This window comes from Papaver somniferum, chromosome 2, assembly GCF_003573695.1.
Source record: "Papaver somniferum cultivar HN1 chromosome 2, ASM357369v1, whole genome shotgun sequence".
NCBI classification, from domain to species: domain Eukaryota; kingdom Viridiplantae; phylum Streptophyta; class Magnoliopsida; order Ranunculales; family Papaveraceae; genus Papaver; species Papaver somniferum.
Window position 1 is genome coordinate 124,878,580 of NC_039359.1, and position 72,089 is coordinate 124,950,668.

A 72,089-nucleotide genomic window follows, 5' to 3' on the forward strand; every position below is an offset into this window, starting at 1 on the left:
AATTGACAAACCACATTAACTGCATAGGAAATCTCAGGTTTGGTCCAACTGAGATAGTGTAATGCACCCACTAAAGATCTGTAGGTTGTTGGATTAGAAAGCAAATCACCATCATTTTTGCGCAGTTTGACATTGGCTGCAATTGGAGTAGAACATGGCTTTGCACCCACCATGTCAGTTTTCTTTAGTAAGCCAAGAACATACTTGGATTGAGATAGAAATATAGTATTTGTAGTTCTTTTGACCTCTAAGCCTAGAAAATAGTGCAGGGGACCAAGGTCTTTAATGGAAATTGAGACTGTAGAGCAGCAATGATGGACTGTAGTTTAGAAGCATTGTTACCAGTCAAGAGAATATCATCCACATAGATTAAGGAAATGATGATGAGCTTTCCTTCTCTAAGCGCAAAAAGTGAAGTATCTGCATTGGAGGCAAAAAATTTGAGCTGAATAAGAGCTTTAGAAAGCTTGTCATACCAGGCCCTTGGACCTTGCTTCAGACCATAAATTGACTTGTGTAGCAGACAAACACCATTTGGATTCTTTGCATCTTTGAAACCTGGAGGTTGAGCCATGTATACCTCCTCCTGCAAATTTCCATGTAGAAAAGCATCGCTGACATCCAATTGATTTATAGTCCATCCAAACTGCACTGCAATTGCTAACACAATTCTGATAGTGGCTGGTTTAGCAACTGGTGAGAAAGTTTCTTCAAAATCAATTCATGGATGTTGATTGAAGCCCTTAGCTACTAGCCTAGCTTTGTGTTTATCAATAGTGCCAGCAGGGTTATATTTGATTCTGAAAACCCATTTACAACCCACAATGTTAATACCAGGTTTAGGATCAACAATGCTCCAAGTACCAGCATCTTGAAGAGCTTGATGTTCATTTACAAGAGCAACTTTCCACTGAGGTATAAGATTAGCTTTGCTAAAACAAGTAGGAACTGGAGCAACAATATTAGTTAACAGTGCAGTTGGTAATAAATGCTTAGTGGCGGTCATAGCTTTAGGCTTGTAAATCCCATGCTTACCCCTGGTAGTCATGACATGATCATTAATAATGGGAGATATTGGTTGCACAGCAGAAGGAGTAGAATGTGAATCTGTATCAACTTCAGTTGAGCTAGCAACAGGAGGTATAGATGACACAGACTCAAAAGATAAGGACTTTGCTGATGAAACATGAGTTGAGGAATTGAGTAAAGATGTGTAAGGAAAGGATGATTCATCAAAAATTACATGTCTGGAGATGTATACTCTACCAGAAATAGGGTCTAAACATCTGTAGCCCTTATGATATAAGTTGTAACCAAGAAACACACAGTGTTTACTTTTGGGCTGAAGTTTGTTAGATGTGTATGGTTTTAGCCAAGGGAAGCATGCACATCCAAAGACTTTTAGAAAATTATAATCTGGTTTTTTTTTTAAATAAGACTTCAAAAGGAGTTAAAAAGTTTAAGGACCTAGTAGGCAACCTATTTATCAAATAATTTGCAGTTTGAAAGGCCTCTATCCGAAACTTATCAGGAAGACTAGCCTGAATGAGCAAAGTTCTACCAACATCAAGAATGTGCTTGTGTTTAATCTCAGCAACACCATTTTGCTCAGGTGTGTGTGGGCAAGAAAATTCATGTGAAATTCCTTTAGTGAGAAGAAAGGTTTTAAGAGCAGCGACAATAAATTCACCTCCTCCATCAGTTCTAATTGTGATAACATTGAAAGAAAGAAGTTTCTCTATTTGAGTAACCCATTGAATGAAAGTAGGAGCAAAATCAGATTTATTTGCTAATGGAAATATCCAACAATACTTAGTGCATTCATCAACAATATTAGCATAATAAGTGGAACTTGAAAATGACTCAATATGACAGGGACCCCAAAGATCCATATGCAACAGTTAAAGAGGTGTAGTTGCAAAGGATTCAGAAACAGAAAATGAAAGTTTAATACTTCTTCCTAACTCGCAGTTATTACAAAATATAGGTTTATTAGAGACTCTAGAAAGATTAAGCTGCTTGTAGATTCTTTGCTGAGTTTGAAAAGATGGATGGCCAAATCTTTGATGGAGAAGTTGACTGGTGGCTGATAGAGCTTTAAGAGGAGTGTTCTTGAAAGTGATGGGATATAAACCATTTTTATGCGGCCCTTGGAAAAGAATCTTCCCCAAGGTTAGATCCTTGACATAGAAACCAGAAGAATCAAAAGTTAAGGAACAGTGATTATCACTAGCGAATCTATGAACTGAAAGTAGGTTGTGAGAGGATTTAGGTACTAGCAGAATATCCTTAAGAAGAAAAGAATGATCATGCACATTTTTTTAAGAACTACCAGAGTGGGATATAGCCATACCTTCACCGTTAGCTATGGAAATCAGTTCAGAACCCTCATATGGAGAGCAATTGGTAATAGCAGAGGCTTCAGAAGATATGTGGTTGTTTGCTCCACTGTCAGCATACCATTGTTCTTGAGAATCATCAAAAATGTCAGCATCTGCCAACATAGCTTGCAAGTTTGCAGGTGGTGATCTCCCTTGATAGGAAAACTGAAGTCTATAATTGCAATCCACTGAAGTGTGACCATACTTATTACAGATTTGACATGGAGATGGTTGTGTTGCTGCTCTGTCATAAGTAGGTCTGGGAAAGTAATGTGGATTGGGAGCTCGTCCACCACGGCCACGACCAGGAAATCTACCAGCAGTACCACCATGATAAGAAGGATTACCACCATAATTGATATTGTCAGGAAAAGGTGGTCTATAACCTTGAAAAGGTCTCATAGTAGTTGCAAAAGATTTGGCCTCAGACTCTTGCTTAGTTGATGCAGTAATAACGGCCTCCTCACTCTGCAACAGATTGTGTAGCTCTGCACTAGTTACTGGTGGAGTTCTCATGTGGATTGAAGTACAGAAGGCGGAATATGCAGACAGAGATAATAGCAACAACAAGTTCATTATCATTCATGGGAGAGCCAGCAGCAACAAGCTGATTCTGAATGTCTCTTACTTCCATTAGATAGTTGGTTATATTGGAGCCAACAACTTTCAAATTCTGCAATTTGGTTCTTAATTGAATAACATGTGTAGTAGAGGTATGTGCAAATCTTTGTTCAATACCGTCCCATAACCCTTTGGATGTGTCAGATCCAGCTACATCGCCTACGATAGTATCAGAAATTCTGGATTGAATCCACAAAATCAGAGTTGAATCTTCTGATTGCCACTCAGTATATAAAGGATTCACAACATTGTTGTTTGCCTTTGCTCTAGAAGTAAATTTCTCAAGACAAACACTACTACCATCAATATATTTCATCACATTAAATCGACGAAATAATGGAAGAATTAAAGCTTTCCAGATAACATAGTTATCATCCTTGAGTTTAAGAGGTATAATATGAGCTATTTTGTTTAAAGGCAGAAGAGAAATACGAGATTGGTCCATTGAGGTAGACATGATAAAGATAAAAATTGATGAATTGAATTGAACAGAGCGAACAATTGATGAGAAAAACAGAAGTTAAAAGAGCAATAGATGCAAGTATTGCAGGATTGAAACTGGATAAACAGAATTTGAGCTGGATCGAAAAATAAATTCTAGAGAGTTTTAGATCTAAAATTGCTAACACACTGATAGAAGAAAAGAAAAATTACCTTGATGATGAACTAAGGTGAGAATCACAGGTTCAGGAAACGTAGATCGAAACTTGAAAGCAAGTTTTGATCATCTGATACCATGATAACATGGCAGAGCAGAGAAAACCAGAGAAGAAAATAATCTCATAACAAATGAAAGAAGAGATAAACATTGACAATAATTGGTACAGGATGTAAAGTATAAATACACCTGTCCACACAAGTAACTCACACACTCATATAAAAAACAAGAGATAAAATAATAAAATGACACTCATATTACACTCTCTGCCAATAGTTTCCACCACTGCCACCAGTAACTGCACCACGACCTCATATACAATGCATGGTGCCCCACCAATCCCTTAGTTGTGAGAGAGTGATAGGTAAAGTCTGTTTTGGCTGGAGAGTGGAAAAGGGAGAGAGGGTATGTGAAAATGCTACTCAAATAGGTCTCACTCACCATCAATGTCAAATTGAAATCTTATCTCTTCTTCATACCTCATGCTGCAACAATTTAGTGTGTTGTCTCCATATGACTTCCCACTCACCATCAAATTCAAATTGAAATCTTATATCTTCCTCATACATCATGCTGCACCAATCTGATGCCTTGTCTCCACATATGACATCCCGCAGCAGAAGGTGCGTCTTTGCAGCAGACTGTGCAACAAGATCAATTGACGAGATTACATTTCTTCATCTTTATACCAACTTATAAATTCTATAAGCTAGGTTACATCTGGTGAAAGAATTGGATTACCAAGGGAGCACGCTAGGGAGCACATGTTCTGTACTAAAATGGATCAAGCTAACTTCACAACATTCTTCTTGGTTTTCACCATTTTTTATACAAGAACTTGCATAACTAGATATCAAAAAAATTGTAACTTGCTTTCAAATGTAAACCTGGCCCGCAAAAAATATTAAAGAAATTACCAATCACAATAACTAAGATTACAGAGTTATAAGAACATTGATTACCTTATTAGTGCTCATCCCAGCAGGTTGGGGAGACTGATTAAGACGGTCCTCCAACTTTGGGGGTAGAACATGCTACCCAGATGAGGTGAGTATTTGCAAATAATTTAACTTTCCCTCAGAGATTAACACTAGGTTGTATGCTTAAGAAAGTTAAAGCAATATGCAGTCCGTGCTTCCCCACCAATCCCTTAAGCTTTTCTATCTACCTGTAAGTGGCTTGTGTAAATTCTACGGTGGTTGATGGTTCTGCTACCTGTAAAAGGATTTGTAAGAGATTTGTTAGCTTTTGGATATTTTGATGATGTTTGATGATCATGGAGACATATGAGCATAGTGATCAGTTGCTCATATAGAGCTCCTAGTATTTGGAACAGGATTAACTCTCAAACTCTCTGAATTTTTATTGATGTTCTTGTTCAAGTTCTACAAGTACACATCCACTGCCTATTTATAGGCTTAATTTACCGACAGAGTACATTTCCTAGAATATTCTAGAGAATACTTAAACTAATACAGTTGCCGCCCATCTAGGACTTTCTTACATAAACTATTTTACCACCCTTCACTTAGTTCACATTGCAGAACTCTTTAGCCTACTATAGAGTTTTCCAACTTTGAACCTCGTTCATACTTCTCAAGCTCATACTAGAAAACTTGACACACTTAGACATTACAAATTAACTAATTCCAACAAGATTATGTGTTAAAATTAAAGGATATTTAAACAAAATAAATAATCTTTATAAAACACTTATGAGCTATTCAATTAAAGTATCAAGGCCTCAATTGCTTTTAGATGTTCTCTACAATGAGAGAAAACAAAGGCAAATACATAGTCTTGGAGGTCCTTTTCTTCTTCCAATAATACTAATCAATAATTTTTTGTAATTCCCTTTTCCCCACTTCAAAATCACTTAGTGACACTTTCTGCACACATACCCTACCCATATCCGTTATTTCTACCCTACCCGCCAATGATTTAACCGTATCCTACCCTACCCGCCATTGAACGGGGAGGGTGACGGTTAGAGATTTTATTACCCACTATTAAATGGGTAGGGTGACGGGTGAAACCCGAAATTATCCTACCCTACCCGCCTACCCGCTAATATACTCAAATTACTGAGTAACCCTCGCATTGTTTTCATCTCCTGCCTATTTTTTTTCGTAATTTTGAAACATATCAGGGGTAAAATGTGAGGTTGGTTTTTTCGCTTCCGTATCTCTTTTCTTTTCCAAATCACAAATCGAAGAAAAGTCGAAACCCTTTCTCCCTGTTCTCAAATCAAACTCTGCTCCAAATCTAGCAGGAGAATCACTCAATTGAAATTTTCAACGAAACCCTTTCTTCTATCAATACCATCTTCATCTGAACTCGTCTTAAAACTCAGCTCCATCTCCACCTAACGAGTAAAATGAGGTTTGATTTTGTTGTGAACTTGTGAGAATTTTGATTGATTTATCTACTAATTTCATAATCTGCATGTTTGATTTTCGAAAGGGAAAACATACTATTCTGAATCATTAACTCATTCTCATGATTTTACTCGTCGTTCTGCTTCATACTTCTCCTCTCTGCACTAGAACCCTAGATTGAAAAATCCAGTTCTTCATTATTACAAATAAAAGTTAGGAATCGAAGACGAACATGACTCTCACATCAAATATGGAAAATCACTGTCACAAATCATTCATCTAAATAACCTCGAAATCAAAACTCATGTATCAGTAGAAATCTAAAGTAACCATATCCAACGAAGTATCTTCTTTACCTCCAAACACAAGAATTTCAGGATTTCAGCTAAATTTAATCTTGAGGTTTGTCAATTTTGGGTGCAGTATGTAGGGCTGTTCATGGTCGGTTTTGGTTCGGTTTCTAGCCAAACCAAAACCGAAACCAATACTATTGGTTTCTAAAAATCTAAACCAAACCAATCCATTAACCATTGGTTCGGTTTTCAAATGGTTCCAGTTGGTTTCGGTTTTTCCCAGTGGTTTTTGGTTAACCAATAATTATGTCAAACCAAAAAAAAAATACACAAATTTACAGATAAAAAAATCGTAGTTGCCGATAGTATTGGTTTACACAAATATACAGACAAAAAAAAAATCAAGAATAGTTAAAGCTTACTCTAATTCTAGAGATCAAAAGAAGATATATAATATATCTTAATTTAGTTATTGACAAATAAAAAATAAGGAAGACGGGAAGAAAAAAGTCGAGTAGCAGCAACTGTAGTTGGGGGTGGAGAAGGGAGGTGGCTGAGAGAAGGAGAAAGAGGCAGAGTATCATAATGAAATATTAGATTTAGGGTTTCTATTTATCCTCTAAATCAATGGGTAGAATCTAATACTTTTAAATCGACGGTAGAAACTAAGTTTAAAAATTAATCGGTTCCCCAATGGTTTTTGGTTCGGTTTTCAGGTCAAACCAAAACCAAACCAGTAATGTCGGTTTTTCAACTTTTTTTACCAAACCAATCCAAATCTAAATGGTTTGGCTCGGTTTCTTGCTTATTGGTCTGGTTCGGTCGGTTTCCAACGGTTAACCGACACCATGTTCAGCCCTAGCAGTATGAGAGGTAAGGATTGATTTTAAAAATTCCTTCAGCCCTAATTCAATTGGTATTTGATCAATGATTTCATTTTTTTCAATTCATACCTTGGGTAAGTCGTAATTACTGATTGCATGTTTGAATAAGGTGTAAATGAATTATGGGTTTCTTATTTGTAAATGAATTATGGGTTTACATTGTTGAGCTTTATATATTGTTGGATCTTAAGTGCATCTAACTAGTCAGGTCTTCATAATTGTCCTTAGTTTTGCTGATGTTGATTGACATGTATCTGGAAGTGTAAATTGAGTTGGGAAATGTTGTTACTGATGTTGTTTTTTGTGTGAATATGAAGGTTGAAACAGTTGTTGTGACACGAGCTGACGGAAGATTGGAATTAGGTAGAATTGGAGCACTTTTAACCAAGCTTTGCAATATGGTTGAGATTGCAGAAGAGATGCCAACAAGACCTCCAGTGAATCTAAGGGCTAGTATGTTGCATCTCCGCCACCTCCACCTCCACCTCCACAATCTTCTCAACCAGAGGTGAGCGGAAGTAAGAAACGGAAGAGGACATCTTGGATATGGAGGCATTTTGTGACAAGTTTTAACGCAGATGGGATTGAATGGGCGAAGTGTAACTATTGTGAAGGTGGTTAGTATAAGGTTGGTGGTAAGGACTATGTCCCTTGCTCCTGAAAAGTATGACTGGCTAATGCGCGATTCCTAGTTCAGTTTCTACAGGTATTTTACGTTTCTTTTTCAGTCATTTTAGAACTGACTCCCTTCAGTTGAGTTTGGTGCTTATATTTGTGGTGAAAGTAAACTTGTTGTGAAAATAACTTTCCAGTTGTAGACTTGTTGTTGCTCATCGTTCTCATTTCGTTGAGTGAAAATAGGAATACTTGTTTAAGGGTCTGAGTAATAACAATAAGTTCAAACCTTATAAAATCTCGTGGTTAAAACTGATTCTCCCTTGCTGAATCTAAACACCAGAAATCCACGGTTAGTGGTTTCTACTTTCTGTGGCCTCGAGGTACTGTCAGGTTCATGAAGTAGTCAGTACCTTTTCTCCACCCAAAGAGGAGTTACTGGTAATATGAGAAATGGTAACACGATCATAGTAGAAGGATCTTGCACCAATCATTATAGAATTGGTCAGCCAGCCCCAATAGAGGTCATTGAGGTTGTTTAAACAATCTTACGTTTGTGTTCAACTGTTTGTAGTAATATACAGTATGTACTAATGTCTTTTGAACCTCGTTCTCTTTTTATGTACTAATATCAACTGCATTGTTGATATGTTACGACTCTTAATTAATCTTTGTTAATCAGCTTTGACATGCAGCGTATAAGGAGACTTTGATGTTGATTGGATTTATTTGTTGTTATGCAGCTTTATTTGGTGATCTTAGTACGTACTCCAACTCCATCATTGTAGATGATGATTGCAGAAGAAGGTCATATGAAGAGCTTTTGATGATGATACTCTTATATGAAGAACAAGGTTACATGATTTTGAAAAAAAAATAGAACTTTTGATCTTGAGACTACAAATGGCTTTTTGCCTAACAAGATGCTTTTGTTTGTTCATTTTTCCCTTGTTAGATTGGCAGTACCATTAGATAGGCTGGCTCTTATTTGTTGTGTTGTTACAAGATTTTTTTTTGTTTTTTAGGAAGTATTTTTTGTATACACAATATTAACCAGAATATAGGAAACTAAAAAAAAATAAAAAAAATAAAAAGAAAAACAGATATACCCGCCATCCTATCCTACCCGACCCGCTAATTAATGGGTCGGATAGGATCTTACCCGTTTAATGGCGGATAGGATGGCGGGTAAAAAATTTCTTACCCGCCAGTAAGCGGGTAGGGTGGCGAAATAGGCAATATCCTATCCACCCTACCCGTTGTGCAGCCCTATGCACATCTATGGTTCGAGCTAATCCTCATCAACAAACTTAATAGATAGCTGATGATATTTCTAAACCACTAAGGCACTAACAATGAAAAGTAATAATGAAGTGAAATCAAGCATGGTTCTTCCTTGACCTCTTGCCTATAGAGTTCATGTTGATCCCTTGGATAACAGAACAACCTCTAAAAATACTGAGTGCCAAAATCACCCTGTAAATAAACTAAAAGCGAAACAAAGATTAATACTATAAAGGTATTCATCTAAAACACTGAAACAGGTGTCTATTTATGTGGTTTACGCGCTCATAGAATGGGTATTATACTTGAGTGTAAAGTGATCCTTATATTTTCTGCAGAATGGCACCACATGCTTTCTTTATCTGGAATTAGCAAGACCATCATCAATACTACTAAATCAACAAAAACCCAAGCTTTGCGATATGGTATTTGAATCATTAATGCTGGAATGCATTTGTTTGATATCTGTAAAATGACACCATAAACAGTTCAGTGAAGAAATCTGTATGATGAAATCACTTGTAAATAAACTAGAATTGAATGCACATCAGTACAACTTACTAAGTATGAAGATAGTGACTCTCAGTAGATAGGGTCTGAGCTTTTCCATCACACTTACACAATTTCATGGAATTTTATAGCCAAAATCCAAAGAGAAATCAAAAAACTTCATGATGAAAGCACACAAAAGTCAAGAGTATCCTTGCAATATGATGAATTATAAGCCTTGAATATGACTTTGGATTATTAATTCTGCTGGTGTAAAATACCGAGTATGATAATGTTGATATAATTTCTGTAATAACAATAAAAAAAGACATCCATTAATTGGACAAGAAGTCTAAACAGATCCAGGAGTGCAAATGTATACACATCAAGGTTTCAGTATTGTACTTGTAGCTTTACCATCATAAGAGTCAACACCCCACAGGCCATGGTCAACCTAAAACAAGCATATTCATCTTATCAGACATTGAACTCACCCGGATACGAAGAAGAAACAAATTTCAGTCAGTTCAAATGTCAAATATTCATCCTAATTATAACAAAAAGGATGCCCACCTTCTAGATTTTGTACAATCAACCTTTCCTAGCAATTTCCCTTGCAACACCCTGCATACATGTTGTAAAGATCAAGTCAGTAAGATTTGAATCTATTACTGACTCTTTTTGACTCAAACTAGATAGAAAATATCATCAATGAGAACCTATCTCGCATAACCAGGACACTAGATTTTGTTGTGTTGACAAGTAACTAATATACTCTGGTAAACACCCAAGGAACTTTCCAAGCCTACACCATGTGACTGTTGATGGTATTTTTCAATGTTGTTGTAGTAAGATGATTCCTTCCCTCAGACTTGTTGAGAATTTGTTTTAAAACTAAATAACGAAAATAAGGAAAATATATACAAATATGGTGACAGGATGAAGAGAGTCTGGGACTCAGGATTCCACTGTTTTTCATGTTCATGGGGTTCAGAAATTAATTGTAGACACTTATAGCTCAAAACAAAGGAAACATCAACTCTATTATTTCCAAAGTAGATTTCATAAAATATTACACGTAGGTCATAAGCATGGTGCATCAAAATTACCTAGAACTAAGTATGCTCCATCAAACAAAGTCACGAGTAATTAATAAAAATCATAATTCATTAAAATCAATGTAAATAGTAAATAAACAATTAATTAAGTTACCCAATGGCGAAATCCAGCTTCGTTCGTCGTCCCAGAGATGGGTTCTAGCTCCTCATGGTGAAAACACGCTCAAAGAAATTTTTTATTGCTCAAAAAGGTGTTCGCAAGGAGAAAAGGTACAAAGCAGTGTGTTTGTAACAGTTATAATTGTTACATAACCCACTGTTAAAGAGAAAGACTTAATAGACTGTTGCGAATTCGAAATAGTTGTTACAAAAACTGTTACAAAGGTAATGAGTTTGAAACTATAGGTAACCGTTTCTGCAACTGCTTTTAACTGTTGTTCTGTGTTCTTCTTCTTCTTCAATGGCAGCAGCAGAGACAAGCTCTGCAACTCCCGATTCTCTGCTCTATTCTAACCCTAACACTCCATCCTTCTCTATGACTCCAGAAACACATATATATATCCAAACGGCCTCCCAAATATCAACGATATCTTCTCTCTTTAATGCTGCCAAGTACGAGAATTATTTTTTACCTCCTTTGCGTATTTGTTGATGTCGACATACTGAAAACACCTTCAGTGCTTATCCTTGTTGACGTTAATCATGCAGCAGCCACGAGCACCTATAGAATCTCAATATATTTTCTTCCCTGTATTCTTCCAAGTCAACAAAATTCCCGGTACATTTTCTTCTTTGTTCAACACTTCCACGCGTCTATGAGTTTGGATAATTGAGAGAATAAAATATCATCCCATGCAATACGTATCTTCCAATTAAAAGAACGAATATTCGGTTCCCTGTTTGGCGAGATAACGAAGGAAACTTCCTTTTTCTTCACTATATACGGCTTCTGGTGGTTCACAAACGCCAAACATGTTGAATACGTACTTCAGAGGGACTTGAACTCTCTAGCCACACGAAAATAATCCATATATATAACCGAGAATCCCAAGAATCACACGACTGCCATGTTATGCTCGAATGGATTATCCAGCCAATTTTAGCTAATTCTAAATCCCATACCATCCTTGTCTTGCTGAATTGAGCCGACCCAACAAAAATTAGTTGTTGAATCTTTTGAAATCACGTCTGAAACGTGAACCCTAATTCTTCCAGTAGCCTGTGAGATTTCCCGCCAAAATATAATTCAAATGGAGAAGATGACCTCCCCCTAACCAAACTGGGGGTGCAAATATCAGTTGGCGTCTCTGGGGTGTAAATAGTAATTGAGGTGCCCCTTAGTAATTGAGGTGTCCCTTAACCAAAGTGAAAGTCCGCATAAAAAATGTCCTCCGGGGATGTTCCGCATAATTTTTCGAGCCGAACTTTCCAACAAAGTTTATTTCCCAGAAATACCTACAAACACATAAAACACCATAATAAGTACAAAATCGAGTGTCAATAATATATAGTATTGAGATCAAATTAGATACAATAATGTGTTTATCAAATACCCCCAAACTTATTATTTGCTAGTCCTCGAACAAATTTATTCTAGAAAATAAAATTCAAACTCACTAGGTGGCCCCAGTGACCGAGTTATAGTCTCGGGAGGGTTTACCAGAGGTGTACCCACAAAACCTTTATTCCAGACCCAAGCTATCTACGCAGAACCTTGGAAAGCACTAAAGAATCTCCTTGGTTGGCATATACTCTCATTGACTGTAGGAGGAAGTACCCTGATGCGAAATTCCAATTGTTGTACACGAGTTTGCACTCAAGCATACTAAAATTCATATAAGTGACATAGCTCTACTCAGATAATTGCACTATGGACATCAATATCCGGAATCAAACAAATCACATGAATAGATTAAGAATATGGAAATAGAGATAGATGGTTGCGAATGGACGTCAATGCGAAGATGAATCATATGACCTATTGGATTGAGATACTGGTCTTGACTAATATCAACACAGCTGGCATATACAAGGGAACCTGCGGGTCGATAATCCTAACTCTAGGTCAACACAACTGGCATATACAAGGGTACCAGTGGTCGACTTTCCGGTTGGTCTGATGGTCTGGTCTCAATTATTTTATTTTATTTTTATTATTTTTTTTTCAACTTTTTTCATATTTTTTTTCAAATAGTAACTCAACCACTCTATTTCAACCTGGCAGACATCAACATAAAAATTGTGCAAAAAATAAAAACAGAAGTAATAAGATGATTCCGAGATACGGTGAAACTATCATGTTATTTCTAACACCTGAGCTCTGTGCTTTTATGAATAAACTTTTTAGATGTTTCCATCTAATCAGATTGGTTCCTCAACTCCTACAACCAAGATGCTTCCATCCACTTAGATTGGTTAGTGCTATCCTTAACAGGCATAAATTTCTAGGCTCTGGAGTTCATTTAATTATACTGCAACTAAAAAGTTTCTCCCATACCCCCAAACTTAAATCTAACATTGTCCTCAATGTTCTAAAGATAAAATTAAAAGCATGAACAAGGAGAAATTGTTACCATTTGAAGAAAAGGAGTTAAGGAAAGATATTACCGTGTTGCATGAGCATGGGTTACCTCCCAAGAAGTGCTTAGTTTAAAGTCTTCAGCCAGACTAAGAAAGGATTAGTCACCTCGAAGAATCATATAACAGCAACCAGAATAATTGCTGGTCATCTGGAGAAAAAAGTGACAACCACAAGAAGAGGAAATTGGAACATACCAATAAAATACCGAACATACCCTTATCTAATCTTTTGTTCAAGACAACTACATCTAGTTGTGGTTCAGGTTCAGGTTCTATAAACGGATCTAGATAAAAAGTTTTCATCGGCTGGATTTCCTCAAAAGAAGGATCCTGAAAATCAGGTTGTAAAGTCTGGAAGTACTCAACTAAGAACTTAGAAGCACATAGCAATAACCTGAATAATTGGGGATCCTAGAAGTCAATCAGATTTGACTCACACAGTTGACCACAGTGGTGGTCATTCTTAAGCAAATGTGTCGACCCTAATCTCCTAAAATAATTAGGTTTAGTCTCAAAACTTAATAATTGACACATCTGAAACTTATACGTTCCCACAATTGAAGAAGTTTTTGGTGGGAAAACAAAGTCAATCGAGGTATCTTAGCCTGGGTTAACCATATCGGCCAGAGGATGGGTTTCTAACAACTGAGCTTCTTTATGGACATTATTAGGTTCTGGCGAGCTAGTATGAAGGTAATCTGGAATAATGGTTGAGGCACATATATCAATTCCCAAGTGAGGGACCTTTCTAAGAGTTAAAGCACATGGAGAATGATAATCACCCCCAAACTTAGAGTTTTCAGTGTCTCTAGAAAGACTAGTCACAACTTCCCTAATTTCTAGGTCACCAGATTCCTGGAAATGGTCAATTGATTCTTCTAAGTCAGGTTCATCCTCACTTATCTCTAAGAGTTCCCTTTCTTTGTCTAAGAATACTGTTTCTAAATCCTTAGACTCTAAAATAGTATTATCAGAATAAAATCGTTCCTCTAAACCATTATCGGCCTTATAATCTAAAGTAAATACTACATCGTCTAAAACGATGGTATCTCTAGTCAAATCCTCATCCTTTTGAATGGGTGAATAATTATTAAAATTATTTGGATCTGAACCAGAAATAACATTATTTTCATAAAGCTCAATCGGAGCAAATTCCTGATCACTATGCCTACATATTTGAAATTCTTCATCAACAATATCCTCATCATAATCATCATTGTAATAACATGAAAATGATTGAACCTCATCTAAAGTATTGCTTCCAATTCTAACCTCGTCATCTTGATTATGTAAATAGAAATTTTCCTCATTTTCAAGGGTGATTTTTGAAGCTATGTATTGGCAATTCAGTGTAATTCGAGCAATTTTTTCTTCCGTCTCTAACTCAAGCCTACGTGTTGACTCAGTTAACTTACATGTTGAATCAACTAACTTCATGAGGTTATCTTCTAAAGAAGGTTCACTCATTGTTACAGTTCTTTCATCCATAGCTAAGTCATTTGTGTCCGCTAACTTATGTTCTGACTCAAGTAATTTACGTGTTGACTCAAGTATCTTACGTGCCTCTTCCAGAGGAAAAGTACAAGAATTTTGCTCGTATGGCCGGTATGCATGTGAATAGTAATTGGGCTCATCATGGTATGACCCATACCCTTGAAAAGGTGGATGTTCTGAACCACTATTCACACTATGGTCATAAAAAGAATAATGTCCATTTTGATCAGTCGGATAATCATTGTATTGGCTATTGTAATACCAGTTCGACATACTTTTGTGTACGTGCAAATGCAAGGTCGACTAAAACTAGGTAAGCTCAAGTTACCTTTAGCAAAATATACCTACAGTCAAGGAATGGTCAAAGGTACAAGGCTAAGGCTTGTGGTGTTTCGGATGATAAAGCCCAGAGGGTTCACCGTACTAAACCACGTGTTTTCCTAAAAATAAATGTCTGAGATGCAATTGGTGTGTGCACGTGCTTTTAACACAAAAGAAACCCACTGACAGGGGATTCGTGGGTAGAAAGAGTCTTACCTCTCGTACCATACGGGCGATGAACCGTTGAAGTAGACTCAGGCCACCGACTCCTGTGTCAGTGTACGAACCCGAGGGGTCGAGACAGTATCATAACTTTCATCCTTCCTTGTGCAGTTTATATTTAAACTAACCTTTCCTTAGGGTTTTAAAAACAAAGTCCAAGTCCAATATCCCAAAAATAAAGTTCAGAAAGTCCAAAAATAAAAGATTACAAAAAATAAAACCCTATTTACAATTTCTAAAAAAAATAAAATAAAATAACTATATACAAAATATTCTTCACTCCTTTTGGACTCCTATTTTCTTTCCTTCTTTGGCGATGCTTTCCTTTTATAGCACTTTTTCTTTCCTTGTAGCTTCGCTCCAAATCTGAAAAAAAAAATCGAAAAATACCAAAACGCGTAAAAAAGAACCAAAAAAAAATAAATAATAAAAATAAACCTAAAACAAATCTAAATACAAGTCCCCGGCAGCGGCGCCAAAAATTGATGGTATTTTTCAATGTTGTTGTAGTAAGATGATTCGTTCACTCAGACTTGTTGAGAATTTGTTTTAAAACTAAATAACGAAAATAAGAAAAATATATACAAATATGGTGACATGATGAAAAGAGTCAGGGACTCAGGATTCTTCTGTTTTTCATGTTCATGGGGTTCAGAAATTAATTGTAGACACTTATAGCTCAAAACAAAGGAAACATCAACTCTATTATTGGCCAAAGTAGATTTCATAAAATATTACACGTAGGTCATAAGCATGGCGCATCAAAATTACCTAGAACTAAGCATGCTACATCAAACAAAGTCACAAGTAGTTAATAGAAATCATAATTCATTAAAAATCAATGCAAATAGTAAATAAACAATTAATTAAGTTACCCAATGGCGAAATCCAGCTTCGTCCGTCGTCCCAGAGATGGGTTCTAGCTCCTCATGGTGAAAACACACTCAAAGGAATTTTTCATTGCTCAAAAAGGTGTTCGCAAGGAGAAAAGGTACAAAGCAGTGTGTTTGTAACAGTTATAATTTTTACAGAACCCACTGTTACAGAGAAACACTTAACAGACTGTTGCGAATTTGAAATAGTTGTTACAAAAACTGTTACAAAGGTAATGAATTTCAAACTATAGGTAACCGTTTCTGCAACTTCTTTTAACTGATGTTCTGTGTTCTTCTTCTTCTTCAATGGTAGCAACAGAGACAAGCTCTGCAACTCCCGATTCTCTGCTCTATTCTAACCCCTAACAATCCATCCTTCTCTATAACTCCAGAAACACATATATATATCCAAATGGCCTCCCAAATATCAACGATATATTCTCTCTTTAATGCTTCCAAGTACGAGAATTATTTTTTACCTCCTTTGCGTATCTGTTGATGTCGACCTATTGAAAACACCTTCAGTCCTTATCCTTGTTGACGTTAATCATGCATCAGCCACGAGCACCTATAGAATCACAATATATTTTCTTCCCTGTATTCTTCCAAGTCAACAAAATTCCTGGTACATTTTATTCTTTGTTCGACACTTCCACACGTCTATGAGTTTCGATAATTCAGAGAATAAAATATCATCCCATGCAATACGTATCTTCCAATTAAAAGAACGAATATCCGGTGCCCTGTTTGGCGAGATAATGAAGGAAACTTCCTTTTTCTTCACTGTATACGGCTCTTGGTGGTTCACACACGCCAAACATGTTGAATATGTACTTCAGAGGGACTTGAACTCTCCAGCCACACGAAAATACTCCATATATATAACCGAGAATCCCAAGAATCCCACGACTGCCCTGTTTTGCTCGAATGGGTTATCCAGCCAATTTTAGCTGATTCCAAAGCCCATACTCTCCCTGTCTTGCTGAATTGAGCCGACCCAACAAAAATTAGTTTTTGAATCTTCTGAAATCACGTCCGAAACGTGAACCCTAATTCTGCCAATAGCCTGTGAGATATCCTGTCAAAATATAATTCAAATGGAGAAGATGACCTCCCTCTAACCAAACCGGGGGTGCGAATATCAGTTGGTGCCTCTGGGGTGTAAATAGTAATTGAGGTGCCCCTTAGTAATTGAGGTACCCCTTAACCAAAGTTAGAGTCTGCATAACAAATGTCCTATATGGATGTTCCGCATAATTTTTCGAGCCGAACTTTCCAACAAAGTTTATTTCCCAAAAATACCTACAAACACATAAAACACCATAATAAGTACAAAATCGAGTGCCAACAATATATAGTATTGAGATTAAATTAGACACAATAATGTGTCTATCAACTGTCTTCTCCCCAAGTTGGCAAAATAGAATGAACGACCAACATGAGCATACCTATTATAACGAATAGAAATAGATGTAAATCTCAGAACTATGATAGAAAAATTGAAAGCAGAATGCAATAGTAAAACACATATACCTAGAAGCTGGAAGCTCACGCATAAAAATGTCGAGAACCTGAAGGGCTTCCTGCGGTGCACCGGTTGTTTTCCCTGCAAAAACATTCCCGGGAGATGGAGATCGGCTCTAACAGCATATTTGACAGCAACTTTGAACACCCTTTCTTTCCTGCATTAGAAAACAAGAAAATCTAGTGGTATTTCATCCTACCACATTTATTCACCTCCTTTTTGCTAAGAATAGAGCTCTCCTTTACCTCAGGAGAAGAAAATGTCACCAGATTCACCACCAGCCATCTCAACAGTACCTGAAATCTTAAACCGCTTCAAATGAAAAATCCACTTCCATAATAGAAGTAAACCCACTTTCAATCAACTGTCCAACATTAAAAGTATAAAACTGAATTAACATATAAACAAAAACACCCAAATCGAACGAAACCGATAATTAACCCCAAAGTCAAACGAATAACATACTTAAAACCCAAGATTTGACAGGAATAGATTATTGACACGAAGAAGAAATTAAGTTCTATATAAAACCTAACAACGATTGTAATTTCTAAGGAGAACCAAATTCATTCAATTTCGAAGGTATGTTGGTCTTTGAGTGGAAGAAAACTCCTCCGCGCTGATTCAAGGAGATTCAAAACTCAAGATTTCCCCAATTTAAAATTCTTACGGAGAACACCCATCTAACCAAAACAACGGTGAAAAGAGACAAAAGGCGAGGGATGAGAAGGTGAGAGATTTGGATTTCCTTTTCTGTGTGAGAGAAGCAAGAGGTGAGAGATTCTTTCGGACCAAATGAGACGGAAAAATTAGGGCAACACGTAAATATACATGGCGACCGAAATTAGGGCGCGAATTTTGGATTTCAGCACAATTTTTTGCGCACACTAGAGAGTTTACGCGACAACTTTTATTTCAACCCAAATTATGGTGGAAAATTTTCATCTGTTGGATTGAGTGGTAATCTGTATGCTTTGTAATATTGTACTTAAACTCGTTGGATTAGATTTTCTTAGTTTTTTATTGGCTGACTGAACAACATAAGGATCATAGTCCTTCTGTGTCTTGTTGGTTGTATGAAAATTTACTTATCAACGAAAATTTTGGATTATTATCCTGTCAAAGTTTGATGTCCTTCTATTTCATTTTAATTTTTAGCGATTCAATCTAGCTCTTCGAAATTTTTTATGTATATTCGGTCAGATTCATACATCGAGGTTTATCAAAAATTGTTTGATGCAATCAATGAAGAAGTTATCTACCTCAAATTCTTATGTCGAGGAACAAACGATGTAAGCTATCAAATATTTATAGTCTCTTGGTTGATTCAGCCATCTAGTATGGAAATCAGCTAACATGATTACTAGATATAGACTCCAGGTTCTCATTTAGATGAGTTTGAGATGTAAAATATCATATATTTATGGTCTCCTGGTGAATTCAGTCATCTGGTAAGGAAATCAACTTACAAGATTACTAGATATGGACTCCGGGTTCTCATTCGGAAGAGCTTGAGATGTAAAATATCATATATTTGTGGTCCCTAAGTGGATCAGCTATCTTGTATGGAAATCAGCTTACAATATTACTAGATGTAGACTTCAGGTTCTCATTCATATAAGCTTGAGATGTAAAATATCATATATTTTATGGTCCCTCAGTGGATTCATCCATTTGGTAAATCAGCTTACCAGATTACTAGATATTGACTCCGGGTTCTCATTCATATGAGTTTGAGATGTAAAATTTCATATGTTTATAGTCCCTCATTGGATTTAGCCATCTGATAAGGAAATCAACTTATAAGATTACTAGATATAGACTCCAGATTCTCATTTATATGAGCTTGAGATGTAAAATATCATATATTTATGGTCTTTTGCTGGATTCAACCATCTAGTAAGGAAATCAACTTTAAATATTACTATATATAAACTCTGGGATGTCATTCGGATAAGCTTGAGATGTAAAATATCATATTTTTATGATCTTTTGGTGGATTCAGCTATTTGGTAAAGAAATCAGCTTAGATTACTAGATATTAGACTTCACTTTCTCATTCAGATGAGCTTGATATGTAAAAATATAGATATTTATGGTCTCTTGGTGGATTCAGCCACCTGGCAAGAAAATCAACTTACAAGATTACTAGATATTATATTCCAGTTTCTCATTCAGGTGAGCTTCAGATGTAAAATATTAGATATTTATGGTCTCATGGTGGATTTAGCCACCCGACAAGGAATTCAACTTACAAGATTACTAGATATAGACTCTAGGTTCTCATTCGGATGAGCTTGAGATATAAAATATCAGATAGTTATGGTCCCTAAGTGGATTCCGCCATCTGGTATGGAAATCATCTTACAATATTACTAGATATCTCTAGGTTCTCATTCAAATGAATTTGAGATGAAAATATCAAATATTCATGGTCCCTTAGTGGATTCAGTCATCTGGTATGGAAATCAGCTTACAAGATTCCTAGATATAAACTTCAGGTTCTCATTGCAGATGAGCTTGAGGTGTAAATATCAGATATTTATAGTCCTGCAGGGGATTCAGCTATCTGGTATGGAAATAAGTTTACAAGATTACTAGATACAGACCCCGGGTCCTTATCTGATTAACTGGAGACGCAAAAAAAATATCAAATCTTGTGGGTTTCTCAGTGGGTTTAACTATTCAGGAGACTGTGAAGATAACCACACTACCCTTACCGAAATTAGTGTTGTAAATATTCCAGAGACTATTAAAATGACCTGATTATCCTTGGTGGAGAAATACAACAACTATTCATGACATTGTGAAAATGATCAGATTACCCTTGCACGAATAAGTAGAACAAACATTCTATAGATGTTAAATAACCAGATTACCCTTACCATAAAAAATGCAGCAAATATGCATGAGACAATGAAAATTACCAGGCTACCCTTACCGGAGTAAGTGCAACAAATATCTCGGAGACTGTGAAAATGACCAGACTATCCTTACCAGAATAAGTGCAACAAATATCTCGGAGACTGTGAAAATGACCAGACTATCCTTACCAGAATAAGTGCAGTAAACTAGACGTCTCGATCTACTATAGGTTCATATTCCGATGAACTGTTCAAATTACCCTTTTCGAAAAATATACAACAGTTTTTCGAGGACTGCAAAAATGACCAAATTAGCCTTACCGGAGAAAGTGCAACAATTTTTACGGTGACTATAAAAATGACTAAATTATCCTTGCCGAAAAAAGTGCAACAACTTTTACAGTTATTGCGAAAAATTAAAAAATTTAGACATCAGAATGAAAACCTTATACTTGAAGTTCATTTCTCATTACAATTCATATTTTATATATTCTTCGGATTTATATCTTATTGAAGGTCAACTTTCCATTTCCCGAGATTGATTTTTCATTCTTGTGATTCGTTTCATTTTCGTTCATATATATATATATTATAATTAAACATGATACACACGTCGGAATAAACATAATTAGAATTTTCTTCCCAAATTTATACTTACCTACATAACGATGTTACATGATTCTCTAAGTTATAAAATGCCACATAATCGTAATGCAAGGGCAACCTTCAATGACCTATGTATTGAAAACGTGGTCAGACTGTCAGAGATTACACATTAGACCTTTAGAAACCAACCAAATCGGTATGGTATGAAAAAAAAATTCTAGCTCTGATGCTAACAGAAGGGTTCTATATAAGTTATAACAATTGAAGAGAGAGAAAACCAGCTCTTCCTTCCCTGCCTCTCCCTCAACGTTTCCTCTTATTTTTTTCGGAAATCAACTTGCTTATTATGTCCATAATCCATCAACCTCAGATTTTACACCCTAATTGCGTATCATTTTCTACCTTTCTCTCTCACTGGAAACCTTTTCAGTTTTACATCTGCATAAACAAAACCCTAACTAAAGATGAGAAACTCTAAATTCGTCGCCGAAGAAGAAGAGTTAAGTTTCTTAACTTCATCTCAGTGAATCTAGGCACTTAGGTTTCCATTTTGGCTTTCGATTGATAATGAGTTATTTTATTTGTTAAGATGAAAACTCCAAAAAAAAAAGTTCATCTCCGTCTAATTTCATATAATTTCTTCTACATTTATCAACAAGAAGAACTGAGTTCAACTAGTTTCATGTCGATTTAAGGTTGTGTTTTCTGAAATCATCAACTTTACAAGACCTAGTTGATTTGTCTCAACCATTTGTAGAAAATAGAAATTTGATATCGGTCTTGCGGGACGAATGAATGAAGAAGTTATCAGTGCTTATTTTGCACAAGGATTTGTTCCCATTTCTTTAATTTTCTTCGGGTTTATAGCCATATTTCCATACTTGTTTTCCGTTTTAAGATCTTAGAAATTCACACCACGTGTCTCTCTGAGATCTAGTATTTAGATGTTAGATGGAAGTTTTCATGCAATTACTACATGAGTTAGTTTCCTTGGTACTATCTATTAAGTATTAATTTGAGTTTTACATGGTTCTTCCATAGGAGCTGAAGCTAGAGGTCACAATTACTCTCATATTAGGTTTTTGGGTTTGTTGGCTCATTAAAATAAAGCCATGAAATGTTGGCCTCATAGGTTAAACAACTTCAATTCTGTTTTACCTCATAGGTCTGTTTTAATAATTAATTAATTTCTGATTTTGATTATGTTGATTATTGATTTTCAGCCGATTAAGACATCTGGAATCGGACCTAACAGAATCTTAAGTCATGGAAAAATGTTGTCTTAGTGTCTTTGCTCAGTAGTGGGAAAGGACCAAATATTAATTCTGGTCATTGCTTACCAATTACATTAGAGTTACTAAGACCAAAAATGTCAAAACGTTGACACTCATTCTTTAGAGCAGTCACTAAGCTAAATATACTTATGATAAAGGACCAGAATAGACCTCATCTTCAATAATGCCCGAACCTACTCACCATTAATGTTTCATCTTATCCCTTCTTTGTTGTGCACACCAACTTGCAGCAATCAATCACTGCGTTGTCTCCTTTGAAATTTTGTAACTCATTACTTCGTTGTGCCCACAACTATTGGTGTAACAACAACCTATGCTATACCGAGCTCTCCCAAAGGTAAACCCAGGTTTACTGTTAAAGATAAGAGCGAATAAGAGAGAATTAAAGATTTGGGTTCAACGCGTACTGGTCGTGATACAGGTTTCATACAAGGAAAGATTGAAAATACTCACTCACTGCCTGACTTAGTGCCGATGGTGGAGTGTTGTGGTAGGCGGGTATGGTTGTGTTGTTGGTGGCGAAAATAAAGCTTCGGCATTTACCCGGACATTTCAACCAAGAATCTCCCTGAGATAAAGTTGTGCCAGTGCCTCAATCTCAACCAAGACGGACCAAAAAACGGAATTGACTACATTGTGTAGGTGTAACTACCATTGAATATCAGAATTGACAGGACTGATGTCCAAGTATCAATACCGGGTGTCTTAATATAGTAATGTGATATGTGTACGACTCAAAATGTATGCCCGAGGTCGAAATATCAATGTCGGATTCTTAAATTTATGATTAGAATTAAGCTTCGCCCCATCTCTGGTTGATCAGAATGTATGCCTAATGTCAAAACATCAATATTGGATGTCTTAATCTAGAAATATGATGTATTTGACTTAAAATGTATTCTTGAGGTATATATATTAATGTCTGATCATTAAATCTAGCAATGCGATTCAAAATCCGCTTCATCATCTAGCAATATGACTCAAAATGTATACCTAGGGTCTAATGTCTATAAGTCATCTTAATATTAGATGATACGATTGAGATGACGATTTCTTGGACGTAAGATTTGAGTAATGTAGTTCAATATTATTATTGATCACCAAATCCAGCAATTGGGTTTAAACTACCCATGTGATTAGTTGAACTCGGATTCTCTATTTACCGTTGTAACCAAATGCTGCTTCATGACCGATGTGACAAGTCGAAGTTCAAACCAAAAACTCAAAATTCGCCCATGTGAATCAAAATTTGTTCCATCACATATTTGATTTGAGATCTATAACGGGTTTTAAGCCTACGAACACATATTTGATTTGAGATCTATAACGGGGTTTTAAGCCTACGAACGTAAACTTAGGTTTCTATTGGTAGATTTAGAGTTCATTGTATACTTTGAGTCCAAAATTACATGACAAATAACGCCAAAATTATTGTCATTTTGTTCATTCTGTCTCATAAATAAATTATAAAATTAATGCGTGTTAGTTTATTTTTACAATATGAAAAATACTTATAAAGGATATTTTAGGAGAAAAAAACTTGTGAGGCAATGTGCTTGATAACACATTTTCAAGGAAAATATGTCCAAAATCGACTAAACACAAATCCTTCTGGAAAATGTATAATTTTAAACCATGAATCAGAAGGACGAAAATTGAATCAGAGAAAGCTATTGATTTTTAAGAGGACACAAACCCCAAGAATGTTATGAATGAGAAATAAATCAGGAAACAAGAAATTAATAGAAAAGTCATTTCGACCTTCAACTAGACACAAATTCGAATAATATATAAGAACTAGAACAACTTTTCGGTTTCGCTATCATTCTCATCCTCACGTAGCTCTCTTTGTGTTAAAAAGTTGATAACAACTCTTGGCCACATTTTCGAAGTTATTAGCATTCATATACATTTTTCGTATATAACTGCTCATTCTCATATACTATGTTTATATCGCGCCCACGTCGATAATAATTCTCATATTTTAAAAAGATGTCAAAAAAATAATTCTCATATTTTAAAAAGATGTCAAAAAAATAAAAACCGTGTGAAAAATAGATACTTCAAAATTAAACATCAAGAAATATATGATAGTTAGTTAATTAGGTTTTACGTTAGTTAATTCGGTTTTAGGGCAACTTATTCTTCATTGTAAAACTCATGCATATATACAAAATTAGTCTTTTGACATTATAAATACTAATTATTTATTCGGTGCATGTACCGAATTAAGCCATTTATTTTAAAATTAAATATTTAATATAATCATTATTCATTACTCCTTTCGTTTCAAAACGACAGGCTTGGCTTCTTTTTTGGGGCATGTCAAAAAGATAGGTTTACTGCTTTTCCCATATTTGATTTCATATCTTCATCTCTTAACAAATTTGGGGACCATTTCTTTCTCTTGTTTTTCTATTTACCTATTACCTTCATCTGAGTGGGAATCCGAGATTTATATCGGATAATATGGTAACCTGAGTTCCATGCTAGATGGAAAAATCCACTAAAGAACCATCAAATATTTTACCTCTCATATTCATCTGAATGAAAACCGGTCTGGGGTCTGTATTTGGTAATCTTGTGTGCAGACTTCCAAACTTGATGCCAAAATCCACGGAGGAACAACCAAATATGATATTTTACATATCAACTTCATCTGAATGAGAACCCGGGGTCTATATCTGGTAATCTAGTGAGCTGAGTTCCATGCTAGATGGCAAAATCCACCGAGGAACCATCAAATCTGATATTTTACATCTCATCTTTATCTGAATGGGAACCTGCGGTCTATATGTAATCTTGTAAGTTGAGTTTCATACTAGATGGAAAAATCCATTGAGGAACCATCAAATATGTGAATGTGAACCTAGGATCTATATCAGGTAATCCCGTAAGCTGGGTTCCATGATATATGGAAAAATCCATTGAGGAACTATCAAATATGCTATTTTACCTCTTATATTCATCTAAACGGTAACCTGTGATCTATATCTTGTAATCTTGTAAGCTGACTTCCATGCTAGATTGCAAACTCAACGAGGAACCATCAAATCTGATATTTTACCTATCAACTTCATCTAAATAGGAACATGGGACTATATCTAAGAATCTTGTAAGCTATTTTTCTTTCGAGATCGCTCAATCTACTAAAGGACCATGAAATATGATATTTTACATTCTAAGCTCGTCTGAATGAGATCTTGGGTCTGTATCTAATAATCTTGTAAGCTGACTTCCATCCGAGATGACTCAATACACTAAGGGACCATGAAATCTGATATTTTGCATTCTAAGCTCCCCAAACGAGATCTTCGATCTATATCTAGTAATTTTGTAAGCTGACTTCCATCCGAGATGGCTAAATTTGATATTACGTAATCGAAGGTCAACTTCCGATTTTTCAAGATTAATTTTGTAATCTTTTGATTCGTTTTCTTCATTCGAATTCTTTATAATTATTATATATTATGGTGTAGTATATCCATTAAAATAAATATAAATTACTAGATTTTTATGCTCGAATGGTGTTCTAATAAGTGATAAAATGCAACACCTAAGTTAAAACATGGAGAGTCTGCGGATGAATTTGTTTGTGCCACGTGGTTAGAAGATGACCGGTAGATATTTAGAACCAATTGAATCGGTGTCGAAGCGAATAGTCGTCCAGCTCTACTGCACTGCAATTAGATCTGTCTATATAAAGTTAATGAGAGAGAAATTTATAAGTAAAGATGTCTCTCCTTCTCCTCTCAGCCTCTCCCTTCTCTTTTCGACTGAAACCTCACACTAACTTTTCGACTGAAACCTAACCCACCAAAGAATTCGACTGAAACCCTAACACAATCGAAGTAGAGTTATTGCTCTTGATCTAGAGTTTTTCAAATCTCTTTTGAATTTCATGAAATTATTATTGTTTTCTCTGAATAATTTCATGAAATTGATTGAAGATGAAGAACAAATGTGGAATCCCTAACTTCATCACCAAATCTTGAGTTTTCGGAGTCAACAAAAAATCAACAGAACTCATCAAAACCTAGAAGGGGTTTTATTTTCCATCTCCTGCATATTCAGATAAGTGATTCTAGTAACTTAGATTTATAATTCAGCGGCTTTTTTAAATCGATTATGAGTTTATTTGTTTTTTGAGATAATAATTATAATTTGTTTTTCTGTGTAATGTCATCAGGTCTTTTGAGAAAAATGGGAATATGAGAAACCCTAAATTCATCAGCAAGTACAGATGATTCTGGTTTCTAGTTTCAAATAAAAAATGGGTTGATCGTTTTACTTAGTGAAGCTAATTCTTCAACTTTGTTTTCCTCTCTCGCTATCTGTTGGGACCCTACACTAACACTATCTCTTCGTACAGCACCCTTATCTTTCCTCTCAAACCCTAGCCTTACACATCTATTGCTGCTTCAAATTTTTTTTTTTTTTTTGGGTTCTCGAAGAGAAAAGCCCTGTAAATCCTTTAGTTCTCAATAACCCTGGGATTTATTACACGTTATTTTTGTGCTTGTCTTTGTCCAGTTTTTTTGTTTTGTTTTTGTTTTGATATTCTTGTTTTAGTTGTTCTGAAATTAGGAGGATCTTTTGCTTTCTCGGTCTCTACCCCCTTGATCTTACTGCTCCTCGCACCCTTAGATTACACAGCTCTTACTACTGAGAAAAGCCCCTGATATGTGTTAAGATTTGTAAATCCATTGGTTCTCAGTAGTTCTGGGGTTTATTATCTGTGTTATGTTTGGTTCTGTTTTCGATTTTTTGGTCTTGATAGTTTGGTTGTTTTGTGCAGAGCAGTGATCGAAATGCGCATGAATAGTTAACTGCTTTTGGTCTTGATAGTTCGTTTGTTTTGTCCAGAGTAGTGATCTAAATGCGCATGAATAGTTAGTTAACTGCTGAACCCGATGATCTAATTTCTTTAGTACTACGAATGAATTACTGTATATCTAATTACTGTATGTGGTTACTGCTTTCTTTAGTACTACGAATGAATTGCTGTATGTCTAATTTCTCTGTGTGTGTTTTTATAGGGTTCTGAATATGGTGAGAAGGAAGTGGTGGAGGGGAATGAGGAAAAGAGTATGACAAATATTGATTTTGATTCTAGTTTGTAGTGGTTGTGATTCTGTTGTTTTTTGTGGATTGATGGTACGTATTGTTGGAGTTGTTGGCTAACTGGTTGTGCAATCATTGGTGTTGAACACGAAGAAGAATGTGGACAAAAGCAAGTGAAGGTAGTTGCATCATTTTCTTCTTGACCTATGTATGTGTTGTATTCATTAATCTCAGTAACTGTATGAAACAAAAGATGTAACTTCTACTTATTCATACGAATTTTCAGTGTTTATCATAATTATTCATATTACTTACTCCAATGGCTTCTTCTAGGTCGTAGCTGGGTATACGTCGCAATCTCATTTGAAGATGCAAGTCATTATCTCCTTTAATGTAGATTAGAGATCACTTATCAATTACACCCGTCATGCATCTCTTGGGAAAATTGGGTTCCGGTGTTGCTTAAATTTGTTAAATTTTGTTTTGAAGATGGTGTAAATAAATAACTGCATAAGCTTGTGGAGGTGGAACATTGAATGAATGCATAAGCTTGGGAAAGTGCAGATGACCCTGTCTATTGGGAAGTTTTGATTGGGTGGCTTCATTTCATAATCCATATACACCAAATACGAATTCCAGTCAGCATTACCAATTACATTATTACCAAGAAAATGTCTCTCTAAGCTACACATACTTCTGGTAATAGACCATCTCATCTTCAGTAGCACCCAAACCTGCTCACCATTAATGTTTCTGAAATCTTATCTCTTCTTTGCTATGCACACTTTGCACACCAACTTCCAGCAATCAATCAGTGCTTTGTCTCCTCTGAACCTCGTAACTCATTACGGCAGCTGTCGGGTTTAACAACAACCTATATTGAGCTATCTCAACGTAGCAGATAAAAGAGAACTAAAGATGTGGGTATTGATGGCGATAAAGGTTGCGAAAGGCTGGTTTCAAATGGGAATGGACTAATAGAGTAAATGGAGAGGGGGAGGAGATACTGGAGGTCAGGGACCTCAGGGTACCCGATGGTTTGAGAAGCATCAAGGAATTCAACTGTTTGCGAAGCTGCCCGGACATAGCACGGGCACAAAATCTAGTTTCTTTGTAATTCCTTACCAACTTTGTTTGCGTCATTATTTTGGTGAGTCCACGCTCCCGCTAACAGACTCCTCGTATCACAGTGCAACATTTCCACTTTCAGCAGCACATTTCTGGATTATATTTGTCACTTTCAAACCGGCTTGGTGTTTGAGAGCACAAATAGTTTTAGTTTGCAGAATGGGGTGCAAGCGATTTGTAGTAGCTTCTTATGTTGCACGCCTTTTACACATATCACACTAACAGGACATTTTGTCTTCCTGCTTTGTTACCGACCACCAATTCCCTGTACTACTTTATTTGGTCGATAGTAATTAACGGATCCTAAATTTTGTCTGAACTTGGGCATTAATAATACTCCATAATGGTAATTTTCTATGTACTTAAATGAGCCTTTTATTGAAGCCATTTTCAAGACAAATTGCAGCTCTTTTTTTGGTTTTGAAGTAGTTAACACCGACGAGATCGTCGTACTTGAATTTATCGGAACTAGCGAGTTCAGGTTACGGAGTTGACGGGGCATCATGAAGACGGGGTATCTCTTGGCGGGGGGATCTTGAACAACAATTAATTTCACAGCACTCCTCAAAAATGAACAATATTTCCAAGGCGATCATTGACAATATACACAGCAAATCCAAAAAAGGCGAACTAGTTGGCGCAATCCCTTTATAAGCTTTTATTGTGCACCTTTACCTTGACTCGAGTTCTATGGCAGTTATCCCTCTCAACTATATTTTTCCTGGCGTTTTTAGGGGCCACCCCAAAGGATTTAGGGGCCATCAATTTATACCCAGCCAAAGACTCTAGTTAAGGGATACCCTATATGATATTGAAGTTACATAAATGCTCTTATGGTAAAATTGTATAAAAACCAAATCAAAAACAATTCTACTCATTTCAACTCTTCTTCTTCCAGTTTCCTATTATCTTCCGATTGTGGAAGAAAAAAAAAAATTCCGCTCCAAAGTCAAATGGCCCCAATTAGGTAAGAATCTATCATTTTTGGGGTTTATTTCGCTTTAATTCGACGAATCGAGAAAAAATAATTCTAGGGTTTTCGGTTATTTATCCATATTCGGGCGATATTCATGCTCCTTTACTTCCGAATGTAGTCGTGTTCTTCATTTCTCAAGAACATCGACAGTATTCGGGAGAATTATTTGATGGTTATCGGCCGAATATTGTTGGTCATATCTTCCTGGATACAAACTGGTAATAATCGGTAGTTTAATGAATTTTTTGTCTTTCGAATATATTTAAGTAGATACACAGTATTCGGAAGTACACTCACTACCGAATATATATATATATATATATTGAAAAAATCTCAAAATTTCTGATATAGGAAAAATCCCATTTTGGGGCCAGTATTTATTCGGAAGACAATATAATGTTATATACTTCCGATTATTTCAATTTCAAAATTTGAAAAGTATCAGTTTTTCCCAAATTCTGATTTTTGGGCCATCGTACATTCGGGACTTTACAAAAAAATTATCCTCCGAATATTACAAGTTCAAAACAAACCACGCCATGGCTCTAGGTGGTTCCAAGGGCCAATATATAAGGTTAGACAGCCCATATTCGGAAGTTTGGGTAACTGTTTAACTTCCGATTATTTCAATTTCAAAATTTAAAAAGTATCAGTTTTTCCCAAATTCTGATTTTTGGGCCATCGTACATTCGGGACTTTACAAAAAAATTATCCTCCGAATATTACAAGTTCAAAACAAACCACGCCATGGCTCTAGGTGGTTCCAAGGGCCAATATATAAGGTTAGACAGCCCATATTCGGAAGTTTGGGTAACTGTTTAACTTCCGATTATTTCAATTTCAAAATTTGAAAAGTATCAGTTTTTCCCAAATTCTGATTTTTGGGCCATCGTACATTCGGGACTTTACAAAAAAATTATCCTACGAATATTACAAGTTCAAAACAAACCACGCCATGGCTCTAGGTGGTTCCAAGGGCCAATATATAAGGTTAGACAACCCATATTCGGAAGTTTGGGTAACTAATTTAACTTCCGATTATTTCAATTTCAAAATTTGAAAAGTATCAGTTTTTCCCAAATTCTGATTTTTGGGCCATCGTACATTCGGGACTTTACAAAAAAATTATCCTCTGAATATTACAAGTTCAAAACAAACCACGCCATGGCTCTAGGTGGTTCCAAGGGCCAATATATAAGGTTAGAAAACCCATATTCGGAAGTTTGGGTAACTAATTTAACTTCCGATTATTTCAATTTCAAAATTTAAAAAGTATCAGTTTTTCCCAAATTCTGATTTTTGGGCCATCGTACATTCGGGACTTTACAAAAAAATTATCCTCCGAATATTACAAGTTCAAAACAAACCACGCCATGGCTCTAGGTGGTTCCAAGGGCCAATATATAAGGTTAGACAGCCCATATTCGGAAGTTTGGGTAACTAATTTAACTTCCGATTATTTCAATTTCAAAATTTGAAAAGTATTAGTTTCTCCCAAATTCTGATTTTTGGGCCATCGTACATTCGGGACTTTACAAATAAAATTATCCTCCGAATAATATAGTCGTGTTTAGAAATACCAACTTAATCGGTAGATAAGAATTTAAGTTTGCCACCGAATGTCTTATTCGGAGGGAATACGTGTATCGTTAAAAACCGATTGTAGTGCACCAATGATACGAAACCTCAACGTCCATATTTTCAGAAACCTCAACGGCCATATTTTCAAAAATTAGATCCGTTGGAACTCTAATCTATATAAGGAGGGTAACCCCTCTCAGTTATTATTGAGTAACAAATCTGAATGAAAAACCTTTTCAATGGCAAGTCCATCATCAATCGAAAACATACTTCGAAGATGCAAGCGAACAACTACATCAATTGCAGCAAGGGAAGAAGAAATACAAAAAAGGAACAAACAACCCAAAAAAATTAAACCATCGTTAGTGGCAACGGAGGAGGAGGAAGAGGAAATCAAGGCTAAGAAGCGAGGTCAAGAACAATTCCATCATAGGGAAAGATTAAAACAAGTTGAGGAAGAGACCGAATGGATAAAAAATTATTACATTGTGAAAGATCTACCCAAAGAACAGCAGGACGATCGTATATTTTGGATTAACGTTTCATTGGGTCCTTTTGTTGGTAAGTACAAGAAGCCACGCCACAATTATGAACCATCCCATGTTTCTTCAAGGGTGCACCATGTTATAAAATTGTGCACCGAGTACAACCGTATTCTTGCTAGGCACAGAGACGACAGGTTTGCGGCACAAGATGCTTATTCCAAGTGGAGAGGAGAGTCGTTTCTACATTTCGAAGCCGCGTTGATTGTTGCATCTCGGACTGGGAAAAAAGAATAACATGTGATGTTTGAGTGCTGTAAATTCAAAATTTTAATATTAATCGGCGGTTTGATAAAATATGGAATTCCCGAATATGATTAATCGTATTGAAGTGTTATAATACTGTTGTTCCGATTACATAGTTTCAAAAAAAATTATAATCGTGCCTCGAAAAAAAACGATCAAACATCGTCATCATCCGAGGGGATCAATTCGAGTAACTCAGCGGGAAAGTTGTTGTCCATAACACGATCCCAATCAACCATGTTGGACTCATATTGTTTCACCCAATCCTTGTGATGGTTTTCAACTAGTGATTGTAGTAGTAGTGGTAAAACGGTTCTTTTCAGACTTGTGAAGGTAACAAAATTTCTAGATTTAAATAAAATTTAGGAAAATAGCAAACTGACGTAAAATTTTATGGAGAAATAGGGGTTGAGATTCCACCAATCAACAATACTTATGTGATCTAATATTTTTTTACTATGCAATTTAAATAATTGGGTTGATTCTAAATATTGCCTAAAGCAGATTTTCCAAAATATCAAATGTTAATCACAAGTATAATACATCAAGAGTCTAAAACTAAGCATGCATTATCAAGGGAAAACACAGTTGATTAATAAAAACCATTTAAATCATTTTTATCAATGCAATTAATCATATAAAAATATTGCATAAATTAATAAAATAGAGATTACCACATAATTATTGTGAGAATGGCTTCCTCTGTCACCCCTGGGATTGGGTTTAGCTCCTCATCCCAAAAACACACTCACAAGATAAATTCATGGCTAAAATAGGTGTTTTTATTGATGATTATATGATGAAATAGGAATTAGCAACGCTGTAAAAGTGTTACAGCGTCACTGTTACAAAGGGGTAAGTGCTGAAAATTAAACGATACTTTTCTGTTGCTGTAAAACAACGACACAGTTTCTCGTTTTAAGACTGATGAAGAACGACTGCCTTAGCAGGTCTGTTCTTCGTCTTCTTCTTCCTCCTCGAACAGCAGCAGCAGCAGCAACAATAACTCTCTGTAATCGCTTCTCCTCGGCTCTCCTGGACTCTAAACTCTCTCCTCAGGGTTTCTAACCTTTCTTTGATGTAAACCAACTCTTATATAGTCTTTTAATCCCCAAAAATCTCTACTGAATCCGACTTTTTCTTTTCTTTTTTCTTCTCTGCGCTGTTGAGAGAATATCTCTCTCTGATCTCCCTGTACGCGTTTATGATCTATTCTGTTGCCCCAAAACTCTCCCAAGACTTTAACATGACCAAGTAGAGTTTTCTTTAGCGTAAAACTCTCCCAGAATCTCCTCAAAAAATCTTTGAAACGTAAACAGAACCATGCGTGTCCTATTTGGACTCTGATTTCTTCTCCCGGCTATTCCAGCCCAATCTGATCGATAAAAACACATGTACCATCTCTGTTTAGTCCATTCACATCCATCCCAACTGATTTTAGGGGTTGAATCTCTTTAGAAACCGTCCATTAATCGAATCCAACTCTGCCAGTAAACATGCATGAAGTTTCCCGCCAAAACATTAATTTGAAAACGTGAAGAAATGTGATCTCCCCATCCAGTTCTGGTGTCCCTTTAGCAGCTGCCTGGAAATGGGTCACCCCTTAGTAATTAGGTTACCCCTTATCCAAAATCAAGGGTCCGTATAGCAAGTGTCCTCTGGGGCATTTTCCGCACTTTTTTCGGGGTTCCTCCGGGGTATTTCTGGGATACTTCCGGTACACTTCTGAGGCGCTTCCGGTACGTTATCAACGGAGGTCCAAATGCCACATTTTTAGCCAAATTCGCCGCAAGAGATTATTTTCCAAAAACACCTACAAATACATAAAATAACCAAATAAGTACAATATCGAGTACTAACAATATATACAAATGAGCTATATTAGACACATAAATGCGTCTATCAAATACCCCCAAACTTATTATTTGCTAGTCCCGAGCAAATCAAAACTACAAAATAAAATCCTAACTCACTGTCGCAGGCATCGTCGATTGCATTTAGCGTATGCAATAAGCCTTTAAACCCCTAGGTGGCCCTAGTGGCCGAGTTATAGTCTCGGGAGGGCTTACCAGAGATATACCCACAAAACCTGTACTCCAGACCTTAGCTATCTACGCAGAACCTTGGAAGGCACTAAAGAATCTCCTTGGTTGGCATACTTATTGACTACAGGAAGAAGTACCCTGATGCGAAATTCCAATTGTGTACACGAGTTTGCACTCAAGCATACTAAAATTCATATAAAGTGACAGAGCTCTACTCAGATAGTTGCACTATGGACATCATATTCGGAGTCAAACTAATCACATGGAAGATCAAGAATGGATATAGAAAAATAGATGGTTTTGATGTTTACTAAGTGAACGGCGTTTCCCATATCTGTCTGAAGGCCTCCGCCAAAATGAACCTATCCTAATGGATTGAGATACTAGTCTGACTAATATCAAACACTGGCATATACAAGGGTACCAGTGGTCGATAACCTAACTCTAGGTCAACACAACTGGCATATACAAGGGTACCAGTGGTCGACTTTATTGAATTTATTCCTTTTGGTCAAATGGTCTGGTCTCAATTTCTTTCTTTCTTTTTTCTTTTTTTTTTTTTTTTTTTTTTTTTTTTTCATCTTTTTTTTTTTTTTTCATCTTTTTTTTTTTCATCTCTTTTTCTTTTCAACTTTTTTTTTTTTTTTTTTTTCATGGTATCTCAATCACTCTAATTCACCCTAGCATTGGTAACAACTTGAATCGTGGGCCCCACCTATCACTTAGAGAAACATAGTTTAAAAACAAAATAAAATAAAAATAGAAGTGAAAAGGACTCAACGAGATATGGTGAAACTATCATGTTATTTCTAACACTGAGCTCTGTGCTTTTATGAATAGACTCTTTAGATGTTTCCATCTAATCAGATTGGTTCCTCAAACTCCTACAATCAAAATGCTTCCATCCACTTAGATTAGTTAGTGCAATCCTCAATAGGCATAAATTTCTAGGCTCTGGAGTTTATTTATTGCAACTAAAGCTAACAAAAAGTGTTTCTTCCCCACCCCCAAACTTAAATCTTACATTGTCCTCAATGTTCTAAGGATGAAAATAAAAGCATGAACAAGGAGAAACTATTACCACTGGAGGGAAAAGAAATAAGGAAGGATATTACCGTATCACATGAACGCGGGAGCCTCCCAGTAAATGCTAAATTTATAGTCATTAGCTAGACATCAAATACCTCAAAAAGAATTTTCACCTTCCAAAGTCGTATACCAATAGTCGAAATAATTGTGGGTCCATAAGACCAAATAGAACTGCCACAAATAGGAGACAAATGCTCAAGATCAGAAAAATGAGCAGATAGAGCACAACCTGATCTAAAGTTTCTCGCAAGACAACTGGATTTATCTGAGGTGCCCACTTGGGCTTCATATGAGTGTCTCGGCAAACAGATTCATCCGAAAAACGGGTCTCTAACATTTGGATTTTCTCCTGGACATTATCAGGCGGATCAGGTTGTGGAGTCTGAATACACTCAAGCGATACCTCAGATGCACTAGGCTTGAGTCCCAAGTTAGGGACTTCTATTGGGGATAATTGACAATCTCTACCCCCAAACTTAGAATTTTGGGTGCCTCTACAATGACTAGTCACAATGTTCCTAATTTCTAGACCATCGGGTTCTTGAAAAAGGTCAATTGCTTTCTCTAAGTCATAATCAGGTGGTTCATCCTCAGCTTGCTTCATATCTTCTATGGTCCACTCTAAGGCTTCCTTATTTTCTTGAAGCACGGTCTCTGGACTACTTTCCTGATCACTATCCAAATCGGAGGCTATAATCACAGGGAAAGACTCGGGTGGGCCTAAAAATGTATAATTAGACTCCAACTCAGGAGGCTCTTTTAAATAAGGTATTAAGATAGACTCAGAAGCTAGTAATGGTTCGAACCTATCTTTCCATATATCAATATCTAACATAGGAACAGAATCCAACAGAGCATTTACTTGTTCAATGTTACTATCATCGTCGAAATCCAGGCTAAAATGGGATAAACAACTCTCCAATGTATTTTCCGGTACGATGTTTGGTAATGACTCCTGAACTAAGGTTCCTATCATGTTCACCTCTTCAATACATGTGCTATCTAGCTCAGAATGTAGCTTGTTTACATTAAAAATATTCAGCTCAATAGTCATATTACCAAAAGATAGATTCATAATACCATTTCGACAGTTTATGATCGCATTAGACGTAGCTAAGAATGGGCGACCTAAAATCACAGGTATTTGGTTCTCTGGGTCGGGGACAGGTTGGGTATCTAGGACCACGAAATCCACTGGATAAATAAACTTGTCGACCTCAATAAGAACATCCTCGATCACACCACGAGGGATTTTAACGGACCTATCAGCTAACTGGAGTGTTATCTGGGTAGGTTTCATCTCACCAAGTCCTAGCTTAAGGTACACATGGTATGGCAGTAAGTTCACACTGGCTCCTAAGTCAAGCAACGCTTTCTCAACACGGTACTTACCTATTGTACAAGAAATGGTAGGGGACCCTGGGTCTTTATACTTAGGAGTAGTGGTATTCTGAATAATAGAACTCACATGACTAGCTATGAAGGCTTTCTTCTGGACACTGAGCTTACGCTTTCGCGTACACAAGTCCTTAAGGAACTTGGCATAAGAGGGAATCTGCCTAATTGCATCTAATAATGGAAGGTTGATATTAACCTGCTTAAAAACCTCCAATATATCATTAAAGTTGGACTCCCTCTTAGTCGGAACTAGCAGCTGGGGAAACGGGGCTCTGGGAACAAAGTGAGGCTCAACAGGACCCTCATTGGTCTCTTTGGAGACTCTATCAGTCTCCTCATTTTCTGGCTCAGCAGGGTGAACTACAGCATGTTCACTATCAGGCATGGCGACCTTGTTGTCAACTTTCTTTCCACTTCTTAGGGTTGTGACAGCATTCACATGATTGTACGATTTCTCTCCTGGGTTAGGATCAGTATGACTAGGGAACCTTCCATCTCTCTCACTTATAAACTTAGCTATTTGTCCTACTTGAAGTTCTAACTTGGCAAGACTCTGGGAAGTATTCTTCAATTCCTGCCTAGTTTCTTGTTGAAAGCTCATGTGGTTCTTTGATAGCATGTCATGGTTACTTACTAACATAGTGATAGCTTCCTCTAAGGTAGAGATCTTTTTCTCGGAAGTGTTCTGAAACTGGGTTTGACCTGAAGAGTTCTTAAAACCAAAACCTGGGGGAGGCTGAGAATTGCTAGACTGGCCTTGATCTGGCCCTTAGACCAAGAGAAATTAGGATGGTTTCTCCAACCAGGGTTGTAGGTTTCTGAGTATGGTCAAACTTCTGACGGTTCTCAAACCTAGAGTTGTTATAGACAGCATGGGCTTGTCTTCACTAACTGACCTTCCCAAAATGAATTATCGGGCTCTATTCCACAACTAGAGACTTGAGAGGCTCTATTAGGTTCAACAAGGGACCTATTTTTAGACTGACCCATTTCTAAAGCTTCTAACCTTCTGGATAAAGCAGCAAACTTAGCATCTGACGCAAAACTCGTATCTACCATATTGGTGCTACTTCTATTGACCAAGAGTCTTTTAGGGGGTTCAACACAAGATTCCCACTGTTGGGATTTTTCAGCGATAGCTCCTAAGAAGGTAAAAGCATCATCAGCATTTTTACTAGTGAACTCACCAGCGCACATAGACTCAACCATGGCTTTGGTCGAATAGTCTAAACCATCATAAATAATCTGTACAAGTTTCATATTATCAAATCCATGGAGAGGACACTGAGATAGGAGATCATTGAATCGCTCTAAAAACCTATAAAGAGACTCTCCCTCTTGTTGCACACTAGCACTAATTTTCTGCCTAACAGCTGCAGTTTTATGCTTAGGGTAGAATTTCATATAGAAAGCAGCAATAAGTTCCTGCCATGTTTCAATAGATTCAGATGGTAGGTTGTTTAGCCAGGTCTTGGCTTTATCTCTCAAGGAAAATGGAAACATCTTAAGTTTCAAGACTTCATCAGTAAGGTCTTTTATTCTAATTGTCCCACAGATTTCCTCAAAGTCCCTAGTATGAAAATAAGGGTTCTCATCATCTTTTCCTAAGAATATAGGATTGTAAGAATGGCTTCCTCTGTCACCCCTGGGATTGGGTTTAGCTCCTCATCCCAAAAACACACTCACAAGATAAATTCATGGCTAAAATAGGTGTTTTTATTGATGATTATATGATGAAATAGGAATTAGCAACGCTGTAAAAGTGTTACAGCGTCACTGTTACAAAGGGGTAAGTGCTGAAAATTAAACGATACTTTTCTGTTGCTGTAAAACAACGACACAGTTTCTCGTTTTAAGACTGATGAAGAACGACTGCCTTAGCAGGTCTGTTCTTCGTCTTCTTCTTCCTCCTCGAACAGCAGCGCAGCAACAATAACTCTCTGTAATCGCTTCTCCTCGGCTCTCCTGGACTCTAAAACTCTCTCCTCAGGGTTTTCTAACCTTTCTTTGATGTAAACCAACTCTTATATAGTCTTTTAATCCCCAAAAATCTCTACTGAATCCGACTTTTCTTTTCTTTTTTTTCTTCTCTGCGCTGTTGAGAGAATATCTCTCTCTGATCTCCCTGTACGCGTTTATGATCTATTCTGTTGCCCCAAAACTCTCCCAAGACTTTAACATGACCAAGTAGAGTTTTCTTTAGCGTAAAACTCTCCAGAATCTCCTCAAAAAAATCTTTGAAACGTAACAGAACCATGCGTGTCCTTTGGACTCTGATTTCTTCCCGGCTATTCCAGCCCAATCTGATCGATAAAAACACATGTACCATCTCTGTTTAGTCCATTCACATCCATCCCAACTGATTTTAGGGGTTGAATCTCTTTAGAAACCGTCCATTAATCGAATCCAACTCTGCCAGTAAACATGCATGAAGTTTCCTGCCAAAACATTAATTTGAAAACGTGAAGAAATGTGATCTCCCCCTATCCAGTTCTGGTGTCCCTTTAGCAGCTGCCTGGAAATGGGTCACCCCTTATTAATTAGATTACCCCTTATCCAAAATCAAGGGTCCGTATAACAAGTGTCCTCTGGGGCATTTTCCGCACTTTTTTCGGGGTTCCTCCGGGGTATTTCTGGGATACTTCCGGTACACTTCTGAGGCTCTTCCGGTACGTTATCAACGGAGGTCCAAATGCCACATTTTTAGCCAAATTCGCCGCAAGAGATTATTTTCCAAAAACACCTACAAATACATAAAATAACCAAATAAGTACCATATCGAGTACTAACAATATATACAAATGAGCTATATTAGACACATAAATGCGTCTATCACCTTGCAATGGTTCATCGGGAAGTAATCGTGCCACTTACTCAACGGAGGTAACAGACAATCTTTCTTTAATCTTAAACCGATAAAATGCATTTCATTCACAAATACCATTACGATTCTTCTATCTTTAACCGACTCGTCGCAAGCCGTTCTTGTGGGTGCAAACGTCATGCTAATTCCATACATAGGAGGAACGAAGAAATGTACCACGCAATTCAAAACGTCCGCTAGGAGATATCCAAATTTAGGCATTGTCATCCAATACTTGGATCCGATTGTCTTCAATCCCTTTCGACACTTCACACGCGCAACTAAGTCTTTGAACTCTTGTTCTTTGTCGTATCTATCTCCTCGCCTCATCATCTCCATATAAAAACCATTGTTCTTCACTAGTTGTACCGCCATCTTATTTCTTAAATATTGGCATTGGGTGACATCTTCGATATCCGCCTCTCTAAAGTAACCCATTTGTTCCGTAGCAACGTGAAACCCACAATTTCCATCCCCATCAACCTCATCGGTCGACAAAACAAATGGAATGATAAGTGGAGGGAGTTGTTCCAAATACTCTTTGTATATTGTATATGTGGATCGATTTGGTCTTCCATTAAGATCTCTAGGGCAACGAAGAGTACCTTTGTCCTTTTTATATAAGAATTTCCATTGGTTGGGTTTGTTGCGAGGCGTTCATTTGCTCAACAACTTCTTCGACAACATTGGGTTGACTTACTTGAGAAGGCTGTAGAGATCTTTGGCCTTACTTGTCGGGTGGTTGGTCCACTTTGATCATTTCTTGGACGACCTCTTTTCTTAGGTTCCGGCTCATCTTCAAATTCGGCTTCCGAACACTCGTGCCTAGACAATATTCTTTTATTAGACAAATACTCCTTCAACTCTTTTCTTTGGATGGTCCTCGACACTTCGGTGTTCGGCCTACCGGTGTTCTTTTGCTTAATAGGTTCATCAACCTCCCTTAAACAAGGGTGAAGGGCTTCCTCCAAATTATGCATCAATATTTGCTTTTTGGTGCCGTTTGATGTAGCGTAACGCTCGGCTATTCGTGCATACAATTCCGACTCGAAGAAAGACGGACCATCAACTACCGGGGTGTTCGGAGTGAAATTTAATTGCTTCCAAAATGGGTGAATATCATCGATGTCAATCACTTCAACATACCTACCCAACTTATGACGACATGGGAGTCCAATACCTATCATATCCTTGCAAACACAAACCGTATTCTCGTCATCATAAGTTTTATATAACTTCAATTGTTTCATCATGCGATTTATTGCCCATCTTGAAACTTTATGAACAACTCCCCTTAGAAGCAATTTTTCCTTAATATGTTCCATCGGGAATTGGTGTACACTAAATTGCATACATTTCCTAATCTTTACGAGATCACGATTGGTGAATTCATGGATTTTCTTGGATCGACACAACTCCATTTTGACTACCAATTAGTATTTTCTTTAGTCGACCATGAGACCCCTCCGCAATGCTTGTCGCCTCGTTCTTGAAGTTACGATATTCATATGTCCATGCAAACACAAACCTCTCCTTAATCGTTAACCATTGTGTTTTACAATACTCAACCGGTTTTGGGTAGTCCGTGCGTATTCATCCTCAAATTTCTTCAAGTTACATTCGTAAATTTCCTCGGTCATCGACCAAACGATTTTGTCCCATGCTTTCATGAACATTTTCCAAATTATTCCATCCTCCTTCCACTTTTCTTCAAATAGCCTATCCTCTTCCTTACGTTCTTCCAAGGTTAATTTACTAATGCGCTCATCCTCTTCCTTTGACCTCTTGGTACCCTTCCTTGGTCTTTTAGCTTGGAAATGATGATGGCAATTGGTTTTGAGATTGCATTGAATGTGCCACGTACATTGCAAGTTTTGGGCTTCCGGAAACACTACCGCTATTGCATGCATTAAGGCTTGATCGTTATCCGTTACAATAACCCTTGGAAAATTATCACCGTTATAAATGGACCTCAACGTCTCCAACATCCAAATGAAACTCACATTGTTCTCATGATCCATTAAACCCCATGCAATCGTAAACGTGTTTTGTCCGAAGTATGGCAAGCAATGTTCAACAACGGCATGTTATACTTGTTTGTCTTATAAGTAGCATCTATCAACAAAATTTGATGAAAGCATTGAGCCAATTGGATCATTTCGGGATGTGCCAAGAAAATACGAACCACTATACCATCCTTTTCTTCCCTTCTCAAGGTGTAGCCGTGTAACTCCGCTAACCACTCCGATTGTTGCATGACCGTTCTACCATCCCAATCAGTCCTTTTGATCGTAGCTAGGGCCGACTTAATTGTAGACAAAGAAGACAAGTTGTCGGGATCGTCCGCCTTTATTTTACTTAAGATCGCACTCGCTTTTTGGATCCGCATAGACCTCACCGTCTGCATTTGATGTGGTTTTAACTTGGCAACCATTACATGTCCAATTAAATCCAACGGATCATCATGGTTGTGACAACCGTTATCAACTTTATACATTTTATACTCTTTACCTTTAATACCATCGGGCTTATAGAAGACAATCTTAAATGGGCATCCTATCTTCTTGGTATTGCTTCGGTATTTCCTATTCGCTTCCGTATGTACTTACTATTCTTTCCCTCGTGACTCTTTCGCGTCCCACCTCGCTCACAAATCATTTCAAATCGAGTGTCACTAACATGATTATTTTGAACTACCACGCACATGTTATCTTTTGCCTTGTTCATAAGCCATTCCTTTGCCTCCTTCTTACTTCCAAATGTCTAAACGTGCATAAAACAAAACAAACCTAATAAGCATAACCATTTAACATATAAATTTTGAAAAAAAGAAAAAAGTAGTAATGAGTATACCAAATCGTTTGCATAGTATAGGGAAGTGTCGGGCCTCAAATAGAAGTCATCAACAAACTCTTCAACGGCCTGCATATGAAAGCAACAAATTATTATACAATAATCGGAGGTTATTAAATAAGTCAAACTTCCGAATATTCTATATTCGGAATCCTATCGGTTACCCAAAACACCCGATCTATGCAAATGAATGTACACAGTTTACTGAGTGAAAAAAATGATATATTCGGAGGTAATTAAATAAGTCAAACTTCCGAATACTTTATATTCGGAATCCTATCGGTTACCCAAAACACCCGATTTATGCAAATGAATGTACACAGTTTACTGAGTGCAAAATATGATATAATCGGAAGCTAAAATATATAGTAAACCAGCCGAATATAAATAACCGGGAGATAACTTTAATCGATAAACATCCGATTTTCAAGTTTTCGGAAATTTTATTTTGAGGCCACTGTTATATTCGGCAGTCAAATAATGTTAAACTATTACCGATTGTAAAGGATAAGAATACTGAGTTTTGAAATTTTCTGAGGAATTCGTTTTTGGGGCCATTCGGAGGTAAATAACTCTACATAACTACCGAATGCAGATATTGTTGGAAAACCAGTTTGGGGTTTTTCTCATATTCGGAAGTAAACTAGTATCTTGTAACTACCGAATATACATATTTGGTACTCAGTGTGTTATATTCGTAAGTTTAATCTAGAAATTATCTACCGAATCTGGGTAGTTCATGGCATTCAATGCATGCAATAATCGGTTTTTCTTGTTTACAAAAGCACACAAACCATGCAAATCGAGTATTTGAGTTTCTTAACACAATACCTGTGTTTTACATGCATCGTTAGCTTCAATATCATGCGATTCTCCATTTTCTTCCATGAAAGGGTCGTCTATGTTTTCCTCTCCACAAAAGTTTGGATCATTCAACATATACCCCAAATCGTCTTCTCTAAACGGTCGTGAACCCTCAACATTTTGTTCTTCGTCATGATTCTCACCTTCTTCTTCGTATCCATTCATTTTTGTAGTGATAAAATGGGTTTTCTCTTTTTTTCCTTCACCTTCTTCTCTATAACTCTAACAACTCAAAAATTAAAAAGAAATGGAAAAAATGAAACACAAATCATTCTAATACTGCACCGACTACAATCGGAAGTATGGGAAATATTTTGGCTTCCGATTGCATTCGGAGGGTAACAATGTTATCATATCCTCCGAATATATAAGGGTAATTTCGCCATTACGAATTACGCGAGATAAGGGCTGGCTACATTTTCCCTTTGGGTGACCTTTTTTGTTTTATTGTTGGCCCCTAAATCCTTTTAAGTGGCCCCTAAAAACGCCAGGATATTTTTCAGTCCTTGTCCCCTGGTCTACCTTTCTTCATTTATGCCCATCTCTATCCTACCAAGAATTTGTTACTTTGGTCAATCTTTGGTATCGCTGGCAGAGTATGTAGATCATTCAAACCAACTTAATGAAACCAACCACTTTTTGAATTCTTACCCTGCGCCAAAAGTTAACTAATCCTTTGTAAAGAAAATGGGCTCATAAACTAATTGAGAAGACATGAGTCTTTATCACATTTTTACGTCACAGACTAAACACAACTTTGACTATATTCGTGCTCCAAACTTTCAATGAGGGTTGGGTAATTAATCGGTAATTGATTGTACTAAGCTAGCTAATTATTTTTACAAAAACCTCCTTTAGTGGCAGTAGAGCTGGCAAACGGGCGGGATGGGTCTGGCTTGTGACCAACCCGCGGGTTACGGGTTAATACCAGCCTGAGCTCGCGGGTTGAAATTCTTCACGGGTGGTCATTTATCCTACCCGCGCCCGTCCCGGGTAAAGCTCGCGGGTTCACGGGTGCTCACGGGTGAACTGGTTTTTGTTGAGTTAACTCGCCAGAAACCGATTTTTGGGCTATTTCCGGCCATATTCAGCCCATCTAAAGTTCCTTTCCTACAACCTAAGTACCTAACATTCATCCAATTCATTTTTATATCAATTCAAAAACTCAAAATTACAAAACTAAACTAATTTTGCCTTTAAAGAAACACAGATACTACTATACTAGTCATTAGTAGTTTAGTACTTAAGTACTTTAGTTACAACTTACAGTTCATGAATCATGATGATATTTCCAAGTTTCCAACAATGAAAATAAACATAGTTTCCAACAATGAAAATAAACCTCCGAGACTGTACCATATTAATAACCACTTCCTGCACAAAATATATATTGTGTGGTTAATCAAAAAAGTGTGAACTGTCAAAAAAAACATCTCCAATCTCTTTTCTATGCAAATTGGAGACATTGGTAAGTGATAAATAACTGTCTGTCCAAAAAACATTCTCTTTGAGTTGCTCCAACTATTCAATATGAATCTGTAATTTCAAGAAAAAATAAACCAAGCAAAAAAAAGATTCAAGTCAAAAACATGGAATTTGCATAATTACCCGCTTTATATTGAAGAAGTACGCATACTAACTAGACGCATAAGAACTTACTTCCTCCACATCCTCCACTGCCCCATCCTCCACTGCGTCAGGTTCAAATCCTAATACATCTTCTTCAACAATCACATTGTCCTCATCCATATCTTCTTTTCCTACATGGATAAAAACAACCAATGTTATAGATAAGAATTAGACATTCAATAAATACAATATTACTGATTTTCTTACCAATTCCATATTCCCAATCACGAGTTGTTATTAACGCCTCAGCATTTTCAGGTAATAAGGAACTGCGAAATCGATCAATCACCCTTCCTCCAATGCTAAATGCAGACTCCGATGCGACGGTTGAAATAGGAATTGACAAAATATCCCCTGCCATTCTTGAAAGTACTGGATATTGTTGTTCATGGTTCTTCCAATAGTTTAGGATGTCGAGTGAATTTAGACAACCTCTGTACGTCTCGCCAAGATATTCATCTAACTTTGACAAGTCAGTTAATACATTACCACCACGTTCCTGTGTTGCAACATATTCCTGCATGAAACAACCTAGAAGTGGGTGAACTATGAATATACGAGTCTTAAAAGTCTTAGAAACAAGCTAACACCATCACATATTATATCCACAGTTGAAAACAAGCTAACGCCATCACATATTACATCCACAGTTGAAAACAAGCTAAATCCAACAATGTAAAGCACTCATGTGACTGCACAGCAAAACAGCTTCATCGTCATAATGTGGCATTAAACTTACATCCTAAGGGATTTCACTGATTAGTAAAACCTACTCATGACCACAAACATGATACATCTTAGTTTAGAGCAGGAGGCAATATCTCTATATTGAGACATTCTATAAAGTGTGGAACACTTCCAATGGGTGGAGTTCCTGACACGAGAACCTAAACGTTCAGCTAATAGCTTGTCGATTCTTAGTATATAATCTAAAGGAAAATCATCTAACAAAGTATGTAATCAAGTTTAATCATCTAACACACGATCAGATGGTGATTGTGTACAGAAAGAATGAAAATTACCATAAAAGATAAAGAAGTCAAATTTTATTTGATTTAAATTTACAAAATGTACTTACAGATTTAGGGGACAACCACTTATCCAAACTGCTCAAACCAAAATTTAAAGATTTCACTAGAACTCCAATCTACAAAACAAAAAGGATGCAAGTACAGCAGTAACAGCACTGGTTTAAATGTAGAAAAATGCTGGTAATATGAATGATACTTCGAAAAAGATAAACAAAGAAAGACCTTTTGTATATGATTTCAATCACATCAAGCATGTTAAATCTCAACCAAAATTCAAACTAAACTCATTCAATTTGAAGCTCATACAATTAATATCTCAAATTCACAAGCAAACTCTAAACTGCTCATTCAATTCCAACCCATTACCCATAGTACCATTACTATCATTTCAATTTCACAAGCAAAACTGTTGAATACGAATACAACAAATAAATCATGGAAGTATGGAACTGAACAACATGAGTACATGACCAAATCAAACAGATCTTGTATATATAATCATCAGATTCATCACCAATTACAATCATACAATAAACTAAAACATGTGAAATTCAAAAAAATCTTAATCAAATCAAATTCAAAATCAAACAGAATAACAGATCTACTAAGAACAAGTCAAACTGAAGACTGGACTCAAATCGAATGAAAAAAAAACATCTTACATATTATTAATCGAACAGAAAATCAATTCACTCTTCACGAACCCAGAAAATCAATTCGTTGTTGTATTCCTCCGATCTTCACGAGCCCAGAAAATCAATCCGCTCTTGTATTTCTCTTCAAGACTTCAAACAATTTGTTATTCAAGCAGGCTAATCAAAAAGAGGAAGTTTAATTATTCAAACAAATAAGAAAATCTGATTACCTGTCTTTGATCTTTAGATGAATCTAATAATTTTTCTGTCACTTCTGTGAATCTGTGAAGTTTACTCAGGAGAGTAGGAGACTCAGCAGCGCTGCAGCAGGGTCAGGGAAGAAGAAAAAAAGAGGAAGAAAGAAGAGGAAGGCGAGCTATGGTTTTTTCCTTTTATATGAAGAGGAACGAACATGTTACATGACACGTAACAGATAACTGTGTCATTGTGTGACACGCAGCAGCCTAAGTGGCAGTGGGTGCGGACCGAGTCGGGTTACCCGCGGGTTGCACGGGACGGGACGGGTTAACCCGTTTCTTCATAAGCCACTAATTATACAACCCGCGCCCGTCTTGTGTAGTTACGATCCGGGACGGGCACGAGTTTTCACGGGACGGGACGGGCCAACCCGCGGGTTTTGGCTCGGATTGCCAGCTCTAAGTGGCAGCTTGGTGGTGGTAGTGATGGGGGTGTGCCGTAGAATGGCCGTGGATATCATATCTTACTAATATAAAGAAAAGAGGGATTTTTAGTAAAGTCTTCTTTTTGGTTGATCACAAAAAATCAAAATAGTTTGGTGTCACCCTGACATTATTAATATGACTTTAAATATTAACCACCACTATGCATTTGTATTCAAGGGTAAAAATGTACATTGGATCAATGTTTGTATATTCACAAGAATGTGTATTTATTAAAAAATACACATCGAATCTTAAAAATAGATTAAAAAATACACATCGAATTTTTACAAAATTAATATATTTGGAAAGCTCTTTGAATTATCTACAGAATGAGTATAAACAAGAATATTAAATTTTTATTCTAAGAATTTTTTTTCATTATTATCATAAATCCCTCTTTTCTTTATATTAGTAAGACTAGGGCTTAACCCGTGCCGTAACAGCACGTGCACCAACTAAATTTGAATGCTCTGCACCATATAATTCATGTAACCAACAAATTACACAATCATGAAAAGAAATTGACAAACGACGGAACGAACTGCGGGGGATCGATTTCAATACCCCGAGCTAAGAGGATCATGAATGAATTAAAGCATACAAATACTGGCAATAAAGAGAAGCCGGGTAAGGTCTCTTATTCGTTTATGGTATTCAAGCGAAGCCAAGCCGAGCTAAGGGAATGAAGGAAGGCTTGCCTACATTTCAACCCTCGATTTGCGTTTGAAACTGAATTGTAAGGTTCCACTTAGGCGTCAAATGGATATCACATGGTTTCACACTTACGCACTTTTGTTTAAGGTTCTTATTAACGGTAAAGGAAAAAGAAAAACATTTCCATTCCATTCTTACAATTCTTTCAATATCTTTGGAGCAAGACAAATGGGTATCTGAAGAAAAGGTTTTGCTACAAAATTGATCTTTCTTTGTATATACCCATTTCTATTTGCTTACAAAGAACCTAATCTCCAACTCAACTGCACCTCTGTAAGATCCAAAAGACATCCTTTAGATCAGCAACACATAACTCTAGCATCTTCGAGTTGTGTTCCATAGATGCACACTTAGCAGAATCGTAAATCTGGAAAGAAAAACAACAGAAACAGCAGCCATCAATGGCAGGAACATAAGACATTCATAATCAAATAAACTTAAACACCAAAACACAAACCTACAAATTTTATACTCACTCCCATTAGACACGAAAAATTAAAATTTATATTCATTCATATTAGACCTGACAATCAGATTATTATTCACTCTATTACACTCTGTAGGTTCTTTCCACATCAAGTGCAGGATCCCCCACTTGTCGATATGCAAGAAGGTCCATATAGATGATTGGCTTCAAGTGGCTCTCGAATATATGTGCAAGTAAAGCTTCGCTAGCTAATTGGCATACAAATCGACAAAGAACCATTTCCTGTAAAAGAAAACCTTACACTATTCATGTATACAATAAAATCTGAAGAAAACGATAACCCACGAAAGTACAAAAATACAATTCAAACCAAGTAGGATATTAAGGCCAGGGATGTCAGAAGTGCCCTTTTTAAGTATATTTTTTTTCTTAAAATATTGGTATCTTTTACTTACCTGTGGAAGTTGAACAATCCAAAATCTTTAATACCAAAATGTGTGTGTGTGTTCGTGCACGTGATACATGTTCATGTGCACCATCTAGCAACGATGTGTGGATGTACACGCGATTTAGATTCTCAATAAAGTGAGCAAATCAGATACATGTATACTAAGCAGGAAGAGGAGCAACATACCAAGTTAGCGTTAGATATGTGTATGTATATTTTCCTCGCCAACTTTCCTGATATCCTTGAGTACGGAGGAGTATGTAATGAGATAATATTGAAAACCTTTTGAGCTCATCTCTTTCATCAACTTTGCAGCAGCTTCAAAAATCTTAGCACAATTGAGACAGCCTTGCAAGACCTGCATCGTAAGACATAACATCGGGCTTAATTAAGAAACCAAGGAAAAGTAAATTCATACCCAAATATGAAATAAAAAATCAAGAGTACTACTGCATATCGCTATATTAGGCCACCTGGTTTTCCCAAAATGTATATTTCAAAACGCTAAAGGGGTTTTCTGACAGACATAATACAGCATCACATGTCGTTCTATCATCCCTCTTAGCATATATTAGTTTGAGACAGTTTTCTAGTTTGATTGACAAAAAATGTAAAGTTGTTATTCATGAGATTTTTCTTTTGAGGTTAGAGACTGTTTCATCTAAATCAACACTCATTGAATCAATTCTGAATTTCATCTGAATTGTTGAAACCGATCTGGTACTGTAGACCTAATACGTAGAGGGAACCTTAAAATATAACAGAGATTATCAAGTAGGTTACCGTTCTCTGCAAAATAAATTTAAGTAGAAAGAGGAATAAGTAACTACTAACCAAAGATAAAGGAAATTGGCTTCTTTCCTATTGTCGCATTATTCAGAAAGAACATTTAAAATGGCAGATCAATAACATCTTCCCATAAATCAACAAAAGTAAGGTTATAAAACCATTACAAAAACCACGGACCTATATGCTGGAGCGAAGAAGATAGAGAGAAATTATCGGCCACCCCTAGAGTATCTTAACAGTCCATTAGACAATTACAAAAAATCACATACCTAGAAAAACTACCTTTTCATAAATAGGATAATAATATTCCTAACATTTGTTCATCAATAAGCCTCAATAAAAAAAATTTGCTTCTAAAAATTAAAATCAAATAATTTCATATAGGATAATTACCCGCTACAGATTCTAGTTGAACATCTTGTCATCCTGGATGCTCTTCCAAAAAATTGTTCACATCATAAACTTAGTTTAAGTAGTAAAAAGCATCACCGTTGGGTTGGGATCCTAATCCAAGAATTAAAAGATTACATACTAACAGTTAGACTTACTTTTTTGGCATGGATGGTTAGCCAGAAATTAGATTCGGAGGAACGAAGAGTGACTTCTGATAAAGAATTTATTTTTCTGTTAGGTAATACTATAGTAACAGCCAAGAGTTTCATCGAAGAAGGAATACTGCACACATATTATTCACTTTCAAATCCAAGCAAATAGATCTTTTTGAACTGCACAACATGCAAAAATTGACAAACCATAAATTCATTTCCTAATGGTATCAACTAAACAAAATGCATTAGAGTACTAAATTCAAACCCATGAAAAAAAAAACAGATGTACCTTAATTAAAGATGAAAATAATTTTCAATCCAGAATGCCAACCTTTCATGGACGTAAAGGTCCAATCTTTTGATACTCTATATATAATTCATCGCAATAAATTAGAACAGGAAGAAATCAGAGATGGAACGGGAGCAGGGGAAAATAATAGTGTAAAATCAGAGTATAAAACTAACAATCCCAAACTTGTATTGTCAGCCTAAAATGAGTGTTGTCAAGAAAGAACCCAACAAACTTGGTTCCTCCTCCGGTGGAAATTCCCAGTACAGAAGAATACCGCCTCATGAACAATAGACGATTAAGATAATACCTGGGTTTTTGGTGAGTTAAAATCAGAGAATATTAAGGGGTAAATGCAATGAATGGGAGTTTAGACAGAAGACACTTTCGATCAAGAGGGGTTTTGTAGTACTACAGATTAGGGTAACAATAATAAGCTTTAATGCAGATGAAACTGAAGGAAAGTGGAGAGGTAAGGCACACATGCAGGAAAGCAAGAAATTTATAACACAAAGGAAGATGGAAGGCTGAAAGTACCGCGCAGTTCATTTGGTAACTGCAGATTTGAAAAGGCAATATAATATAAATAACCTTAAACAGCTCACCATGAAACATTGATGCGTGAGGAAGCAATCAGGTCTAAATTGATAGTAAAGTCAAAATTAAGAGCACCATGGCATGAACTCAAAAACCAATTCCTAGCTCGAAAATGGACCTTATTCTAAACCAAATCCGAATTATGCCAAATTTCACACACATAATGAATCAAAATTCTAATTAATCAAAAATTCACACAGATAACGAACCAAGTTCTGATCTTGAGGGAATCAGAGAATAAAATGAATACTTGATCCTTCTAAGCCCTAGGTAGTTCTTTCTGTTTAACAATTATTTTTTATTCCGGACAAATTAATCAAAATTTAACACTATTCTGGACTAAAATTAATCAAATAACGAACCCAAATTCGATTTTTCAGGGAATCATACCTGTAATTTGGTTTTTGTTCCAAAAAAATTGCGACTGATCTTCCTTGGGAACCAAAGCAGATTTCAAAATCATGTAAAACATCCCCAAGACTAACATGATGATCAAAATAATCATGAAAAACGAACGTTCGGCTTCCATGTTTAACGATTACAGGGAGAAGACTAAGTGATCGAACAAAGGGTTTCAGCAGCTGCGAAACGAATTCCTACTGGGTCTTAGACACTGAGAGAACGATGGGAGGATTCCATCATTACACGACCTAGAAGCTACACCACACGTGCGGTTGACGGGTTTGGTCTAGACAATCATAGCCCTAAATTTATCTTTTTGAGGATAAATCTGAACCACCACTACCACAGCCAAACTTAGCCAAAAGTAAGATTATCATATTTAGTGTTGTTAAAAAGTCCAATTCAATCATATGCATCGCACATATGGCCTTACCAGTGATAATAGAGAGAAGGGTAGGAAGAGATATTCCTTATCTTTCATTTAACAGACCCCTGGTTACTCTTAATCTTGCAAGCCAAAGAAAAATTAGCCCCACACAGGAATGGGGTAAGCAAAATAAAGTCATTAATATATTGACCTCAAGAATATGTGGGTTCGCATTGATTGTGATAAAGGTTGAGTAGAGGGAAAGGTTGACTTCGAACGGGGAATGGGATTAAATGGAGAGAGGGATGGGATAATGGAGGTCACTAGGTCAGGGTGTAAAATAATTCTCACAAAAAGAAGCAGCTTTGCATGTTAAAAGGAAAACGAAGAAAAGCTTTGCAATCCACTTGCAGAACCTTGCAATCCGTTTGCACCCTGAAACATCTAATGTGGGTATCCCTTTATATTCTCCCATATTTCTCTTCACAATCAGAATAGAAGCCTTGCCTAATCCCATTTCTCCCGTGTCATCTTCTCTTTCCCCTTTATCAAATAGAAACCATTTAGGAAGGTAGGCTTTGTTAGGCAGACGTCATATAAAGCTTGGGTTAAATATTTGAACTCGAGTAGCAAGAACTATTGTCAACGATCTGAGAGTACGTTTTTTTTTGTTTATTTACTCACTGTTGCGGTGAGCACTAATAAGGTACTCACTCTTCTTTATAACTCTGTAATCATAGTTATTGTGTATATTGCTTGGTAATTTTTTAAATTTTCTTGCAGGCCAGCTCCACAATTGAGAGCAAGGTACTATTTACTGGATACCTAGAGCTGCAAATTCTTGTACAGAAATGGCAGAAACCATGAATAATGTTGCAAAATGAAGAATGTTGCGTACTATGTTCCATTCTAGTACAGATTGGTTCTACTTGCACAAAAAATTGATGATACAATTTGGAATCATGCAAGCTCATTCACTGCATCATTTTTTTATGCAAGTCCTGAATTATGAAATACAAAGTGGAAATAAAGTCATTTTACTAGTAGAATTATGAATTATGAATCCTGTACTAGAGAAAGTAATAGTAGTATGTAAAGCGCTTCTAAACGGACCGCCGAAACCATATCAAAACAGCCGGATTCAGTTTTGTTGGTAGGTCCCGGTGACCCCCGCGGAGGATAGCAGTGGGCCGTAGCATTTGTGAGAGTTTTTTTTTTCCCTCGGGTCGTTTAACCAAAACTCCCACTACTACATTGCTTTTAACAAATTGCAGGAATAATGAAACCACATTTTAGAGACGGAGGGAATGGTATTGATTGCAAAACCGACAACACCGAGTCACCAACAACAGACAATTTTCGAAAAGGTGGGGTAGAAAGCATTTTGGCTCCCATTCAAATACTCCCCTACAAAAACAGACTTTAAGTTTCTCTTTCCTTTCCCATTTACTTGTCCACGGAGAGGGAGGACTTGACGAATGGAATGTTAGTTGTGTCTGTGTCGACCTACTGATGACGATGGTGACATTTACCTACTAGAGAGGTTAGTGCACTAAATTTCAAAACGGTTAACATTTTTGTGTAGTTGCGGCAACGAATGACGTCGTAGCTCCTGCAGAGGTAATCACAATCAAAGCACTAATAACGTATTCCAAGTTGGATACGAAATTGTAACTTTCCTTTTATCGCTACTAAGGCAAAACGGTTAAGATATTTTTAATATTGTTTGCCGCTACGCAGAGTTTACGGTGATCGACCTAGAAATTTCCTTTCAAAGTTGAACAAACTCATCTCTTCGCATAGGTCACCACTAATGGCTTTTGGAAGCGTCTGTTGGTGATGAAACGACATAACCAACAGGCATGAATATCACTATAACTAGTGAAGATGTTCTCCCATTCTTGACAATCAATTCAACTTGTTTTCTCTCTTTCTAAAGCATCGTCAAAAACATCTCTCGTGTGTTCTTGGTTGGGTCAAGGGGTGCAAACCTTGAATCCAATTTCTCTGTTGTAGGGGTTTCATTGTATCCTGAAGGCATTATTTCACATACCTGTTGCAATCGCCAATTGATATTGGGGAGAAATTTTTTGATGGGGACGTTTTCTGATGGGGATATGGGGGACAAATAAGGTGCTGACATGTGTAATTCTTTTGACATATCATATTTTCAAAAATACCAAACATAAAATTTAAGCAATTAAGATAGAGAAGATTTTCTCCAAAAATACATGTTTTTTATATTTTTGGCAACAAAATTTGTTGTAATCAATTAATAGGAAATACATGTGTCAGCATCTTATTTGTTCCTCGTGCCCCCATCAAAAAACGCCCCCATCAAAAAATTTCTCGATATTGGAAGGGTAGAAATAATCGTCTAAAAGAAATCTATTCGAGCCTTGAAAGTCAGGAGTACAGCAATTTCTTTTCTGTTTATTTCATCCTATATTTGAACCCATTTTCCAACAAGAACAAAAATGAAGACAAAGAATTTCTTGTGGTTAGTAGAACTGACCAATCATTTGTTGGCCTGATGGTAAGTATGCTTGTCATTGTTTATACTATTTTTCCTTGACGCAGTGTTTGCTACTGCTACAGCCTCCGGCTCCACCGGGTGTGCTGCTGGTGTAGCCTACGTTCCGCTTCATATGCTCCATAACTCTTTGTCTTAGCGTTCTCATTAATCGGTCGTGCCAGCTGTAAGGATTATACTGGAGTATTGGTACTTCATCTTGTATTTTTTGTTTTTAGTAAATCTAATTTTCTTCATAGGTGATTCAGGCTTGTTTTTAGTAAATCTGACCAATATGGTGGCTGCCGCAAAGGGGTAGTCATGCAGGATTTTGGTCTGGTGTAACTCTTTTAGTTCGTGGCAAATTAAGTCCACTTAAATGTTATTATGCAAAATTGGTTTCAAGTGCATGCTGTAACCTTTATAGAGTGCCAAAATTTTAGATAATAAAAATTCTTAGTGTGGACAGCACAATGGTTTGATAAGTTTACCGTAGAATCCAACTTCAAAATGAATTTTCCTCTTTTTTTCTTTAAAGATCTGATGTTTGTTGCTGTAGAATCTAATGTTTGACAGCATTAGCACTTCTTGTCGTTCTTGTGGTGCTGAATATGAGCTACCTAATGTCAAAAATAAAGTAAAATTGGTAATGCATCACTAAGTCCAACAAAGTTCTCTGCCATATTTCAAAATTTGGTAATAACAATTAACATCACCTTCATGGATAGATCATTACATATACACGTCATACCAGTTTCCTCTGCAAATATGAAAGGAGAGCATTAAAATTTGTTTTGCCATACACGTAATTACTCGCCTGCCAAAACAGGAGAGGTCGCAGGCGAGTAATCAAAATGGCAAAGAGGGTGTCGGAAAATGCTACTCAAGTAGGACTCAATGTCCAATCGAAATCTTATCTCTTATTCATACATCCGGGTGCGGGTGCAACAATTTAATGCCTTCTCTACATTACTTTCCGTAGATGATGGCGTGTTTCCGAAGCAGATTGGTCACAAGATCAATTTAAGGAGATGATATTTTCTTCATGTTCTGCCAACTTATAAACTAGAATTGAACTAAGAGTTATACTCTGAAAGTATTCCACGGAAATGCTGATAAAGATGTCTATTTTTGTGACACTATACTTAAAAGTGATCCATACATCATCTTCTGGTACTTGGCTGCTCTCTCAAAAAATAATGGCTTCAGTTTCATCATGTTTGGTCTCCAATCAAGGAACAAAAATAAGAAAAAACAACAAACCCATTGTTGACAGAATCAATGACCCGCACTTAACATATACTACTAGCCTTGAATAAGCATGAAGGACAGAGTCGATCAGTATGGAACCATAAACTTATTACTAGCCTTTTCCAGATCTTGCATAGCCGCTCAATCAGAAAAACACAAGGAGATATATATCCATCTAGTTTTAACACACCGGTGGGAAGATAGGGTTTCTATATCGGTAATACTTTAATATTTTTTCTTCTAGTAATATGTTCAGAGAGACAGAGAGTTGGTGGTTCCTTCTGAAGATTCAGTCTACAGTAACAGTAATACCCTCAAAATGGTGATATTTCTAGTTTTCTACCCCTTAAAAGGAGCTCCTATAGACGGCAATAAACAGTATAAGAGTAGTATCACAAGAAAAAGCTTGCAATCCGTTTATGCCCTCGAACACCTAATGTGAGTATTCATGTCCAATGCTTACTTTCATCCCCACTTGGTAGATAATTTTTACACACAACACCTATGAAGCTATGTGAACAGCTGAACACAACAATATAAAAGATAATCTTTGTACATAACAGTGGATTTACACATTTTCTATTGGAGACTATACGTCTGACCGAATTTACATCAGGTTATGCCGACTGCAAAGAGCATCGGCAGGTGGTGAAGCTCAAAATAACTTGAGATCTTGGCTAGTTATTTCTTCTTTTTAACATCAACGGCTGGTCATTTCACTTTCCATATTGTCATCTTAGAAGATGAGGTCGTGGGTGAGTAACTGCACCACGACCTCTTACTCATCTTGTCATCTTAGAATCGCTCAACATAGCTCCCCTTGGAAGCAGTAAAATTGAATTGAATTAAGAAGATCAACGTTTAGTAAATTAGGTCATACTTGCATAATTCATTCATTCCATGATATCATAAATCGTTGGGGAGTCAGTGATTAATCATTACTAATAAATGGGAACAAAAGTGCTGCACTTTTTGGCGCTAGCTGAGCCGCCGGGGTTGATGGTTTATGTTACCGAAATTGTAACATGCTGCTCCGTTTATCGACAGCGTTGACCTAACACAAGTCAACTCGCTCTCTCTTCAACTTTAAAACAGTGAAAGCCTGCACTGCAGTAGTGGACCACTGACTTTTACGTATTTGACCTAAACTCTATTCTTCTATCGCTCTCTTCAATATCCACCTGCTAGTCTGTCACTTTACTGCAAAGCAAGCGCCAACTCACCTAGATACAGTTAGGCATGATGAAGAGATCAAAACAACTTAATTTCCAAGCCAATAAAATTCTCAACAGTCATTACACTGTGTATATGTCAGTTTCCCGGTCTCCTTTGTGAACCATGGTAGACAACGTATGCCAACTATAAGATGAGGCAAAATAGTTTCATATTCGAAAACTTCAACCCAAGTACAGAGCTACGACTAGATAGACTGGAAATTACTAAATAAGGGTTTTGAGTTCACTACTGTTGCTTCCGGGAGCTTTATCGTCGTTCAGTTTTATATACAGTAAAGCCGGAAGGACCCTAGTTAGCGATTCGTGGTACGAGAAATGTTCGGAACGGGATACGTACGTGTATTATACTATACGGATTTATAAAATTCGAATTCGGTCAATAATCCGGTCAACGGTTCGTAATACGGGAGTAATACGGAACGGCATACGTGCGTGTATCATTCGTTTTATATATATGAGTTCGGCACTGAAAATTCGGCATATATTGGCTATAAAAAATACAATTTAGTACATAGATGGTGAGTTATTTTACTAATCATACTCATTGTGTATATCATATTTCCAAAATGAACAGCAAACATCGCTTGGATCAGTGGTTGCACGTCTTCATGCTAGTCAGAAGTCTGATGTTCGATCCCCATGCTGTAAAGTAATTTTTGGACTCACAACTTTGAGTTGGGCGGACTAGCCCCAAAATGGGCTTGGATGTTGGATATTAATGGGCCGACTTAACCGCACGAATTCTAGTTCGCAACGTATCAACCGGAAGTCCAAAACACGCGAACCTTGTTCGGACTTTGAGTAGGACGGCCGAATTATTCGTTCCCGTGCAGTTCGCAAAAATTCGCGAAGGACATGAAAACACCCTTGTCCCTTCAATTTTCATCTGACAAGAGCTGTATCGCTGTTATATGTCACCTCCATAAATTTCTAGAGAAGTGTTTGGTAAGTCATATTGACACCTCACGGAACCTTAGTCCCCTTGTCCACCGCATTGTCTATGAACCCGACGTACTAGTAATAATTACCTGCTATTAGAAAATATTGTGCACCTAACATATTTTCCTCAGCTCCACTTCTCTTCAGTTTCTGAATACTGTTGAAGTAGTCAGTCCAATAAAATAGTGGAAGTCGAGTCTTTAGTGTAATGTCTTATTGTTCAGGACAGTTTGTTATGTTTGATTCATTCTTTGTTACCAGTAACACCACTAGTTAGACGTGGTTGTTTGATCCTATTTTACTGCACTTGTGAGGCTATTTATAGCTGTCATTATTTCTCTTTCAATAACAAGAAATACATAAAGGTTTCTTATACATTCTTGTCCCTTCAATTTTCATCTGACAAGAGCTGTATAGCTGTTATATGTCACCTCCATAAATTTCTAGAGAAGTGTTTGGTAAGCCATATTGACACCTCACGGAACCTTAGTCCCCTTGTCCACCGCATTGTCTATGAACCCGACGTAGTAGTAATAATTACCTGCTATTAGAAAATATTGTGCACCTAACACATTTGCCTCAGCTCCACTTCTCTTCAGCTTCTGGATACTGTTGAAGTAGTCAGTCCAATAAAGTAGTGGAAGTCGAGTCTTTAGTGTAATGTCCTATTGTTCAGGACCGTTTTTTATGTTTGATTCATTCTTTGTTACCAGTAACACCACTAGTTATACGTGGTTGTTTGATCCTATTTTACTGCACTTGTGAGGCTATTTATAGCTGTCATTATTTCTCTTTCAATAACAAGAAATACATAAAGGTTTCTTATACATTCTTGTCTCTAGATTTGGTATCAGAGCCAGCTAGAACTAGTTTGTCAAAAGGAGTGTGAAAGATTTGTGTGTTTGAGTGATTTGAGTCAAGCATGGCCACAAAAAGCAGTTTTGTGCAACCTTCAATTCCAAAGTTTGATGGTTTCTATGAACACTGGTCAATGCTGATGGATAATTTCCGCAGATCAAAGGAGTATTGGAGTATAGTGGAAGAAGGAATTCCATCTGTTGATTCAAAATCTACAGAAGCTAAGATGAATGAGCATAATGATGCGAAGTTGAAATATCTGAAGGCTAAGAATTATCTTTTCCAGGCCATTGATCGATCAGTTTTGCAGACTATTCTAGATATTGGATCAACCAAAAGTATTTGGAATTCCATGAAGAAGAAGCACCAAGGAACTGAGCGTGTACAACGTGCACAATTGCAAGCTCTCAAAAGGGATTTTGAAGTGTTGCAGATGAAGGCAGGTGAATCTGTGAATGGATATTTTTCACGTACCCTAACCATTGTCAACAAGATGAGGCAGCACAAGGGCAAGGTAAGTGATGAAGATGTTGTTGAGAAAATTCTTAGATCGATGACACCTAATTTTACATATGTGGTTTGTTCAATTGAAGAGTCAAAATATCTCAGCACTCCATCAATTGATGAACTACAAAGCAATTTATTGGTGCATGAGCAACGAATGACTGCACATGTTGATGAGGAGCAGGCATTGAAAGTGACATATGGAGAGTCTTCAAGAGGAAGAGGACGTGGTAATTTTCGAGGTCGAGGCAGAGGCAATGGCAGACCTAATTATGAAAAATCAACAATTGAGTGTTTTGGGTGTCATAAGCTTGGGCATTTACAGTATGAATTCCAAAATAAACTGGAAGAGAAGGCACACTATGCAGAAGCAGAAGAAGAGATGTTGCTCATGACTTATACATATGAAGGGAAGACAAGTCAGGATGAAGTGTTCATGTGGTACCTTGATTCAGGATGCAGCAATCATATGAGTGGCAAGAAGGAGATGTTTTCTAGTCTCGATGAAGGTTTCAGAGAAACAGTGAAACTAGGAGACAATTCAAAGATGAAGGTGATGGGGAAAGGAACTGTTATGATGGTGGTGAATGGCATTACAAAGATTGTCACTAGTGTGTTTTATGTTCCAGATTTAACAAATAACATGTTGAGCATTGGGCAGCTAGCTGACAAGGGCTTGAAGATTGTTATAGAACAAGGAAAGTGCACACTCTATCACGCTCAAAGAGGTTTAGTTGCATATATTTCCATGTCTTCAAATAGGATGTTCAAATTGTTTGCAACCATAAAGAAGAAGGAGGAGATGTGTTTTTCTGTTGGTAATGATGTGGCTCAGTTGTGGCATCGTAGATATGGGCACTTGAATCGCAGAGGACTAAGATGACTCCAGCAACAAGGAATGGTAACCGGTTTACCTTCACTTGGATCTATGGCAAAAGTGTGTGAAGTGTGTCTTCTCGGCAAGCAACACAGACTTCCCTTTCCAAAGGAAACTACATGAAGAGCTACACAAGTCCTTCAACTTGTACATGCTGACATATGTGGAGCTATCAGGCCTATGTCCAACGGTGGAAAGAGGTACATAATCACTTTTGTTGATGATTTTAGCCGTAAAACATGTATTTACTTTCTTGTGCAAAAATCAAAAGCTTTTGATGTATTTAAATTGTTTAAGAATCGTGTTGAGAAAGAATAGGGCATGTGTATCAAAGTCCTTCGTACTGATCGTGATGGGGAATTCACCTTGAGAGAATTCAATGAATTTTGCAGCAATAATGGCATACAAAGGCAGCTGATAGCCTCATATACCCCACAACAAAACGGAGTTGCAGAAAGAAAGAACCGAACTATCATGAACATGGTTCGTAGTTTGCTCGTTGAGAAGCATGTTCCAAAATCATTTTGGGCTGAAGTTGTGAATTGGGCTATTCATGTAATGAATAGAAGTCCAACAATGGTAGTGAAGAACAAAACCCCAGAGGAAGCTTGGAGTGGTATTAAACCTTCAGTTCATTATTTTCGTGTATTTGGCTTTATTTCTTATGCGCATGTGCCTGACAGTAGACGCATCAAGCTAGATAATAAAAGCATTAAGTGCATATTACTTGGAGTTAGTGAAGATTCAAAGGCATACCGGCTACTTGAACCCGTCTCTCAAAAGATTATAGTGAGTCGTGATGTTATCTTTGAAGAGGATGAAAGCTGGCAATGGGACAAAGAACATGAACAAGGTGTTGTTGCTGATCTAGAATGGGAAGATGATGATACAATGGTTGCAACTGATGAGGCTGCACCAACTGCCGCAGCACCAATTAACACAGATGTTCATGTGCCAACTGAAGAAGTTGATCAAGCTGAAACTGACACACCAAGAAGTAATGTCTCAGGCATTAATGAAGATTCCCCATCTCCAGCTTCTCATAGAAGAATTAGAAGACCACCAGCATGGATGAGAGACTACACTAGCGGAGAAGGTCTCTCAGAAGAAGAACAAGATGATGATGCAATTTTCTTTGCAATGATGGCTGCCTCAATAGATCCAGTGTATTTTGAAGATGCTGTCAAAAGTGCTTCGTGGAGAGCTGCAATGGATGCTGAAATTTCTGCCACAGAAAGAAACAACACTTGGGAATTAACTACTTTACCAGCTGATGCAAAGAAGGTGGGAGTGAAATGGGTCTACAAGACAAAACTAAATGAACATGGAGAAGTGGAGAAGCTTAAAGCTCGCCTGGTAGCAAAAGGGTATACTCAGAAGTATGGAGTGGATTACACTGAAGTCTTTGCACCTGTGGCTCGATTGGAGATGGTTCGTATGGTGATCTCTCTTGATGCGCAGAAGGAATGGAATATCTTTCAGTTGGATGTTAAGTCGGCCTTTCTTCATGGAGAGCTCAGTGAAGAGGTGTTTGTTGCACAACCACCAGACTATGTGATGAAGGGAGAAGAAGATAAGGCTTACAAGCTTAAGAAAGCTCTATATGAACTCAAGCAAGCTCCACGAGCTTGGTACAGTCGCATAGAAGCTTATTTTGGCAGAGAAGGACTTCTGAGATTTCCTTATGAACATACACTCTTTGTCAAGGTAGGAGATGAAGGTAAAATACTCATTGTCTGTATCTATGTTGATGACCTGATATTTACTGGTAATGATGTAATGCAATTTGACAAGTTCAAGAGCTCTATGATGCACGAGTTCGACATGACAGACCTTGGAAAAATGAATTATTTTCTTGGCATAGAAGTGATGCAGAAGAATGAAGGCATATTCATATGTCAGAAGAAGTATATTGAAGAGATACTTGAAAAGTTTGGGATGGCTGCTTGCAATGCAGTTCATAATCTAATTGTTCCTGATTCTCATCTCATCAAGGATGAAAATGGTGTTAAGGTGGATAGCAGTCAATACAAGCAGCTGATTGGAAGTCTAATGTATCTTACAGCAACACGTCCTGATATTATGTTTGTTGTAAGTCAACTTACTCGATACATGGACTGTCCTACTGAGCTTCATCATGCAGCAAAAAGAGTGTTGCGATATCTGAAAGGGACATATGATTATGGTATTCTCTATAGGAAGGGAGGAGATGTAAAAATTTAAAGCTACACAGACAGTGACTATGGTGGTGACTTAGATGATCGCAAGAGTACTTCAGGGTATGTGTTTCAGCTGGGTTCTGGTGTTGTATCATGGCTATCAAAGAAGCAAACAATTGTTAGTTTGTCAACAACTGAGGCAGAATTTGTTGCAGCAGCTTCAACTGCAACTCAGGCAATCTGGTTGCGAAGGATTCTATAGTATCTTCATCAGTCACAAAATGGTGAGTGCACTATCATACTCTGTGATAATAGTTCCAGCATTGCTCTCTCTAGAAATCCAGTATTACATGGTCATAGCAAACATATTGATGTCAGATTTCATTTTCTTCGTGATCTCACTAAAGAAGGAGTTGTTAAGCTAGTTTATTGTCCCAGTCAAGATCAAGTTGCTGATATCATGACAAAGCCATTGAAACTGAATGTTTTTGCGAGGCTTAGAGGTTTGCTTGGAATGCGTTCTGCATCAGTTCTAAACTGAACTCCAATGTTCAGTTTAAGGGAGGATATGTTGAAGTAGTCAATCCAATAAAGTAGTGGTAGTCGAGTCTTTAGTGTAGTGTCCTAGTATTCAGGACAATTTGTTATGTTTGATTCATTATTTGTTACCAGTAACACCACTAGTTAGACGTGGTTGTTTGATCCTATTTTACTGCAATTGTAAGGCTATTTATAGTTGTCATTATTTCTCTTTCAATAACAAGAAATACAAAAATATTTCTTATACATTCTTGTCTCTAGAGTTCCCTCTCTTCGGTATTCGTCTGCCACCGAATCGCAAAGGACTCACCTACACACAATTAGACATGATGAGAAGTTTAAAACAACTTAAATTTAAAATCAATAGAATTTTTTTTTTACTTACTATACCGTTTGTAGATGTCAACTTTCGTCTGTCATTTGTGCCCAATTTCATACTACAAACAAACCCAAACCCCAAAACAAAGAGACACTTCTTATTGACACCTCACGGAACCCAAACAAAGAGACACTTCATCTGATAAGAGCTTTATTGTTGTTCAGTTTTATATACAGTAAATTAGATTGATTATTAAGAAGGTACCTGATTCTTGCAACGATCATCTGCTCTTGATAATTTTCTTTAAGTTTGTGACCAACAAAAAGCATTTAACCCCCTTTCTCTCCCTCTTCACTGATCATCTTAACGCACCTGGCACATCTTCCTTTTAAATACTCATCTACCAAAACAGACTTTAAATTGCTCTTTCCTTTTTCATTTACTTGTCCATGGAGAGAGGACTTGTTGAATCTGTGGACCTACAGATGGCGATGGTGACATTTACCGACATATGAGCAAAAAAAAATAAAACAAAGACACACAATAACAGGTACACACACCGGAGAGGTTGGTTAGTGTATTAAAATTTTCAAAACATTAAACACTTAACTGTTACAGGCCTATGGTCCATGGATGTGCGGTCCATCTAGTTACGTAGAGTTTACTTTTACATATATATATATAAAGGATATTGTATGCATGTAACCCTATTATCCTGATCAATAGAAACCTCTCTTTGTCTCTTTACTTTCTCCATATTTTCCACTGCAACACATTATCATGCACGACTCTACCAACTGGTGTAATTTTTTTTTTTTTTGTTCAAGATTAGTTATGGATTATTCCTTGAAGATTAGCGTGGTTCTGATCCTATTTGTTTATCATCATGGATGCGTAACCAGGTATTTCTTTTGAACAAAGAAATTTCGTTTCATAGTATATATTAGAGTTTCACGAAAGCATGATTATCAAACATAGAGATTTCGCCGTTAGATTTTCATGAAAATTTAGTATGTTCAACCCAAATAGTCTTTATTTACTCTGTTAAAATTTTAATCAAATCGGAATATGATGCAATCTCCAAATTCCGATTTTAGTAAAACTATCTTCGTTCAGAAAACCCTAATTATAACAACGTCGAAAAACCTAGGTTTATTATAAATTGGAAAATTTGTTGGTTGATCCTAGGCCCGTATAGTTATTTATAGTAGGGTCCAACCGGAATTTTCTTTTATCTGGAGGTCCAAAATTAATTGAAAACATTGAAATGACCATAATACCCTCTACTACCAAACATGTGCGTGTCTACACCCTTATTATATTGAGTACATATCTTCTGCACTGCTTACAAATTTGAGTACATATCTTATATACTACACTGCTTATAAATTCGAGTACATATCTTCTGCACTGCTTACAAATTTGAATATGTATCTTCTACACTACACTGCTTATAAATTCGAGTACATATCTGCTACACTGCTTACAAATTTGAGTACATATCTTCTATACTACACTACTTACAAATTCAACAATATATTTGTTGCTTATAAATTCGAGTACATATCTGTTGCACTGCTTACACCTTATTATATCGAGTACATATCTGCTACACTGCTTATAAATTCGAGTACATGTCTGCTGCACTGCTTACATAAATTGAGAACATATCTGCTATATTGCTTACAGAATTTGAGTACATATCAGTTTAACCTCACACTCCGGCGATCCAATGTCACTGTATTTTAACCTTCAACATTAGTTTCACTGCATTCAAATGGGCGTTCATACTGATATCAACACCTGCAACAATTCAATGAATTCATAAGTCAATATTCGATGTATGTACTTCTAGATGATAACTTTAAGTGAATACAACAAAATCAAAGCAGTTGTTTCAGTACTCCATATATGTACCGGTGATAAACAAAGAAAAAAGCTATACAAAACTAGCACATATTTCAGTATTTCTCATACGTACTCATGGATCAAACAAAAAAAATGGCAAAATTCTGAATAAAACAGAATCAGAAGAAATTCTATCAGTACGTCATATACTTACTGCGTATTCATGAACTAAAAATCGACCAAGTGGTGTTGACCAAGTGGTAGACCTGCCCTTTCACCACAGAATTGGAAGGTGGCGGAGGTTGAGGTTGCTGATGAGATCCCATCGACCAATCTAACGGTGGAGGTGCAGGTCCATTAATTGGTTCACACTCAATTGGCAACCAATCAGTCCATAGTCCATACCATCCATAGGCACATTCGGCCTTGGCGGAACTTGGTCCATGTACTGTTGAGAATTTGTGCAAGTGTGCAAGTGGTAATATTGGAAATCAAAAAGTCGAGTTGAGTGTGTATATAACAAAATTTGGCTATCACAGTTTTTTCTTGCGCCTTGCCTCTCTATCTGTCTAAAAATTTCAGATTTAGATTTTTTTTTTCTTTTTTGTTTTTAATTTCTTCGAATAATTACCTTGAAGAAGAAGATTATTTTGTATCTCAAAGATCAGATCTTTACTTTTTAGTAAGAGAAAGAGAGGTTAAGGGGGTGAGAATTTAGTGATTCTGAAAAAAATAAAATTAGGGTTTCTTTTTCCACCTGTGTGTTATAATACCGCCAAGTTTTGTATACAAAAATTCTACTTGATTTTTGTGTTTGTGATTAAAAAGGGTTTCTTTGTTTGGGTTTTTGGATTACTGGGTCTGCAAAATTAGTTTGTTCTAGTGAAAAAAGATTAGTGTTTAGTTGTGTTCTAATGGAGAAGAAGAAGGTGTCTGTTCCTCTAGTTTGTCATGGACATTCGCGTCCAGTTGTTGATTTGTCTTATAGTCCTGTTACTCCGGATGGTTATTTTCTCATCAGTGCAAGCAAGGGTATGTGATTCCAAAACACCCTTTTTTTTCACTTTCATTCAGTTCGCAGATTTACATCAATGGTTTGGAATTAGTTTATCTTAAATAATTTGTTAATTGGGTGTTGAATATTTATTTGTTTCTGGGAATTATGTGGAAAGTAAGAAATTGTGGGTGTAATTTTTTTTTAGTTTCTGATATTGGAATCTTGGGGCTTGACCCCAATGCTATGAATTTATAAGCTTCTTGATCGTATCCTAACGTATTATAGAAGAAAAGAATATTGTAGGCAAAGAACTAATGAAACTTGGCAATGATTTCTTGAGACATAATTGAAGTATGGGGCTGGTTTGTATATTCAGAAGTGTTTTACGTTATGGTTATAATGCGTCAAAATGGCATGTGGTGTTAAGACATTGCTAAATTTGTTAATGTAAAAGGCCATACAGTACTTTGACTTTGCATGTCAACGAAGCTACATATATCTTTATCAGTGAGACTTTGAATTGCTGAGTCTTCATTTTCTAATTTATGGCGCTTTAGTTTTAGCTATTTGATTTGAAATTTGTTGATGAAGTTACAAGCATTTAGACTCTTTGACCACACTTGTGTATGTGACGCAATATCATGACGCTGTACTTTGAGTTTGTAATTTATTAGCAAATTATGATTTTTAAATCTCATATTGTTAGTATGTCGTCGAGTGAAAAGTAATGTTTTTGTGAATGATTCAGATTCTACCCCCATGCTAAGAAATGGAGAAACCGGTGATTGGATTGGTACATTTGAAGGGCACAAGGGTGCAGTTTGGAGTTGCTGCTTGGACAAGCCTGCTTTACGTGCTGCATCCGGTTCAGCTGATTTTACAGCGTAAGTACTGCACTATGTTTGTGAAATAGCTTTGTTGTCTGCTTACCCCTGGTTTCTTATGTGTTTTCTGTTAGATTCTTTTAAATTGATAACCATGGATATTCAATTTCATTTCCTTCACTGGATCCTGACTCAGTATTTTGTGCATGTAAGACCATTAACCGTATATTAAGCTGCTTCCAACTTTTGTATTGACCGTCAGACATAACAGCATTGAGGTCACCACGACTCAAACTTTTGGGTTTTCTACAACTTATTTACTCTTCATTTTTCTGCCTCTGCCTCTCTGTTCTTTAATGGGTATTGTTATGAATATTACTGTACAAATTCCACCAACAATATTGCTTAGCTCTCTAATTTTCTTACCCCTGGCATGTTATGAACTGGAGTAGTCACCTATTATTTGATACACCGCTACCTCAGACTAGGCTTGTTCTCGTCCTTCTGCTGTCTCTGGTTTGGTTCTTTTGGCAAGAATCAAGCTGCTGACTAGAGTCGCGTCTTGATTCAGGCCGTTCACATTGAAACGAAACTAGTCCAAGTGGCATTGATATATTTTGGAGACTGAAGAATAACAAATCTGTGAACTAGAGAAGGGCCAATCTGGTCACATAGAAATGGAAAGCTTAGACATACAAGATAGTCTAGCAAAAGTACTTGAATAAAAGGCTGTAGGTTTATTATTGAATGAGAAATATACTGTTGGGTTTCAGAATCTTTTGGACTGTAGAGACCTGAGCCATGTAGAGACCTGAGCCATGTAGAGACCTGAGCCAAATACTATTTTGTGCAGTATGACCACTTGCCTCAATCTTTAGTACTTTTTGGAAAATCCGCTGTTTATTCCTGTACAGTTTCGAGTAAGGTAGAACAAAAGCTAATGTGAACACCATTATACTTTTCTTTACAGAAAAATATGGGATGCTCTGACTGGTGATGTACTGCACTCTTTTGATCACAAACACATAGTTCGGGCATGTGCCTTTTCAGAGGTAATTTGATCATTTGTTTTCTCATAACAGACAGATAGTTTGGGTTGCACATTGTTCCTCTTCAGTTTTGTCTCATTATACAGTTGTCAACTTTTTGTAAGAGATCACCTTTATTTATTTATAGTATGTAGTTGAATTTTTGCTTTTCACATTGCTTTCGTTTAATGTACTTGTTGTTGCTTCAGGATACACATCTTCTATTTACTGGAGGTTTTGAGAAGATCCTTCGGATATTTGATTTGAATCGTCCTGATGCATCACCAAGAGAAGTTGATAAATCTCCTGGGTCAATTAGAACAGTAGCATGGCTTCATAGCGATCAGACAATATTAAGTTCATGCTCTGATATTGGAGGCGTGAGGTAGGTCTTTGTCATCCTTTTGTAGTTGGTAAATAGTTGCATATTTATTATTAATCGCTCTAATTTATCCGTTCAACAAATTGAAGTTGTGTATACACTGTCCCTTTGTACAGCATGGAATTCATTTTATCCAAATCATGGAATAAAAGCATATAGAAAATACTTGTAAAAGGGTTTTCCTAAGACAGTGTCCATAATGGGGAATCCTTGTATCTGTGGACTTATTTGCTGTGTTTCATTCATTGAGTTATTTTTGTAACACTAAATTGTCTCGAGCATTTTGATACTGTGAACCTCTATTGAATAGTAGAAAGATTATTAAAGAGAGATAGAAGAGTGCGAAGAAACTTAGTGTTAGTGAGTTAAGTATTTGACACCTTTGCTGTATGCATGCCAGTCAGGTCATCTTTATTTTACACTTCCACCAAAATGAGACCTGATTTTCATGGCTGTTTTGGCTTCAGTGCTACTACAGGCTGTTCGTCTTTTAGTTGCATATTACACTAAGTTGCAGTTGGAGTGGACCTTGTGATTCTGTGATGTTGTTGCTAATAGGCAGATCTTATTTGTATCTCTCTGATCTGTATACTATTCTGCCCCTCCTTGCACATGAGATGGTTGAGGCTACTTAGATTGCATCTCTATATATTTCTTCTTACCTGCTTAAGTGTTCAAATCATCGTTAATGCTTGCCAATATATCCTTGATAGATTTTTAGGAATTTATAAAGATTTGGTGTGTGGATCTAATCTTTGTGTTTTACTGGTGATTGTACAGGTTATGGGATGTAAGGAGTGGGAAGATCGTGCACACAATAGAAACTAGTTCACCTGTGACAAGTACTGAAGTGAGTCAGGATGGTCGTTATATCACCACTGCAGATGGTTCCACTGTTAAATTTTGGGATGCAAATCAGTAAGTTACCTAGTATTGTCCCTTCTCTTATAAACATCATACACACATGGTTTTTGATTGTTTCATCTTGTTGGATTTTTTTAGTTTTGGATTAGTGAAGAGCTATGACATGTCGTGCACTGTGGAATCTGCTTCACTGGAACCAAAGCATGGCAACAAGTTCGTTGCTGCTGGAGAAGACATGTGGATTCGACTGTTTGATTTCCATACAGGCCAGGAGATTGGTGAGTAGTACAGTATTTAACAATTTATGCATTATAAGTCACTGCAATTTTGTTGGTACTTTTTCACCATATAGTTAGCTATCTGGCCATTATTTAAACTTGTCCTCAAACCTGCTTTTTATCATTTTGTGGTGTAAGCTGTTGATGCTTTTGGTATTCATGCTCTTCTTGTAGTGCTCCAGTAGTGAATTAAGAAAACAACAGGAGTAGAAGCGTATTAGAAATTAGATACGACTGTTCCTGCTAAATCTTAGCCAAAATCCAAATAGAGAAAGAAGATATTTTAGTCCTAATCTTGAACTGAAAGGGCAACAAGCCCATTCATTTCGGTACAGACTATTGTTCCATGCTTACTGCTTGTTGCACAAATTATTGGGTTGAACTGTGTATCAGAATTTAGTTGTTGTCTGAATGTAATTATGGTTGTTGATGTTCTTACTGTTTGGTGTAGCTTGCAACAAGGGTCATCATGGTCCTGTGCATTGTGTGCGGTTTGCCCCTGGAGGTGAATCATATGCCTCCGGATCTGAAGATGGGACAATCAGAATATGGCATACCGGCTCTTCGACCCGTGAAGAGAATGATTCCGCTCTTGCAAATGGTTTGGGTGGGAAAGACAAGTCAGTTGACGAGGTCACAGATAAGATGGAACATGTTGAAATCGCCAAAGATGAAAAAACAGAAGAGAAAATAGAGGCAACTACTAATGCTTGACATTTTGTTTTGCACATGAAACTGTATTTTGGTCTTTGATGATTTTACTGGCTTTTTTGTTTGCACAAGAAAGGTTGATATTTTTATTAAAAAGAGATAACAGAGTACATAGATGAGTTATATGATCATATTAAGACAGTCCCCAATATGAGAATTTCAACTTAGCTACAAGCCAGAATAACTCTCCAAGGATTGTTTGCAGCTGACCCCGGATGGGCATTTTTGACTTCCCTGTTTTTCTTTTTTAGCTATTACCCTTCTGTTTTTTTCACCACAACAGCTATAGCAAAAATCAGCACAGGCCAAAGCTGTTGCCGGATATTTTCTTTCTTGCACCCATTTGAGATATAACCTGAAAGAAAGGATGACCATATATCTGAAGTATAGGGGCAATGTAACATTATGTGGTCTTGTGATTCCTTCTCCATATGAAGGAAGCAACATGAAGTACTAGCAATCACGCACCCTCTCCTCTTTAAGTTATCTATTGATGGAAGACAGCATCTTGAACTGCCGCACTGAACTTTGTAGCATTCCCCAGTTGAAAATTTTAGAGCCAAATGCGCAGCTGAGAGAGAGTTGATTGAGATTTGGTGCAGAACCACTTGGAGTGAACATACTGTTTGCAGTTTCCATCTGGCTTTATGCCCTTTCTATTGACTGCAAGTTTGTTAGCCTTAGGGAAATCAGCTTGAAGAGTGGAATTGGCTCTCCAAGCATCAATCCAGAATCCTTATTGCGTCTCCATTCTTGATTGTTGTAGTACGCCTTTCCATAAGTCTTCAGAACTCTCCTCCATTTTTGTCTGAATGACATTTCTCCTAAGCCTTTTCCTCTTTATATCTCCAGAGTGGGAGCTGCTGCACCTAAGTTGTTGGTCACTCATCTGTGTATTGTTCGCCGTCCATTGTGATGGCAATTCCCCTTTCCCACATTTTCATTCTGCAATTCATGTCAGATATAATGGTCCGATGAATAATTTCGTATCACTTTCTCCTTTAAATGATGTAAACTTATCATGAGAAGGATGGTCTTCATTGTTAGGCTTTCAAGAAAAGTTCCAAATATACCAAGCAAACTTGCAGGATAATTGGAGATTATTTTTGTATGCATTGGTACGGTCTTTGTGGAAGGAGCGTACTCCACACCTTCAATTGGAAGGCGTTTTCTACACACCCAGACGATTTTGTACTCCTTCCGTTTCAGAAAAATTGAAAGTTTCATCTTTTTAATTTGACCTATTTTAGGCAAAAATAAAAACTAAAAGTATCACTTTTACTGAAACGGAGGTAGTATTGTTTAAGTCCCCTCATACAAGAAAGGGTGTTACTGTCTATGTTGTAAAAGGCGAGCGCCTTTGGCGCTTAAGCGTCAAAGACCCACTAAGCGCTGGACTAGCGCCTAGGAGAAAAGGCCCCCAGGCGCCAAGTTATGCTCACATTTCTCATGCTGAAGCTGCTAATTTACTGAGTTTGATTAATGACTTTGGCATGGCTTCTGGCCAAGTGATTAATCTTCAAAAATCTGGCTGTTTCTTCAGTAGCAATGTGCACCCTGACCATGCAGTTTCCCTAATAAATGAGCTAAAAGTTAAGAAAATAGCTCTTAATGAGAAATATCTAGGTGTTCCTTTATTTATATCTAGAGCTAGGTCTGATTCCTTTAATCATTTAAATGAACACTTTGATAAAAGAGTAGCCAAATGGAAGGGCAAACACTTTAATCAAGCAGGTAGGTCAGTTATGGTTCAAAATGTGTTAAAAACTTCTCCTATTTATCATATGAACACCTTCACGATTCCTGATAAAATAATTAACAATATGGAGTATGCTCAACGAGATTTCTGGTGGGGTAAGTCTAAAGCAAGGGTATCTATCTTAGGGACTGGCCTAGAATTTGTACTCATAAGTACAAAGGCTGTCTAGGTTTTCGTAATCTTAAGCATGTAAATCTTTCCCTTTTGACTAAAACTGCTTGGAACATTATTCATAATCCTGATAAACTCTGTGCTATTATCTCGAAGTGTAAGTATTTCAAAAATTGTCATCCTATACATGCTGTTAGTAAGGTTGATTGCTCTTGGGTCTGAAGAAGTATAAGTCGTGGTTTAGAGGTTATCAAACACAACTCTATCTGGGAAGTTAAAACGGGTAATTGTATTGCTGCTTTTGATGATAATTGGATTCCTAATCCTGTGGAACCCAAGTGTGTGGCATACCCTAACCCTAATCTCCATGTTTCTGATTTTATTGATAAGGAAAACAATTCTTGGAACTCTGATCTTGTCAATGCTTTCTTTTCTTCACAGA

The 72,089-nt window shown here is 36.8% G+C and overlaps 1 protein-coding gene and 3 long non-coding RNA genes across 11 annotated transcripts; 2 read left to right on the plus strand and 2 right to left on the minus strand.

Moving 5' to 3' along the window:
- The first annotated feature begins 26,189 nt into the window (after positions 1-26,189).
- Positions 26,190-28,996, plus strand: LOC113349038. Its single transcript, XR_003359905.1, has 2 exons — positions 26,190-27,686; positions 27,841-28,996. It is a non-coding gene; the product is annotated as an uncharacterized LOC113349038 (long non-coding RNA).
- A 16,793-nt stretch (positions 28,997-45,789) lies between these two features.
- LOC113353905 lies at positions 45,790-46,747 on the minus strand. The gene is made up of 3 exons (XR_003361600.1): positions 46,618-46,747; positions 46,415-46,537; positions 45,790-45,868 (listed from the first exon to the last, which is right to left on the minus strand). It is a non-coding gene; the product is annotated as an uncharacterized LOC113353905 (long non-coding RNA).
- An 859-nt stretch (positions 46,748-47,606) lies between these two features.
- Positions 47,607-51,510, minus strand: LOC113349039. 8 transcript variants are annotated; one of them, XR_003359909.1, is made up of 6 exons: positions 51,273-51,510; positions 50,286-50,362; positions 49,997-50,173; positions 48,846-49,017; positions 48,308-48,493; positions 47,607-48,151 (listed from the first exon to the last, which is right to left on the minus strand). It is a non-coding gene; the product is annotated as an uncharacterized LOC113349039 (long non-coding RNA). The 8 variants fall into 8 exon arrangements; XR_003359913.1 differs by lacking the exon at positions 49,997-50,173 and having other exon boundaries at positions 51,273-51,509; XR_003359911.1 differs by lacking the exons at positions 49,997-50,173; positions 50,286-50,362 and having other exon boundaries at positions 48,341-48,493; positions 51,273-51,508.
- A 13,713-nt stretch (positions 51,511-65,223) lies between these two features.
- Positions 65,224-69,964, plus strand: LOC113349040 (serine-threonine kinase receptor-associated protein-like). The gene is made up of 7 exons (XM_026592960.1): positions 65,224-65,725; positions 66,439-66,574; positions 67,485-67,566; positions 67,752-67,927; positions 68,705-68,842; positions 68,927-69,066; positions 69,518-69,964. Exons 1-7 carry the CDS (start codon positions 65,608-65,610, stop codon positions 69,778-69,780), a joined length of 1,053 nt encoding a protein of 350 aa, XP_026448745.1. The 5' UTR covers positions 65,224-65,607; the 3' UTR covers positions 69,781-69,964.
- Positions 69,965-72,089: the final 2,125 nt, after the last annotated feature.

Coding starts and splice junctions, on each gene's coding strand:
- LOC113349040 (XM_026592960.1), top strand. CDS start 65,608: ATGGAGAAGAAGAAGGTGTCTGTTCCTCTAGTTTGTCATGGACATTCG. Junction 67,928..68,704: donor TCTGATATTGGAGGCGTGAG/GTAGGTCTTTGT, acceptor GTGATTGTACAG/GTTATGGGATGTAAGGAGTG. Junction 68,843..68,926: donor AAATTTTGGGATGCAAATCA/GTAAGTTACCTA, acceptor GGATTTTTTTAG/TTTTGGATTAGTGAAGAGCT.